Genomic DNA, 71,815 nt, shown 5'->3' on the forward strand with positions numbered 1-71,815 from the left:
TATTTAAGAAATAAATTTTAAAGTTTTTATTTTCAATAATTTAGAAGTTATGAGGTTTCAAAGAGTTTTTTTTATTTGATTGAGATTTAGAATATGGATTATGTTTAAGTATTTTGCCGCTATGTTTGGTTTAAATTCGTATTTTCAATTTTGGTTAATTACTTCTCATGAAACGTTTAAAATGCAATCTTCATATTTCTTTTATGTTTTATTTCTTTTTAAATTCTTAAAATTTTGGTTTGCCTTTGTGCGATGTGTTTAAATAAAAAATTCTTCAATTTGTCTAAAATTTAAAAAGTAAGATAAGTAAGACAATCCGAAAATTCGGATCGTCACCTTTGGGTGCGACACAGTCGCACCCAATGACTTGTCTCAGTGATTTCGGGTGCGACAAAGTCGCACCTAATGACATTTGTAAAAAAAGGGGGGAAGTTTGGCCGCGGATAAATTTTAGATCATTTAGGTGCGACTTAGTCGCACCTAATACTTTGGAGAAAGTATTAGGTGCGACTAAGTCGCACCCAAAAGTGTGTTAAAACTTTTGGGTGCGACTAGTCGCACCCAAATTCAAAAAAATTCGCGAAAATTTTTAAGCGCTTAATTGATTTTTGGGTCCGACTATTCGCACCTGAAAGTCTTTTTGGTGCGACTTTTAGGTGCGAATAGTCGCACCCAAAAGTCATCCGCACCGGAAAACTGTATTTGTAGTAGTGATAATATGTGATTGAGATTGAAAAAGATTTCTCCATCAAACCAAGCCGCGTGAAAATACATTTGAGAAATGATGCTCGCGTACACAAATATTCACCAATATTTTTTTACATAAATAAATAGCATATAAAGATAAAATTAATAAAATATATTAAAATAATATCACATTGGGAAATTTACCAATATATGTTCACTGGAAGATCTCTGTTCTGTCATAAAACAACCATGAAATTGGATAATAAAAAGAATATAATTTTAAACGTCTTCAAAATACCAAAAAATTTCCAAAACAAAGCCGCAAGTTAAAAAAAAATATACATGCAAAAAATATATATATATATATATACATGCCTTCAAAAAAAAATATATACATAAAATATAAAAAAATGCTACAAAAAATTTGCAAAAAGTTTATAAATCATAAAAAAAAAAAAAAAAAAAAAAAAAAAAAAAAAAAAGTAACAAATTCGAAATACATGCAAAAACTTGAAAATCCTCCAAAAAAAAGCTGGAAAATGTGAAATATATTCAAAATTACACAAAAGTTTACAACATCAACATTAAACTTTAAATAAAATATAAACGTTGAAATTGTAATAAAGATTTATATGATGAAGAGTTGTGTTTCTCTCGAAAAGTCAAGTAAAAGTTGTTCACAAATACAAAAAAGAAAGGGAAAAAAAAAAAGACTGGAATTTATCCTTGTGCTTCAACAAGAGTTGAAGATCTTGAAAATAACTTAAAATCTAGTCTTATAGAGAGAGAGATAAAAATGTGAAGATCTCCTAATGAGGGTAAAGAGTGAAAAAAAAAAACTTATATATATATATATATATTTATATATATATATATATATATATATATATATATATATATATATATATATATAAGTTGTGTTTCTCTCGAAAAATCAAGTAACAAATACAAATACAAAAAAAAAAGGGCGGGTTAAATATGTAGCCCAAACAGCCCCTTTATTTAAAATTATAGTCAAACTATTAACATATTTAAAAAATAGCCAATTTATTATAATAACATTCCAATATTCCAATAATACTTTTAAGGGTTGTTATTATCAACTGTCAGAGTAAATAATATAAACTATCATCTCCTTCGTCTCCGGTGCCGGAATCGAACTTTTCATCGAAGTTTCAAATGGTGAAATCTCAACCCTAGCTTTAGATCCGAACGCCGCCGTTAACTGGATCACCTCCAATGTTGCTCCATTCTCCGGCAAAGTCTCGTTCGTCTACATCGAAAACGAGGTCTTGACATTCGGCGACGAAGCTCTCAGATCTTAGCTTTTTCCGGCGATTTCAAGGTTGGACTTGTGACCTTCAAACGGCCGGATCGGTGCAGCCGCCGGACTCGCTGATGCTCGAGATAGTTTCCAGAGGAGGATCATCATGGTTAATCGAATTAACCTTCACAGTTAATCCGATTAACTATCACAGTTAATATACATAACTAGACTTGCGACTTTCGAATAGTTGGATCGGCGCAACGGCGAGACTCGCCGTTTCGGAAGAGGTCCGTCACAGTTAATCAGATTAACCGTGACAGTTAATCGAGATTAACTGTCAAACGAAAAACCCTAAAATCTGAAATCGCACCTCCACCACCGCGTGCGCCGGCCCCGCCTCCGCTGCCTTCAAGTTCGACACGCGATTCAACCCGAATTCGGTGACCCGAGCGACAACCATGTCGAAATCAACCTCGGAACCACCGGTGAGGAGAATCAGTGCGAGCTTCTCTAGAATGGACACGAGGCGGTGGCGATCGAGTCCGAAGCTCCTTCTTTGGCGCCAGCGACGGCGAGTCTCCGGTGAAGATCCGGTGGATCGCAGAGGAAGATTGTGGTGTGGTGTGGTGTGGTGTTTGGGTTTGGGTGTGGTGTTTGGATGTTTGGGTGTGGGTATGGGTGTGATGAGAGAAATGTATTTTTGGGACTTAAATCAATGTTGGCTATCTTTTAAAATAAATTGATAGTTTGACTATTAGTTTAATCTCTACTCTTAATATAGTCTAGATACAATAAATCTCATAAAAAAAAAGACTGAAATTTATCCATATGCTTCAACAAGAGTTGAAGATCTTGAAAATAACTTTAATAAGTCTAGTCTTTCATAGGGAGAGATAAAAATGTGAAGATCTCCTAATGAGAGTAAAGAGTGAAAGAAAACTCATATATATATAAATGAGTTTTCTTTCACTCTTTACTCTCATTAGGAGGTCTTCACATTTATATATATATATATACATATATGGCACAATCATAACAAAAAAGTTTCATAAGTACAAATAGTAATTTCTCAAGAGAAATTTTATTTCTTAACCTTAATTATAAGCTTTATATTTAGTTAAAACTCACTATTTCAAAAATATAAATTAAACTTTTGTCCTATTTTTATAAAAACACTTCTCTACGCACTTTTCTAAAAAAATAAAATTGATCATTTGCAATGGATAGTGACGTTTTACGATAAATAGCGACGATTTGCGATGATTAACGATGAAATTCATCATTTTCTTCAATTATGCAATGGCTTTGATTATTCATAATTTTTTCACGATGGTCCTTAATCTAAGAGTTTTATAACCTTATGCAATGGCAATTCTTATATTAATTTATAACTTTGCTATTAATACGGATTCTAATATAAGTATAACAGAGTTTTTTACACTATATCAACTAATTTTCAAAACATTGCATGACATATATATACGAAATCGGTATTACCGGTAGCGTTAGAGTTCCTTCTATTACTTAACGGAAGTGGCAATTCCATCAGGCATAACTTTACCTTTCGGAACTTAACGGTAGTGTGAAATCCCAAATTTTCAAGCTTAATTAAAAGGTTAAAATATTTGTGTTCGAATGACGTTTTTTTTAGTAAAGTAGTATTGAATGATTTTTTCTATTTATGTGGTAGTTTTGAAGTTTTTCTTTTATGTATGCTTTAGGGTATTTTTTTTTTAAAATTAATATACTCTTTAGATTACATATTATGGATATATATATATATATATATATATTGTATAGAAGTTATATATATTATATATATGAATATATATTTAAGATTAATGTGTTAAGTTATTATACGTATATATATAATTATGTTATATATTATATAATATAAATATTATAATATTGTATTATGTATATATTAGTCAGGTGTGAGTAATGCACGTATATATTTATATATATAATAATTATTATTAATATATTAAGTTTAGAAGTAGGACTAGGGTTTAAGAAAAAGATTAAACGCTTCGGGAAGCGGCGGAATTTTAAAAAATTTCTTTTCAAGTAAAAACAGTTTTTACTAACCTAGACAAAGAAGCAAGTACATGTAATTAAAAATCAATATGAGCTAAGAGTTTACTAACCTTTCTTGAAGCTTGAACTTTGAAGAAGCTTTTGGAAAGTTCGCAACGCTCGTCTCCCCTCGCAGCACGTCTCTCTTTCTTTCCTCGGCACCTCGAGCAACCACGAAAGTTTCTATCACTAAATCACTCGAAAAGAAGGAATCAGTGAGTGGGCCCTTTTAAACACGACGACTCGAGAACAAGTCTCAAAGTCGAAGAGCTAAAACCACTAGGTCAAATGAGGACCTAGGTGCCAAAACAAAAGCAAAAATAACTAGAGAGAGAGAGAGAGGATTTCGGCCAAGTTCTAGAGAGAGAGTCTCTCAATCTCTTAAACTTGGGATGAATGAAATGTGAGGAATGAGGCTCCTATTTATAGGAGGAGGATTACCTTCAAAAGGTAGTTTCCTCTTTTCCTATTGCCTTGCACGTCCAACATGCCTCATGAAGGCTTAGGATTTGTTTCCTCATTTGATTTCCTCTTAGTTGGCCGAAAATGCACTTTCCTTCTTAAGGAAATTTGTTTCCTCTTTTTCTTTTGGCAAGTATCTTCATACATCAATGCACAAAATAAACTCTCTTTCCCACTATGGCATGAACGAAATTCAACCTTATTTTCCTTGGGTTGGACGAATTTTGAGCTTCTAGAAGGGGCTTCTAGATGTTTCTTCATTTGTTCATGACAACATAAGAAAAGCCCATTAAGAATTTTCAAGTAAAATTCTATGAAATGAAATTAATCCTCAAGGCCCAATAAACTATTAATGGCTGAGTGTTTTAAGTTTCATTTGTCATCAAATGACCTTGTCAAAAAAAAAATTTATTGACATTCATTTCGTCCTATGTCCAAAAGGACAAAAATACCCTTTTGACAATTTTCGAAAAAACTCGTCTCGTTTTTGTTTTGGCTTAGCTTCTAGTTTAACTATTCCTACTCGATGTGATTCGTGACAGTGACCTCATGGACCCAAATGAACAAAGCTTGAGCTAAACACTTGGACTCAAAAGTTCACAAACCTTTTCCAAGTTTAGCTTAACGCCAACTGACTCCACTAAAGAGTTGACACTGAAAATCTCTCGGTTCAAATGAATTTATTTTCTACTCAAGAATTCGACCAAATTATGATGAGCGGATCCACTGAATATCATCTATGCTACCCTTCATGAATGTCATCAGCTAGTCGGGATTTACTAAATTACCATTTTACCCTTCTAGCTGTTATTTCCTCAACTTCTTTGTCGCTTGTGAATAAGTTAGAAACAATGTATTGACGAGGAGCTAACAAGTCACATTGTTTCATCCAAAAGAGTCAGGACTCAATTTGGACACTGGCCAGTTCATTTATTCACACTCCAAGGAACAAAGCATGAGGTGACATACATTGCATTTCAGCAATCTTGTACATGAATTCCATATCTATGAGAACTTCACAAAGTTACTCATGACAGACTCACAACTTAGTACTTCACCAATAGGCCTTGTTCGGAATCACATAGTGAGTCCGAACTTTGACTTTCTCAAATGAGAATACTAAGGTGTGAAATGGCATGTCTCATTTCAGGATTAAGGTAAGCATGATGCAATTCATACATAGTGACTTCGAGACATAAGAGGTTAAATGGTTTGTTCTTATCTTGTCTCTAGAAGTGCACTGGTCAATTCAGTACCGTCGGAAGATACCTAGAAGAACTATAGAGTCCCCAACTCTCAATGCCTCATAACCAGACATCATAGATTCTTCTAACAATCATACTGAGGTCAATAGTCCTTTGACCCTAAGATTGCGAATATATCGTTTTAAGCAAACTACGAAGAGTTTGTTCATGCAAATCTACATTTGTCTCTTCGTAAGTTGTTAAGTTTGTTTATGGACTAAAAGACTAAGGTTTTATCATAAAGCTTCAAACAAAGAAAGAATGAATTAACGTTTCAACTTTATTAATGAATAGATAGGAAATTACAAGCAAGAGTCTTCATGAGACTTTATTACATCAAATGTACAAAATAAAGACTACAATTCTTCTTGTGGGCACCATTGACAACAATGATATGATATGATAAATTATGAATGATATGTTATGATATGTTGAGTTTATGATATGATATGATATGGTATGTTATGTGATGATATGATGTGGTATGGTATGTTATGTGATGATATGTTATAAATTAGAATACTTATATCATGTTCTTTTATTAGTCATGTTATCATGTATGTTTTTATGTCATACGTCATTCGTAAATAACGAAAATAAAAAAGTGAAAAGATAAAGATGAGCAAGGAAGTCGTACCGTCTCGAGCTACGGAGGTCTTAAGGAGAATTTCTCGAGCCGACTTACGGGCCCAAATGGGGAAATTTCTCGGGCCGAGGCCCTAATATGTTTATTAGATAGAGCGAATTGTGGGACCTTGCAACCCCATATCTTCGTCTCTAAAGTGTGCACTGAAATTGGTACGACTATCCTAGGGGCACCCCGAATTAAAAGTTGATAGAATCAAGAAAAAAAAGATCAAGTCACTGTTTAGTTTTAAAATACTAATAACCGGTTCATGCATTGCATTACTCTTTTTATTTTGTGAGCTTTATATTATTCTCGCTGAGCGTAAGCTCATCTCTTCGAAAAAATATACGTATGTGTTGTAGGTAAACAACTTGCAAAGAACTGAGCATGGCGGACTAGCGGCGTCGATAGCGAGAGGGTTGAGTCATGGTTTCCATTCACGAAATAAGTCTTCCGCTACAAGTTATTAAGAAATAAAGTTTAAAGTTTTGTTTTCGTTATTAAGAAATAAGTCTTCCGCTACGAGTTTTTAAGAAATAATTTTTAAAGGTTTTTATTTTCATTTACTTCGAAGTTTCAAAGAGTTTTATATTTTGGTTGAGATTTAGATTATGGATTATGTTTTAGTATAGTTGTTGTTATGTTTTGTTTTAAATTCGTATTTTCAATTTTGGTTAAGTACTTCTCATGAAGTGTTCAATATGCAATCTTCATATTTTTCTTAAATGCTTTTATTTCTTTTTAAGATCTTCAAAATTTTAGTTTGCCTTGATTCGATGTGTTTAAAAAAAGAATTCCTCCAAGTTTTCTAAAGAATTTTCTAAAGTTTAAAAAGTAAGATAAATTAGACGGTCCGAAAAGTCGGGTCGTCACAGATAGTTATAGTACTGTTATGCTTAATGGAAATAAACAATTCTAGTACCTTCCGGTAAGTAATAAAAAAATCAAATTTAAGTGAAAAATGAAATGGATTAAAATGTTAAACTTTTAAAAGAAGGTACTAATATGTAAACTGAATTGCATCTTTATTTATTACTTAAAAAATAAAACAAAAGGTAAAAAAATTACTACAAGATTATTAAAAAAAAATATTACAACAAAATTGCACCTCATGAATAGTCATGTTTGGAAGCGTACATCAAAATAATCAACAAAATCAATGTTCACAAATGTTTCTTGAGCACGTTCTTCATGTTGACACCAATCTTTGTAAACGGTCAAAGCCTCGACCATTTCGGGTTTCAAGCTCTACCTTCGATAGTCAATGATGCGACCCGAGCTACTAAATGCGGGTTCGGATGAAACCATTGAAATCGGGAACGAATGTACATCTCGGGTCATCTTGGACATAATTGGGAACGAATGTACTTCTCGGTTCATCGAGGCGAATTATTGAGAGTTGTACATCATGATCTTGTTGTGTTCAGATGTCTCTCGAGAGGTGAGGGATGTGGTGACGATCTTGGAGACAAACTCCCACCTCGTACAAAACGCCACATTTCATGACACATTCCTTTTCTCTTGATGCATTTCGGGATGGACTCAGCTCAGGAGGAGTTGGAATTTGTCCTTGTTAATGCCTGAAAAGTTCGTAAAACTCTTCCACGGCCCTTTGACGACCGTGTGTAACGCTTCACCAATAGTGCGTTTTAAGTATTGCAAAAATGTAAGATAGTCTTCAAATTTCATTAGGGGGTCTAAAATGGATGTAAAACCATATAAGAACGGATATTTTCTTATACCCCAGTATTTTGCGACATTTGTTCTCATAGATGCTACACACTATTGAAATATTCGAAAGTGGTTGGAATCATGAAAATGCTCGGCAATTTTTTTAACAATATGGATTGCTAATAAGATGTGGGTTTGTAGAAGGCCGACAATGCATATGTTACATCGTAAAAAAAAGTTAAGAAAACGACAAAACTTTAGCCACTTCGATGTCTGCTTCGTTTATGTTGTGGCCTCTGGCCCTGTTAACATATTCTCTAAGAACTTCGACATAACCTTTGGCCAAGAAGGTATTCAATATTAAAAATGTTGAGCTCCACCTAATACTGTTATCGATGTGAAAGTTCCTCTGGTCAATGCCGTTAAATAATAAAAAAAAATGCCTCTTTAGTTATGAACTACAACACTCATGTAGTCCATTTTTGCGTTTTCCGACCAAACATCAGACGTCAGCGCAACCTAGCACACATGAAACAGGCTTTAAGTGTCTCTTTGTCTATGTGAAATTTTTTAAGAATTTTCCTATGCAGATTACCTCTAGAAATCATTTGAATACCGGGAACTATATAATTCATAAATCTACCAAATTTTTTACTTTCTACATGTGAAAATGATTGGTCGGTAGAATCTATGTTTTTAACAACTTTTTTTTAATTCTTCGAGATTGTGTGTACTGGATGAAGAAGATCCGGCCCTCACGCACATATTGTAGTGGTGGCGCGGTGAGGAAGTCCCTTGAATACTATTGTCTGCGTTGATGATCTTCCCACATTTGTTGCATTGATCTCTTCGGGTATCGCCATCGTTGATCTTCGTGAAATATTTCCACATTTTGGAACGTGATTTTTTTTTTCTTTGGTTGTGGAGTTTGGGGATTTGATGGGTTCTCTTGTTCTTGTGGATTTGGTGGATTTTATAGTGGAGGTGACTCGCGTTGAGGTGGTAGAGGATGTGGTTAGTGTTGAAAATCGATGAAGTTGTTCTTGATATACCGTGAAAGTGTTGGAATCGATCTAGGGTTTAAGAAAAAGTTTAACGCTTCGTTAAGCGGCGGAATTTTAAAAATTTTCTTTTTAAGTAAAACTAGTTTTTACTAACCTAGACAAGAGCATGTACATGTAAATAAAAACTAATATGAGCTATTAAAGTTACTAACCTTTCTTGAAGCTTGAACCTTGTAGAAGCTTTTGGAAAGTTGCAACGCTCGTCTCCCCTCGCAGCACGTCTCTCTTTTCTTTCCTCGGCACCTCGAGCAACCACGAAAGTTTCTATCACTAAATCACTCGAAAAAGAAGGAATCAGTGAGTGGGCACTTTTAAACACTACGACTTAAGAACGAGTCTCGAAGTCGCAGAGCTAAACACTAGGTCGAGTGAGGACCTAGGTGCCAAGACAAGAAAAAATCGAAAATAAACTAGAGAGAGAGAGAGAGGATTTCGGCCACAAGTTCTAGAGAGAGAGTCTCTCAAATCTCTTAAACTTGGATGAATCAATTGTGAGGAAATGAGGCTCCTATTTATAGGAGAGGTCTCACCTTCAATAAGGTAGTTTCCTCTTCTATAGAATATCACATATTCATGAGCAAAATAACCCTTATTTCCCATTCCTCTTAGGCGCCCAAGGCAGCCTTCTAGAAGGCTAGGATTTGTTTCCTTTTTTGTTCCTTGGCTTGCCTTTTACTCTTATGGCCGAAATTCTATATGCATCCTTATGCAATTTGTTTCCTCTTTTTCTTTTGGCAAGTATCTAAATACATTTATGCACAAAATAAATTCTCCTATTTCTCTATTAGGGTAGGCGCCCAAGTCTCTCTAGAAGGAGCTTCTAGAAGCTTCTTCATTTGTTCATGACAACATGAGAAAGGCCCATTAAGAATTTTCAATAAAATTCTCATGAAACGAAATTAATTCACAAGGCCCAATGATCAAGTCATGGCCGAGTGAAACATGTCACAAAATGACCTTGCCAAAAAATTTATTGACATTCATTTCATCCTTTGTCTCAAAAGACAAAAATACCATTTTAACTATTTTCGTTCTTGTTTTGGCTTAGCTTCCAGTTTAACTATTCCTATCGATGTGATTCGTGACAGTGACCTCATGGACCCAAATGAACAAAGCTTTAGCTAAACACTTGGACTCAAAAGTTCACAAACCTTTTCCAAGTTTAGCTTAATGCCAACTGACTCCACTAAAGAGCTGACACTGAAAATCTCTCGGTTCAAATGAATTTATTTTCTACTCAAGAATTTGACCTAATTATGATGAGCGGATCCACTGAATATTATCTATGTTTACCCTTCATGAATGTCATCAGCTAGTCGGGATTTACTAAATTACCATTTTACCCTTCTAGCTGTTATTTCCTCAACTCCTTTGTCGCTTGTGAATAAGTTAGAAACAATGTATTGACGAGGAGCTAACAAGTCACATTGTTTCATCCAAAAGAGTCAGGACTCAATTTGGACACTGGCCAGTTCATTTATTCACACTCCAAGGAACAAAGCATGAGGTGACATACATTGCATTTCAGCAATCTTGTACATGAATTCCATATCTATGAGAACTTCACAAAGTTACTCATGACAGACTCACAACTTAGTACTTCACCAATAGGCCTTGTTCGGAATCACATAGTGAGTCCGAACTTTGACTTTCTCAAATGAGAATACTAAGGTGTGAAATGGCATGTCTCATTTCAGGATTAAGGTAAGCATGATGCAATTCATACATAGTGACTTCGAGACATAAGAGGTTAAATGGTTTGTTCTTATATTGTCTCTAGAAGTGCACTGGTCAATTCAGTATCTTCGGAAGATACCTAGAAGAACTATAGAGTCCCAAACTCTCAATGCCTCATAACCAGACATCATAGATTCTTCTAACAATCATACTGAGGTCAATAGTCCTTTGACCCTAAGATTGCGAATATATCGTTTTAAGCAAACTACGAAGAGTTTGTTCATGCAAATCTACATTTGTCTCTTCGTAAGTTGTTAAGTTTGTTTATGGACTAAAAGACTATGGTTTTATCATAAAGCTTCAGACAAGGAAGATTGAATGAACGTTTCAACTTTATTAATGAATGAATAGGCAATTACAAGCAAGAGTCTTCATGAGACTTTATTACATCAAATGTTCAAAATAAAGACTACAACTCTTCTTGTGGGCACCATTGACAACAAACTCCCACTTGACTCAAAGAAGGTGTGTGTAGTCCTTCATGCCTAATCCCTCACGATGTTGGTCGAAGACCTTGTTCGCTAGGGCCTTGGTGAATGGATCTGCGAGGTTGTCCACCGTTGAGATCTTCTTCACTTCCACGTCTCCGCGCTGCACGATCTCTCGAATCAAATGGTATTTCCTCTCAATATGCTTAGAGCGCTTATGGCTTCTAGGTTCCTTTGAGTTAGCGACAGCCCCACTATTATCACAATAAAGGGTCATGGGCTCGTCGACGTTTGGAACAACTTCCAAATACTTAAGGAATTTCTTAAGCCATACAGCCTCTTTGGATGCTTCACAAGCAGCCACATATTCTGCCTCCATTGTGGAGTCAGCAATGCAAGATTGCTTAATACTTCTCCACACAACAGCTCCACCATTAAGGATGAACACAGATCCCGAAGTGGATTTCCTGGAATCCTTATCCGCTTGAAAATCGGAGTCGGTATATCCCGTCATAGTCAGGTCAGTACCTGAGTATGTAAGCATCAAGTTCCTAGTTCTTCGAAGATACTTAAGAACATGCTTAACAGCAATCCAGTGCTCGGGTCCAGGGTTGGATTGGAAACGACTAACTACGCCAACGGCGAAACATATATCAGGTCGGGTGCAAAGCATAGCATACATGAGGCTTCCTACGGCAGAGGCGTAAGGAATTTTCCTCATGTCTTCAATCTCTTGTGCAGTCTTGGGAGACTGGTCCTTAGAGAGTGAAACTCCATGCCTAAAGGGTGTTTGACCCCTCTTGCAGTCTTGCATCGAGAAGCGATCCATCACCTTATCAATATAAGATGCTTGAGAGAGCGACAGGGTCCGGTTTTTCCTATCTCGAAAGATTTGGATTCCCAGAATGTATGCAGCTTCTCCTAGATCCTTCATATCGAATTGCTTTGCCAGCCAGACCTTAACCTCAGATAACTTACCCACGTCATTACCAATGAGTAGTATATCATCGACATATAGTACCAGAAACACAACTTTGCCTTCGTGTATTAACTTGTAAACACAAGGCTCATCTATTGACTGTTCAAAGCCGAAGCTCTTTACAGTTTCATCGAATCTAATATTCCATGACCTAGATGCTTGCTTTAGTCCATAAATGGATTTAAGCAACTCACAAACCTTGGTCTCTTGACCTTTATCCACGAAACCGTCTGGTTGAGCCATGTAAATGTGCTCGTCAAGATTGCCATTCAGAAAGGCTGTCTTGACATCCATTTGCCAGATCTCATAGTCGAGAGCTGCAGCTATGGATAGGAGTATGCGGATGGATTTAAGCATCGCGACTGGCGAGAAGGTTTCTTCATAGTCAATCCCTTCTTGTTGGGTATAACCCTTCGCCACAAGTCGTGCTTTGAACGTCTCAACGTTCCCATCAGGACCCCTTTTCTTCTTGTATATCCACTTACACCCTACGGGTTTAATCCCTTCAGGAAGGTCTACAAGTTTCCAGACTTTGTTGACATACATCGAGTGCATTTCAACTTTCATGGCGTCAAGCCAAAGGTTTGATTCAGAACAAGCCATCGCTTGGCTATAGGAAACAGGGTCATCCATGTCGGAGACGGCTACAAGAGAGTCTCCATAAGACATGTACCTGTCAGGCTTTTGAGTAGCCCTCCCACTACGTCTAAGTACTACTTGACGAGATTCTGATGAGTTAGGTTGTGTTTCAGTTGGGGTAAGAACAGTTCTTACAGATGAGGTAGAAGCTTCCTCACCCAACTTTTCTTCAAGCACAATTTTGCTTCTAGGTTTCGCATCCTTCATAAAGTCCTTCTCAAGGAAACGAGCATTCGTGCTAACGAAAGTCTTATCGTCCTCGGGACTATAGAAAGTAAAACCTTTGGTTTCCTTCGGATATCCTACAAACAGGCACAATTCTGACCTACTAGCCAACTTGCTAGTCTTTTGCCTCAGCACGTGTGCAGGGCAACCCCAAATTCGGATGCGGCCAAGATTCACTTTACGGCCAGTCCATCGTTCATAAGGAGTACCAGGAACCGTTTTGGACGGAACTTGGTTCAGAATGTAGGCGGCTGTTTCGAGGGCATATCCCCAAAAGGAAAGCGGGAGTGATGAGTAACTCATCATTGATCTAACCATCTCCATAAGAGTTCGGTTTCTTCTCTCTGACACTCCGTTTTGTTGAGGTGTGCCAGGTGCGGTAAGCTGAGAAGCGATACCTTCTTCTTTAAGAAAGTCATCGAACTCTCCAGACATATACTCACCACCTCGATCAGATCGAAGGGTTTTGATCACTTTGCCAGTTTGCTTTTCCACTAAAGCCCTAAAGACCTTAAATACGTTAAAGGTCTCGGATTTGTGTTTGAGCAAATAGACAAACCCATATCGTGAGTAATCATCAGTGAAGGTAACGAAGTATTCGTATCCTCCACGTGCCTGTTGGCTGAGCGGACCACATACATCAGAATGTATTAGTTCCAGCAACTCAGTGGCTCTTCGACCCTTATCGGAGAAAGGTCGCTTAGTCATTTTTCCTTCTATGCAGGATTCACAAGTAGGTAGTGAACCTATTGCAGAGGCTTGGAGTGGACCATCCCTCACAAGTCTCTTAATCCTATCTAGACTGATATGACCAAGTCTTAAGTGCCAGAGGTATGTTGATTTTGTTAGATCGGAGGATTCAGAAAGTTTGATCCTCTTTGGCTCCCTAATTAGATCATTATCTATTTCGGTGTCTAAAAGAGAAGGTTGAGTGGGATAGATGTAAAAAAAGACCATTCTTCATACATGCATCAGTGACAAAAGAATTATCAGGAAACGAAATACGAATTCCATTCTTAATGAACTTTAAACAATAATCTTGCTCACGAAGACGAGCAACGGATATTAAGTTCTTCCCAAAGGTAGGAACAAAATAAACATTATTCAAATTTAAAGTGCGGTCTTCAAAAGACAGCGTCACGGATCCCACAGCCTTTGCAGACACCAGGCTCCCATCACCCCATTTGAAACAGAACTCGCCTTCCTCTAAGCTTTTGGTTTTCTTGAAACCATTCAAGGAACAACAAATATGGTTAGTAGCAGCGGAGTCAATAATCCACGATGATACATTATCATCTACCAAGCATGCTTCGGTAACTAGTACAATACTATGTTCCTTTGCTTTGAGATAGGCGGGACAGTTCTTTTTATCGGCCTTGTAAGGTCTCTTCACAGTTCCAGAGGCGGAGGCTTTTTGCTCAGTAGCATGTGCCTCTCCTTGATTCCTCTTTCTCTTAGTGAAACCTACAGCAGTGTGAAGTTCCTCCATAAGCTTGGTAACAGTGTACTCTAGCTTGTTAATGGAGTAGTTCATCTTGAAGGTATCAAGAGATGCGGGGAGAGTTTCTAAGATCACATCTATGACATTCTTCCCATCAATCTCAGATCCTAGGATTTCCATTTTACCCAGATGACTAATGATCAATATCATAAAGTCTCCAATAGGAGTCCTAGCCTGCATATGACAGTTCATAAACTGTCGGACTGCTTGTTGCCTTGTTTGATGCTTTTGCCCTCCAAACATCCTAAGGAGATTGTAGAGCATGTCAGCGGCAGTCTCGATGTCACGATGTTGCTCTTTCAGCACATTGTTCATAGATGCCAAGATATAGCACCTCACAATCTCATCGGATCGAAGCCAGGCCACTAAGGCGTCATTGTCCTCTTGAGTTGAATCATCATTCGTCAGAGGAGGACACGGGGTGGTGAGTACCCATTTGTGCTTGTTAACGGAAGGTATTATGTCGAGGTTACGTTTCGAATCTACGTAGTTTACGTTTTCGAGTTTGTTCGAGGAAAGAAAGATTGAGAGATGGTTGAGAGACATATTGCCTATTTAAGTTGAAACAAGTTTATGATTAGTCTTTGGTTTAGGATTTAAGTTTCATTAAGACTTTTGTAAAATCCAAAGGTGTTATAAACCAAACGATAATTTACTTCCTCAAGAGAAGGCCGCAAAAAATCTCCATTTATAAGTAAATGACACATCATTAATGCTAAGCCAAGATGTCAATACATCTATTTTGACTAGCCACCTTGTAAAATGGTTTGATCACTCACATCCTTTCGCAGAGCCTCAAGGGAGGATACTAGGGATTGAGCCTAAGCGTGCAACCAACCACTTAGTTCAAAAGATCAGCTTTGAAAAACAATCCCCCAAGGGGAGGCCTTGCCATCATTGCATCACTCTCGGACGTAGCTCATTGAGCAATGATCGAAGCAATAATGCCTTGGAGTACTCACATTTAAGTGAGGGTCGCAAGAGCGGCTCTTAGTCAAACGTTATTGCATCTTTCACTAGTGTTGGGGATCGTGAGTTACAAACAACAAATTTCCTAGTTAGAGAGCGACAGAGCGGACAACTAGAAGAGAATCCTAGATCGACATGTTCAGAGCAGTATTAGTGCATAAAGGCACAAGGTACATACCCGATCTTTTCCTATTTTCTATTTCGGGAAAGTGCGTGAGGGAAGTGTGAACTTCAACTCACTCGAACACTTGAAAGTTTGAGATTACACATCTTTTTATTTTTCGGCTTGTCTACAAGGAGACCTCCCACTCAAAATTTCAAGAGCATATAGATTTTGAACATATGTGATATAGATATAGTTTTGAAAACATTTTGAAAACTTATTTGATTTGGATGACAAAAATTTTCAAGTTTGAAAGTGAAAACAATTTTTCAAAATTCAAACTAGTTTTGTAAAAATTCAATTTCAATTAAACTTTCAAAAATCAAAACATTTTTATCTTACACATCATGTTTATAATCTTATAAAAAACAATTTTGCTCAAGAAAATTTCCTCATTAGAGTTCTATAACTCATGGTAGTGGGGTTGAAAATCCGGAATTCTAAAAAAAACTGGAGTAAAATCGCCATCGCGCACCTCGGAGTAAAATCGCCATAACTGGTGGCTCCGATGTCCTTTTGAGCCGAAACCGGTGGCATTGGACAGAGGACAGACAGAGCTTTAATTTGATTTAAGAATCATTAAATTTCGATTTCTGAGCAGAGAGTTATGCCGCTTTTAATGCGGGTTTACATTCCAGCTCGAAGAAAAAAAAATAAATTAAAGCTTCGTCCTTTTAGGTGCGAAAAAGAATCGAGTGTAACGGAACGTTTTATGAAGGTTATTAAAGCTTTTATTTGTGTTTTATTAGCAAGGTAATAACATAGAATAAAAGAAATAATCAACATGCATAAAACGATTCAAGTAAATAAACGAAACTAGCAAGAAAACAAAACTAGTCACAAAATTTTACTCGAAAATTCTCAAACCTTTAAAACACGTTTTTCAATATAAATAATTAAAAACTTTTAGAACTAATTCTAATGTGTTTTAACATCATCCCAAACTCATAGAAAATCAACATGGTTTTTAATTTAAAGGCATGAGCAATAAATTAAAAAAAATCTAAGATTACAATTCTAACTTGTCACAAAATTAGTAAACTTTCGAAAACGATTTTCAAGCTCATAATTTAAAAACATGCACATGCATTCCTTTGACCATAGCTCTGATACCATTTGTTGGAATCGATCTAGGGTTTAAGAAAAAGTTTAACGCTTCGTTAAGCGGCGGAATTTTAAAAATTTTCTTTTTAAGTAAAACTAGTTTTTACTAACCTAGACAAGAGCATGTACATGTAAATAAAAACTAATATGAGCTATTAAAGTTACTAACCTTTCTTGAAGCTTGAACCTTGTAGAAGCTTTTGGAAAGTTGCAACGCTCGTCTCCCCTCGCAGCACGTCTCTCTTTTCTTTCCTCGGCACCTCGAGCAACCACGAAAGTTTCTATCACTAAATCACTCGAAAAAGAAGGAATCAGTGAGTGGGCACTTTTAAACACTACGACTTAAGAACGAGTCTCGAAGTCGCAGAGCTAAACACTAGGTCGAGTGAGGACCTAGGTGCCAAGACAAGAAAAAATCGAAAATAAACTAGAGAGAGAGAGAGAGGATTTCGGCCACAAGTTCTAGAGAGAGAGTCTCTCAAATCTCTTAAACTTGGATGAATCAATTGTGAGGAAATGAGGCTCCTATTTATAGGAGAGGTCTCACCTTCAATAAGGTAGTTTCCTCTTCTATAGAATATCACATATTCATGAGCAAAATAACCCTTATTTCCCATTCCTCTTAGGCGCCCAAGGCAGCCTTCTAGAAGGCTAGGATTTGTTTCCTTTTTTGTTCCTTGGCTTGCCTTTTACTCTTATGGCCGAAATTCTATATGCATCCTTATGCAATTTGTTTCCTCTTTTTCTTTTGGCAAGTATCTAAATACATTTATGCACAAAATAAATTCTCCTATTTCTCTATTAGGGTAGGCGCCCAAGTCTCTCTAGAAGGAGCTTCTAGAAGCTTCTTCATTTGTTCATGACAACATGAGAAAGGCCCATTAAGAATTTTCAATAAAATTCTCATGAAACGAAATTAATTCACAAGGCCCAATGATCAAGTCATGGCCGAGTGAAACATGTCACAAAATGACCTTGCCAAAAAATTTATTGACATTCATTTCATCCTTTGTCTCAAAAGACAAAAATACCCTTTTAACTATTTTCGTTCTTGTTTTGGCTTAGCTTCCAGTTTAACTATTCCTATCGATGTGATTCGTGACAGTGACCTCATGGACCCAAATGAACAAAGCTTTAGCTAAACACTTGGACTCAAAAGTTCACAAACATTTTCCAAGTTTAGCTTAATGCCAACTGACTCCACTAAAGAGCTGACACTGAAAATCTCTCGGTTCAAATGAATTTATTTTCTACTCAAGAATTCGACCTAATTATGATGAGCGGATCCACTGAATATTATCTATGTTTACCCTTCATGAATGTCATCAGCTAGTCGGGATTTACTAAATTACCATTTTACCCTTCTAGCTGTTATTTCCTCAACTCCTTTGTCGCTTGTGAATAAGTTAGAAACAATGTATTGACGAGGAGCTAACAAGTCACATTGTTTCATCCAAAAGAGTCAGGACTCAATTTGGACACTGGCCAGTTCATTTATTCACACTCCAAGGAACAAAGCATGAGGTGACATACATTGCATTTCAGCAATCTTGTACATGAATTCCATATCTATGAGAACTTCACAAAGTTACTCATGACAGACTCACAACTTAGTACTTCACCAATAGGCCTTGTTCGGAATCACATAGTGAGTCCGAACTTTGACTTTCTAAAATGAGAATACTAAGGTGTGAAATGGCATGTCTCATTTCAGGATTAAGGTAAGCATGATGCAATTCATACATAGTGACTTCGAGACATAAGAGGTTAAATGGTTTGTTCTTATATTGTCTCTAGAAGTGCACTGGTCAATTCAGTATCTTCGGAAGATACCTAGAAGAACTATAGAGTCCCAAACTCTCAATGCCTCATAACCAGACATCATAGATTCTTCTAACAATCATACTGAGGTCAATAGTCCTTTGACCCTAAGATTGCGAATATATCGTTTTAAGCAAACTACGAAGAGTTTGTTCATGCAAATCTACATTTGTCTCTTCGTAAGTTGTTAAGTTTGTTTATGGACTAAAAGACTATGGTTTTATCATAAAGCTTCAGACAAGGAAGATTGAATGAACGTTTCAACTTTATTAATGAATGAATAGGCAATTACAAGCAAGAGTCTTCATGAGACTTTATTACATCAAATGTTCAAAATAAAGACTACAACTCTTCTTGTGGGCACCATTGACAACAGAAAGCGTCATTGTTTGAATGTTGTTGTGAACTAGAAGGATGTTGATGTGGAGGAGAAGGTGGAGGTTGTTGTGTAAAACACTGATGTTCGTATTGTGGTTGATGTGGAACATAAGGGGAGATCGAGGAGAATTTTGGATAATTCTAGAGGGATACTTGGAGGTCGATATGAAAATGTTGGATCGGGAACGGGTTGATATTCGAGATTTTTGTAATTGAGAAAGGCTTAACCAATTTTGTGGATATTGTCGTGATGGAGATGGTAGTTGAACTTTTTCATGTTGCTCATCTTCTTCTTGTGCTTGTGATGGTGTGAGAGTACGACTAGAACTTTGAAGTGATTCGCGTGAGCCTCGATGAGAACCTCGGTGAGTTAATGACTCGCCATAAATAGTATAATATAAATAAAACTATATAATATAAATTATACTTATAATAAAAAAATTAAAATAACTTAACTATATAATAAAACTATACTTATAAACTATATAATAACTTAACTATATAAATTAAAATTATATGATACAAACTACATAATATTTTTTTCTAAACTTACTTATATGATATTTTTTATAAATCATACGTATATAATATATTGTGTATAGAATAATGTGTGTAGTGAGAATTATAGTTGTAGAGATATGAGTTTGAGAATGTTGGTTATGAAAATTGAAAGAAAATTATGTGAATTTTATAGTGTAAAAAAGAGGGACGAAAGTGTAAAAATTATTGTAATTTTTTAAATTAAATGGTAAAAAACGGACAACTTTTTCCAGCCTTTGATCTGCCAATGTAAGCATTTTCAATGGGTGAAATTAATTATAAAAAAAATCATATCAAACCGTTGCCAACTAACGGTACAATTGCATTTGTCCTCTTCCGCCTACCTCCACTGTCTCTTTCGTCAGGTGTTGGAAGTCCTCTGTCCATTTCTGTGACCCACAGAACGGCGCTTTTGTTAGGTCCAAAAGGCTGACGGTAACGGCACTTCCGGTTCTACCATTACCCACCTTGCCCATGATTAATCATAATTATAGATTCTGAAGTCTCTATTGTCATAAAGTAAATGCGCAGGGAGTAGGAACGAAAAAGAACTAAAAATAAATAAACCTAATTCTCAACAACGTTTGACTTTCCGCGGAAATCGACCGGAAACCGCTTTATCGGAGAGAACTAGTAACGGTTCCCCAGTAACTGTTTCCGTTCCAATTTTCTGGCGCTTTCCGGTGATTTTCGATGGTTTCCGTTGTTTTCTGGTGGTTTTCGTTCGTCGCAACCTTTTTTTTTGTAAAATTTCATTGGATTTCAACAGGTAAGTTTCGGGGATTTCTCAAATATTGTGATTTTTTCATTTTTTGATATTGTTTTTTACTTTAATCCATGATTTCAAGGGTTTGAGCAATGAATATGCGTTTATTGGTTGTTTTGTATTTTTTTTTTTATGTATTTTTAGGTTTAATTCGAATTAAAATGTTGATTTTTAATCCAAATTTGAATTTTTTTATGTTGTAGATGATGATGATTATGATGTTCTTTAGATGAATATGATGTTTAAGAATATGATGATTTGTGATGATGAATTGATATCATGTATTCATTGTATAAAATATGAAGTATAAACTATAAAAAATATATTTATTTTTGTAAAACATTTATCTGAATACCCTTTGGTTTCACCACCTTATAAACGGTTTGCGAAACTTAATTCTCAACATAATTACTTTATAGTACCAAAAGCTTTATTCTCATTAATATATAATACATCACAAACAACTACTCACTCACTTCACTTCGGCATCAGACTCTCTCTCACTCTCTCAATCAAAATGCAACCCACGACGGTGGTGGTGGTAGACAACGGCGGCGGGCTAATAAAAGCCGGGCTGGGCGGCGAAATGGACCCCGCCGCTGTCGTCCCGAACTGCCTCTACCGGCCACCCTCCTCCAAGAAGTGGCTCCACCCCTCGCCGGACCCCTCCTCCGACCAAGACCTCACCTCCGCCGCCGTCCGCCGCCCCCTCGACCGCGGCCACCTCGTCAACCCCGATCTCCAGCGCGACATCTGGTCCCACCTCTTCTCCTCCATCATCTCCTCATCGTCGTCGTCGTACGGACACCACTCTCTCCTTCTCACCGAGCCCCTCTTCGCTCTCCCCTCGGCGCGCCGCGCCGTCGACGAGATCGTGTTCGAGGATTTCGGGTTCGCGGCGATGTACGCGGCCGACGCGCCGGCGCTGGCGCATCTCTACGAGGCCAGCCGGCGCCGGACGGCGGCCGGGGCGCGCTGCAGTCTCGTCGTCGACTGCGGGTTCTCGTTCACCCACGCGGCTCCGGTGGTGGAGAATTTCACTCTGAACTACGGGGTGAAGAGGGTTGACTTGGGAGGGAAGGCGTTGACCAACTACTTGAAGGAGCTTGTGTCTTACAGAGCGATTAATGTCATGGATGAGACTTTCTTGATGGATGATGTCAAGGAGAGGTTGTGCTTTGTGTCTTTGGATGTCCCCACTGACTTGATCATAGCCAGGTCTCTCTCTCTCTCTCTCTCTCTCTCTCTCTAGTGAGCGCTTTGTTTTTACTTTTATTGGGGCTTTTGATAATGTGGGGAAGGTGGACTCTTTTAAGCTGGTGTCTAGGTAATTGGTGGTGGGAATAATTCGATATTGAATACCTGTTTTTTTTTTTTTGTTGGATTGTGTTCTGAGGGTATTTTGAAGATGGGTTTTGAAGGAAATGTGGAAAGATTGAGTCTTTAGCTAGTTACTTGCTGAAACCTCTGTGGTTTCCCTGTGTGTGTGCTTCTGGTAATTCAAGTTTGTGATTTTCCCTCAATTGCTTTAAGGTATGATGGAAATGGCTTTTTTTTAGGCAAGTAGATGTTGGAAATGGAAGGTTGAGTCTAGACGGGGTTCCTGGTGAAATACGACCGTAGGCAAGAAAGATTGAGACATTTTAGCTGGTTTCTAGGTGATTATGGTGGGAATGGCTTTGTGTACCATATGCCTGTAAATTAATGTTTTTTTAGTAGGCTTGGTCTGAGGGTCTTTTGAAGATGGGATTTCTGAAGGAATGAAGTTGTGGGTATGAAAGATTGAATCTTTAGTTGGTGTCTAGGTGATTATGGTGGGAATGGCTTTGTATCATTTGCCAGTAAATTGAAGTGTTTTTTGGTAGGCTTGTGTTTTGAGGGTATTCAGAAGATGGTGTTTATGAAGGAATCAAGTTGTGGGTATGAAAGACTGAGTCTTTAGACGGTTTGTTGGTGATTATTGTGTGCGAATGGCGCTATTTTTTTAGTTGTTTGTGCGAAATTCGTTTTGAAGAAGGTATCATCTTGTTATGCTATTAGTTGGCTTAACATTACAGGCAATAGACTTTTCAAAAAAAAAAAAAATATTTCTTCACGAACCCAGAAAAGACACCATCTTTTTGTAAGGCGAACTTAGCTTGGTATGAATTTAATTGGCGTTTGGGGGATTTTCCTTTCTCCGAGGCCGGGCTGCCGTGTTGGTTGAGCGGTGGGTCCGGGTTTGTTCGGTTGCTTAGGTTCTCCCCTTTTTGCCTTGTAATTTCGGTTTTTATATATGCCGGGTTTCTTTTTAAAAAAAAAATTAATTGGTGTTTGACTGTATATAATGTGTGCTTCTGAAGGAAATCCGGAAAAGACAATCCTTTGAGGTGTACTTATGTGCTTCCTGACGGCATAACACATACAAAGGGTTTCGTGAAGGACCCCGAACAAGCTCAGAGATATCCCTCCCTGACCAACGGAGAACAATCCAAGAAGTTCATGACGGACAAAGATTCCGATCAGTCTCACATCTCTGCAAAGTTAGAGGATCGAAAGAAGATCGATCTGACTAAAAATGTAGCATCTTTGTCATCAATTTCCTCGAAAAAATATATGTTTTTTTGTTTCTTAAATTTGATTTCCAATGTTGTTTTCTTGGCTGTAGGAGTTTGACTTGACAAATGAGCGATTTCTTGTACCCGAGATGCTATTTCATCCCGCTGATCTGGGTGAGAAGTGTTCACAGAATTGTTTTATATTCAAGGCTCGAGTACGTCTCGGATTAGTTAAAACCCCGTTGTTCCTTGCAGGTATGAACCAAGCCGGGCTCGCAGAATGTATTGTTCGAGCGGTGAATTCGTGTCATCCTCATCTTCACCCGGTGTTATATGAAAGGTTTCTTCTTTAGCATTTAATACATCCTTTCATTTAATACAGATGTACTAAGATTCTGTTATTCTTTAAGCAGCATTATTTTGACCGGCGGGAGTACTTTATTCCCCAGATTTGCCCAGAGACTGTAAGCTTTCCATTAACACTTTCCTTATTATGATAAATCTCAAGCTTTTAGTAAGTATTTCTTATTTTTACCTTCGTGTCGTAGAGAATCAGAGCTACGTCCTCTTGTTCCCGATGACTACCGAGTGAAGATAACGGCTCAGCAAGAGTAAAACTCAGATTCCACTATTTCATCTTTGGTTTTCTGAGGATACACATATTAGTATATCTTTTTCATTTTTTTTCTTTTCTTCTCTCTTTTGGGTGTAAAACCAGTCCAATACTTGGTGTTTGGCGAGGAGGCTCGCTTCTGGCATCGAGTCCCGACTTCGAGGCAATGTGTGTGACCAAGGCCGAGTATGAGGAGCTCGGTTCTGCTCGGTGTCGCCGGAGATTTTTCCACTGAGTGTCTCCGAATCTCATTCTGCCTAATCGCCATAACCAGACAAAAATACTTTTTTCCTGCGATAACCAGTTGAGAGCAATCTGACGGGTGTCCCTGGAAATACATGAAGCTTCAAGAGAAACTTCGTGAGATTCAGGTGGAAGTTTTGACTTATAAGAATGAACACATATCGATTTCGGCTTTGATTGGGAAAGAGGCGATATCGGTAAGTTCAAGATATTCCTGTCTATCAGTGGTTTAGCAGAGCCTGGACAGATGATTGAGTGACTCTCCAAGCATTTGGGTTAGAATGTCACAAAGTTGTAATATGGTAATGAAAGTCCAAAAGATCACGTTGACGTAGAGAATCAGCCTTTGGGTCGTAAATATAAATAGCTGTGATACAGAATCAGATCATCACTTAACACAAACTATCAAATTCTTGTCTGTTGAGTAGATATGTTCCACTTCTCCTTTTGGCTGTTTCATTTCCTTGTTATTTTAATTCTGTCTTGACAAATCTAACCGCAGTAGAAATGTTCAATCTACGAGCCGGTTCTAATTCATTAATCACGACAGCAAATGTTTTTTTTCTTAACTTTCAATGGTGAGTTGTCAATAGTTACCCATCCGTAAATCTTTTTCTTACCTGTGTCTACCGTTAAGAGAGCTCATTTACTTGTCGGTTATCCGTGGGTGGCGACACACTCATAAAACATCTTTTATTCGTAATGTATTTTTAACTGTATATATTCAATATCACCAACTCTAATTGGAAAAATTTCAAATATTTGTAGAAGTCGGCCAAACTATAGTACTTTTGGAGTATTGGGTATTGACATTGGTTATTGTTTTTATTAAAAAAAAAAAGAATTAAACATTATTATTTCTAAATATCCATTGCTTTAGCCGTAGATAAGAGGTTTATCCATTTGTAATTCTGCCCATAAATTAGATGTTGCATAACCATCAGTAAAGACTTCATTTTCACGTTATTTTTTTCCTAACATTTTCGTTAAGTGGGAAAAAAAACTATTTTGCCTACACCTTTCATGTGTATCACTTGGATTTGTAGTTAGTTGTTTATTCCCATTCCCCCGAAGCCCGAAGGTACCAATAACATGAGAAATGAGATACCACAACCTATAACCTGTATGGCCATTGAGAAGAATGCCACATAAACGCACAAGAATTCATATGATTTGAATTCAATTCTATCAACTGAGTCTAAAACCAATGACAATATACTAAAAAAAATGAAAGAATGGTCAACAAAATTTTCTGTACAAATGCATAAAAGCTAAAACACAGCCATCAGGTTGTGATTTGATCATTGGGATATCTTCTTTCCATTCCCGGGGGTCGTACAACATCTTCAGTCAAAACCCGGAAATAAAAATCCATCCAAACCCACCATCATCAAGAACAATCAAATGGCAATAAATCGTGACTCGGGTTTCATCACCAGTACTTTGGCAGAGAGAAACGAGAAAAGGTCCAGAGCTTCAATCTGAATATGGCTGCGAGTCCATGCAGAGATGCACCAATTTCCTTTGATATTGTCCGTAATATTCACTGACCGCGACAACATCTTCATTCTCCGGCTCCAAGCCCGGCAAATTCAGCAATGTCTCTTTGGATTCTTCGTCCGAGTCAGAGACGAGTTGGGAGTGAATTTCACGGCAGGCGAGAACAAACATGGCGGCCGTGTCGGGTTGATGGGCTTCACGAAGCGCTGCCAATGCCTCTTGCAGCGCTCCAGCCGCCACATACAATATCAGAGCCCTGTAATTTTTACCGACTTAGGTCAAATTCCGAGGGTTTGACGATTAAGAGTTTGGTTAAACCGATGCAAAAAAGAGTTACCTCCATAAGTTGTGCTCGGCATGAAGCACATGATCAGCCCATCTAAGCAATACCCTATTAAATTATATTAAACAAAATTGGCAATACCCAGTTATGTTAATAGTTTTTATGATTTATTTAATTATTTTACAAAAAAATATTACCGAGAGAAATTCAAACCTCGCATAATCAGAACCCTTGAGATGTGTGGCGGCTAAAGTTGCTGCATCAGTCCAGCATCCAGCATCTTGTAGCTGCACAAAAAAATCAAATCAAAAGAAGTCCAAGAATAAATCATAAGACAAAGTAGCGAGGTCCCAGAAAATTCAGTTACGTAGAAAAGATGGACTGTGATGTAGCCGAGCCTAACCTGAGAACAAGCTTCCTGATATCGTCCAACAGCACAAAGCAGATGAGTACCGGAGAGTGACCTGTCAGTCTGGACCATGTTGGCTGCCACAACCTAAATGATAGTATCGCAGTTAAGTATATCCCAAAAATAATATATGCTATAAACTTTTAGTCTGAATACGGGTCTTTTTGTCGAAATATCAATCCATAATACCCGACTCACCTTAACTGCAAGTTCAAGAAGAGAACTCGACACAGCAGAAGCAAGAGCAACAGCCCGTAGAGCATTCACATAAAAGTATGTGCTCTCGGGGTTAGTTGAAAGAAGTAAACTTACTGCCGCTTCTAAATTCCCGACAGAGATAAGCCTAAATCACCACAAAACAAAATATCAACGGTTGATATGTCGTACTTTTCAAATAACTACAGATTCTAAGATTTTTTTAAGATGGTACGATGAATATGAAGCCTTCTCTGTTACATTTACGTGTCGAATCCTGGGAATATGAGTAACACGTTCGCATAAAAGAATTCAACATCCACATATGTGCAAGCAAAATGAGATTTGAAGCACTTACTCGTGTACACGATTCTGGACGGCTTCTTCCCCCTCCAATTTCTCATGCCAGTTGATACGCTCGTTGGCATTCCCCCAAAGCTCTTCTTGTTCAAAAGCCATCAAGCTGAGGTTAACTTGATTCTGCAAATAGCAACCGGAGTTTATTAATGAGAAAATGATCTGATTTTAAAAATAAGAACCATTGATTAACATTTTTATCTGATTTACCAATGTATCCTTATTTTCTGTTTCAGGGACTGATTTCCCTTTCGACGTTATCCTACTCAACATAGCCGTGTTGTCAAGCCCCGGATTAGCCTCTGATACCGGAGCCTTTTGTGAAGGCTTGTTCGCTAATTTTTTCATCAAATGTTTGAGAGAACGTGGCAATTGTAGCCAGAAAAGTGCTTCCGATGATTCGCCAAAGACAGCGGCGGCAAAAGCGAACCGAACAGCACAACCTTTGTTCACCACCTTAGCATATATTTTTGCCCTCTCGTCGTCAAGTATACAGCCTTGAACATTACATGGTTTACAAAAGTCAAGAGAAAGTTGACAAGAGATAATCGATTTAATACCCTCGGGTTCAAAGTGATATAAGAACTATGAAAGCCTCACCTTCTTTTCTATAAGGTTCTAGTATTTTAAGTAGCAACTCGGGTACCACAGGGTCACCAATCGCAGGAATATCTATCATGTAACTTCGGAGATCTCCGCTGGATGAAGGAGTTCCAGGGATTAAGTGCGGTCTCTTTTCTAATACAGTACTACGGGTATTAAACCAAGCAGGCCTCACCCCTAGTTGTAAGATTGTGCGTAATGCCTGTATAAAAGAAAGGGAAAAAAAATCAATTAAGATGACATGAAACAGCTCGATTATCATGATTCACGATGCCAATGATGGGTTATTGCTAATTAATTCATTGTTCCAAGGATAAGTGTCTTGACAAAAGAAAAAATTGTACTATGTGGGTTACTATAAGGTTTATGTTTTAAGGTTGTTATGTGGATACTGAAGCTGCTACTTGCGACCCGTGTCTAGCTGGAGCATTTCTCCAGCTCAGAACTGCATTTTCATTATAATACACAATTTGCTTATTCCCCGGTTTAGGAAAAATACTGGATTATCTTCATACTCCGCCATGAAATGTGAGTTTTTGCATGCTAAATTAAGAAGAATGAAATTACGTTACCAGGGCATGAGGAGTGGGAAGTAGTATCGGAGAACACAAAGGCATTGGTCTGAACCGCTCTTTCGCATTCCGCATCTGTGGCGTGCCAGTTTTTTTCTCATACCTGCATTCAAATGAAGAGTGATTTTTAGTGACTCAAAAGTAAAGTTAGTACTTGACCATTGCTAATGAATCAACATTCTAAAAGTTAATAGTTGACTATAGCTATAAATCAATATTCTAACTTATGCTACCAAAAAGGCATTGAGGGGCAGTCAATATGCAAAGATGGGTCTGCATCAGAGATGAAACTTATTGCTCAAACACTTGAATAAGACCAATGGTATATTAACAGCTAAAACATACTCCGAAAAATCTGATGGCAGCAACAAGCAGAAACACATTGGATTTGATGTCAATTGGATAATTGGTTATATATCATAGTAGAAAATAATTACTAAAACACTTTAAGATAGATGGTACGACAGCTTAAACATGCTCTGAGCAATCTGATGTCAGAAAGAATAAAGCGGAGACGTCTCTGATCTTCATAATAAATATATTTTAATGCAACGCAGTCGTGATTATTTAACTTTTTTGCCCGGTCCCTATTAATACCTTAAGAGTAATATTTTCTCGTTTAAAATCAATTTATTATATTCAACCTCAAAGTTAATGCAAGTAAATGGTCTGGAACTTACGAGTTAACCTCCAGAAGGCGAAAACTACTATCAGCTCCGGCAATGCATAGAACCAATGGATCATTTTTATCAATTCGCTGAGGTACCCAATCGAGTTCCACCACAAGGGTTCCAGGAAACTGAGGCTGTAAAAGAGAATTAGCCATTGGATCTGGTGAATCCTGAAATTAAAGAGGAAGATCACAATAAAATTTGCGTCAGACATAATTTCTAGAGGATAAAAAAAAGCCAAAGTACAAGCATTACAAATCACTGTGCATCTAATTGAATTCATTATGTTTTTTACTCATAAAGAAAACCAGTAAATAAAAAAGAATAATGATGTTTATTCGCTCTCACAAGATCAAATATAGAAAAAGTGTTGTCATAAAATAGCACAGCAATTCGCCCTCTACTTTTATCCCCGGCAACAACTGGGGAAAATTTGATTCGCCGGATTCCTTCTCTATGAGTGTTAAATGAGGAAGATTGTCCAGTCGTTACGTCCCACCAGCGAATATTGCCTGACCGGTCTCCCATGACCTGGGAAAAAAAAAAAAAAAAAAGTATCTTTAGCAGAGAATATTATGCCCACTTATGTTAAAGTTGGATGTGAAAGGTATTGTGAAACGTACGACGTGAGGCAACCGGTAGGCCATGGCTGTTATTAGTCCATCAGATGAAACAAATGAAGAAGAAGGCCATTTTGGTCTAGAAATAAGCAAATGTCATGTAGTAAGAAAATTAAGGAAAAGACAACAAGTGTAATTTCATATTAAATAAGTGGCAACAGAAAGTAACACCTTTTTAAACTATACATGATACAGCTCACGGTAACACAAATGTGATCAACATAGTCATAGCCACTATGCAATACTTAAACATTAAAACATACTAGTACCTGAAGTCACGGATCCTTCTTCCTTGAACCTCAAAGACACCGAGAGCACCATTTGCTAGTGCAAAGGCAAAGCTTTCTGTGGTATCATCTTGAGATCCATCTGTCCCTATTGAAAAAAAAAAAAAAAAAAAAAAAAACCCCTTAAACTTAGCTTTTTCATTTGCTCTAAAAACCGGTGCCAGTTCACATTAACACGCAACAAAGTTAATATCGAAATGTCTAGCCAAAAAAAAAAAAAAACACTCACTGGAATCAACTGATGATGCAACATCTTGTTCTTTTAAAGAGGGTGTTTCCTTAACTGGTACACTTTGACCAGGTCGTGGAACTGTTGGGAGGGTCCACTCCAGTACCGTAAATGGAAGCGCTAATGATCTAATCTACAAGTGATAGAAGAATAATAAATACCAAATTTTAACTGTAATGGTGAGAACTGGGAAGATGAAATATAAAAGTGTAGAGATATACCATAATTGGAGTCTTAGTCATTGCCCACACTTCTACTGGTGCATCACGAAACAAAATTAGTAGGTACCTGCCAAATTGTTACTATCGTTAAAAATGCAAAATCAGCAAATCATCTTGAACACATATTTAGCGATGTATTCAAGGTCAACCTTCCAGAGGACGACGTCCTAAGAGCCCTTATGGGAGCTCGTTCCGGCTTTTGTAACACCCGGAATGGTCTATTAAGGCCACTTCTAAGACAAGTCACAACGAGCTTGTTAATGTAACTGCCAGATCTCTCATTCACCTGATTCCACAAACGATATAGTTCCATCAGTGTCAAATTCAATGGAAGGTTGATTCTATGAATTTCCCTCGACAAATTCATTGAAAATGGGTAAAAATGCGTTTAAGCATCTATAACATTCAAAACTAATGTAGTTACCTGAGTATATGAAAACGAAACCACCCTAGAATTTCCGAGCCACCGTAGTCCCCTAACCATACCGCTATGAACAGAAAAACTTGAAGCAACAGCATTGGCAGAAACATCGATAACATCAATGGTTCCACTTTGAGTTCCCAATGAAACCAATGGAACAGCTACAGCAGGATAATTTCCTCCACCTTCACGATAATCAGTCACATAAGATTACGCTTACAAAGAATTTTCTGTAGAAGTCATGGTATGATAATCAAACATTAATTTGGAAGAAAAAAGAGAGAAAATTCCACATAGTAATAGTAGTGAGAAGATGACTAACGGGCTAAAGTAGCTGTTAAAGAAGGTGACGGAACAGCAAGCATAGTCACTTGAGACGAAAGAAGTTGAAGCTGGCCGGTTAGGCTCATCTGCATCAGTGATTTCGCATGTAAGCATAAATGAAATTACCTAAGAATACAAAACGAAAGTAATCAACAATTAACACTGATTAACATGACTGTGTTTCGTGATCAAGAGAGCAAGATATCAGAAAGAAGAAAAAAAAAGAGCAAAAAAGAGAAGACTGGGTTAGATTTCTGCAGCTAACGTGCTTTTAACATATTCAAGTGAAAAATCATTATTTTTACAATTGAATCTAAAATGGCTATCAAGTCATTACCAGAATAATCACTAGTAGAAGCGGACGTGTATGCTTTTTCAGTATAAAATCTCCCCATATATAGACACAAACCTTTCCAAAACACAATTTCCAAAATGTATTTAACAGGCAAGACATACCTTAAATGACGTATCGCCCTGCTTTTTGGTTGATTTTTTCTTTCCCCCCACCGTTGTAAGCTCTTCCTTAATCGTCTCTGCAACAGTGCCTGTGGTAGCATCTTCCTTCTCCAAATCTTCAGAACTTTCAGCCGTAAATAGCCAGTTCCATATCTTTCCATCATCGGTGATGGAGATCAAATGCGACTTGGAAACCAGAATGGGTTCGTCGCAGAAATCAAAAGGACTATCGAAATCCTCATCGGGGAGATCTGAATCGGGTCCGTCTGAATAAAGCTTACACACACTTTGCAAAGGGGAATCTGATTGTGAGACAATGACGGAAAGTAGCGAAGAAGAAGGGACAGATGTGCCCAACGAGGGTATCAACTCCTCCATCGAGCACATGTAGTGCACTTGCTCTCCTCTGTAAAATTTGAAACTCAATCATACGAGTTCTAGAGAAAACGGCTCAACAAACAGAACAACACTAAGTAACAAACATTTTCAAATGGAAAATGTGGCTGGAGAGCGTAGCAACTAGAAAGTACCAACCAAGAAACCATCCCCATATGAAAATACGACTTGCTTCCCGCTGAAGCTATTACATTCTTTGCCTTTTACTACAGATTTAATGCATTTTAGCAGTGCCTGCATTTTAATATGAAGTGTAACTAGCCTATAGAGTTCACTTATTCCATATTGCACTGAATTCCCAATATCATACACCAGATTTCCTCTTGTCACACAACCCAGAATAGAACAGCAAAGATTTCCATATCCAAAGTCCATCCAAACTTGTAACTTCTGTGCAATAACATTTAATAATCTTCTAGAATCTATGATTTCCTTCAACAGATTATACAAACAATAAATTTTATCCGTATTCAAGTTACTTGCATCGGAAGCTTACTCTTTGCGCCGCCAAGTACTGAGCTTCCCGTCAAAATGAGCGCAGTAGAGCAAATCGCTGTCCGGATCCGGCAACACCGCTGCGAGCTTCCCGGAGCCGCGAGGGAGCCCCGTGGAGAACAACGCCGCCTCGTACCTAAGATCGAACACCACCATCTCCTTCGGAAACGAAACGTAAACCACGTTCCTCCACCGCGGCGAGAACGCTATCTTCGCCACGTGGTTCGGAAATGCCGCCGCCGCAGGCAGCGACGACAGAGACGTTGACCCTCCATTCCCGGCGGCAGCGGAGTCCTTCTCCATCCTCAGGACCTCTGACACGTCGGTGCGGATCTGGATCTCCTTGATCACAACAGCGTTTTCGTCCTCTCCCAAGACCTTGGCCGACAATAGGAATCCTTTGAGACCGATCGCGCAGAAATGGCGGGAGTCGAAGGGATCACGGCGGAGGCAGGAGAGAAATTCCGATCCGGCGTCGTACCTCCAGAAGCACCGTCCGGTTGCGGAGCTGTAAAGCGAGAGAGACGACGGTCCAGCGACGGCGGCGATTATGCCGGATTGGATCCAGCAGAGGTCCTGAATCCCTAACCCTAACTTTCCGCCGCCGTGCTCAGTGTCAAGCCAGAGGATCGGCGATCGGAGTCGGAGATCGAGGACGGCAATGCGACCCTGCCGGTCTCCGGCGGCGAGGAGGAGGTGCGACGAAGACGAGATCTCCGACGAGAGGAGATCCCGCGGAAGAGGAAGCGGCGACCACCTGACGGCTGTGACGAACGACGACGACGATTGCGACGGCGGCGGAGGCATTGGAACGGTGGCGACGAGCTGCATCGATCGGGTGTCCACGACGGCGACGGAGCTTCCGGCACCGAATGCGAGAAGGCCAGAGGAGCTGAGATCGGAGGCTCCGAAGTTGTTCCGGCTCGGCGGGCCGGGAAGCATCCGGTCCCATAAGTCCGGCAAAAGCGGTGGCGGCGGAGGAGGACCCACCGGAGACGCCGGCGGAGACGGCCTGTTGAGATTCGACATCGATTTCTAGGGTTTTGATAGGTTAAATGTCGAACGATTTCATCGGAAAATTCTTTTGGCTGTAGCAAATCGGATCGGACAACGACTTCTCGGCGTTTCTTTACTTCTTTCAAACGTCACGTACTTCTTACTAGATCGGAATTTTTCAGACACACTATATGTAATTATTCGAATTTAATTCATATTTGTAACTATTTAAATTTTTTATTTAAAAAAAATCATAATTCAGATATGCTAGTTTTATTTTTTTTTCGAAGTATCCATGTACACTTGAGCGCGAAAAAAAAAAAAAAAAAAGAGTAAAATGTAGACTAGAGTGTAATTAATAATTATTATTAAAGAAATGGTCAATTATGACAAAATATTTAATGTTTACCCAAAATATATTTATATATATATATATATATTTTTACATCTGCAATAATACTTAATATTTCATTTTAGTTGCGTTGTAGATATTTTCATCATGAACTTAGATGGAAAAATAGGTAATAATCTCTGATTTGGTGAAAAATTAAAATTAGTATATATTTTTATATACAAAAAATATCTCTCATGAATTCAAAAAAATGTTCAAAGTTCAAACTAATTAAACGTTAGTTTATACTTTATATTACAAAAAATTCAATAAGTATATTTTTTAAAGCTAGTAAAGATTAATCATATTATTACTAAGTTTTTTTTTAAATGATTAAACGTTTGTTATATCATTTTATAATACAAACATATCAGTAATTTGTTTTAACAATAATAAAATACTTATTATAATATTATTTGTATTAATGAGGAAATAGATTTTTTATCTTTTATATTTTTTTGCATTATACAATGATATGATAAATGTTTGTTTAGTTTTAAAAATAATTAATTATTTGTTTTTTTTTAATATTTTGTATAATAAAATGATATAATTAATGTTGAACTAATTTTAAGAAAAAAATATTAATTTTTCATTAAATCAGAGGTTCTCACGTGTTTTTCCATCCAACTTAACCGAAGAAGTACTTACGGCGCAACTAAAATGCAACATTATGTATTATAGCCGACGCGAAAAAGAATGGGTATATTCCTATCAGCACCCATTAACCAAAGAAATGATACATGGCAAAGGTATTTTTCCTATCAGCGCCATCAGCGGTAATTATTATTGGCGACAAAAATACTCAATATTTTTTATTTGTTGCAGTTTAATACCCATTTTTTAAAAGTTGTGAGAAAATTATTCAATGTTATAATATTCTTCCACCATTACTATTTGTTCTTTAAAATGGATGGAAAGACACAACTAAATCATTTAAAAGAGCAAAAAAAAAAAAAACTTAATTTTTTTTATTATGTTAAAAAAACAAAAAATTAAAAATTCTATATCTTCTCATCTCATCTCTTTCTTCACCATGAGCATGTATATTTATATACACGATTTTTTTTATGGCAAACTTCATGTTAATAGCATTTTATTTATTTATTTTTAATTCTTTTAATGCTTTAGAAAATAAATAAATTTAAATTAAAAATTAAATAAATTGCTTCTAGCTTTTATTTATTGTTACTTCAATATATTTGTAATTTATTTAAAAATAAAGAGTATTCTAGCTTTTTCAGTATTAAACAAACAAGTTTATTTTTAAATTTTTCTCATTTAGTTGACTTATATGTTTCTTTCCATTCATTTATACGGACAAGTAATAACGGTAAAAAGATATTATAACATTGGGTATTTTTCTGGCAATTTTTAAAAAAATGAGTATTAAACTGCAATAAATAAAAAATATTGAGTATTTTTACCGTTAATAACTCCAAATTAAATAATGACCCCTAATATATAAACAACAACTTATTAAAAAAAAAACAATATACATAAAGCTTTTTATTTTCATACAAAAGAAAATTACATAGAGGCAATATTAAAGAGTAAAAAGTAAACTAAAACATAAACAAAAAAAATTCTATGAGCAAAGAAGTTTTTGAAGACAAAGAGAATGCGTTTATCTCATGTATCTTCTTTCTCTGTTTAATACTATACAAAATAATAATATATTTTACTCATTAGCGAGTAGAAAAGTAAAGGAGTAGAATCAACTAAGCACAACTAAGTTGAAAAAATGTGTTTTGTACAAGACAATTTTTGGTCGAAGCTGACTGGTCGGGGGTGATCTGAACAGGGTGTGGGACGTCTCGACTGGCCCTTAACTTGACTTTCTAAGCCGTCTCCGTCCGATGGAGAAGACGAAGCAACATATACGACAACATTCTTTGTAAAATCTTGGTCCACCTTTGTTTTCGATGGTCCTGTTTTACGGCGAGAGAATTCTGGCAAGCTCTGATGTGGCCTCGTGCTTCATCGATGATGGTCGACATTTTTTTGTGAGGAAGAAGTTGTTTGGGTATAATATTGGGTTGTCAATATTATATAAGACAACATTCTCTCTAATTTAATTCAGGTGTAATTTAATTTGCTGTTTACATTTAATTTAACTTGCTTTTTAATTTAAGCAGAGTGCTGGGCTGCACTGGACAAAATATTGCGATCCCTCGGGAATGTCGAGGCGAGCTCGAGTGCCCCGCCGGAGCCTCCGAGGGCTTTCGCCGGACTTGCGGCGACCTTAAGGGGTCGATTTCCCAGTTCAAAGTCGAACTTCACCGCTCCGAGGAGGTAGAGGGGAAACTGCGGGGAGTCGAATTGAAGTGAATTGAGTTTGAGGTTGGAGATTTCTTTTTTATTACAATGTTTTATCTATTAGAACAGAGCTATTATAGTAATGCAATAGACTCATAAGTTCAGTGTCTTGTGTAATGAATTTGAACCTGAAACGTTTTCTTTAATTTTTTTTTAAGTGGAAAAATTCTACAAATATTATCATTAGCATTTCGTATGTATTCTACAAATACGAGAGGGATATAGAGAAATTTACCTACTGTTATTTTTTTTAATAAGGGAAAAGTTATTTTTTTAGTTTATTAAATCTCTTAGTGGTAGGTCCCACGTGTTATTCCACATAGGACGCTGATGGCAGTGATGGAAAAATAATGATGCTATATATCATTTATCTTATTATTATCATTGAACATAAACTTTATAAAAAAAAAATTAAAAAAATTGATCTGTTTTTCGGGGTTTCAATAACCGATCCAGTTTTCTGCTTGTAATCGACGATTTTTTCAGTATCCTGCAGTTTTGTTCATACCGCTACCGAAAAGTGTCAAAAACCGGTATACCAACCGTTTTCTACCGGTTTCAAACGGGTACATTTTTAATCTTCGTAATTAACACTACATTTTCAAACTTTAATCACTATTTTATGTCCCTTCACCGTGAACAAGTTCCCTTCAAATAGAGTTAGAGAACATGATTTGAATAAAATCATGTTCTAATTGGTTAAGATCCAATTTTATCTTATCCATAAATTCTCAGTGTCTTCCAATATGCATCTTATATTAGTCTATGTTTGGAAACTGATTGCCTGTTTGAATAGGTGGATGTTGATGTCTTCTCCGATGTGATATGTTTGTCTCGTATCGTGAAATCACATTTCAAATACTATTCAAAAATCTGATTAGTCCAAAAACCCATCGTAAATGGATGTGAACTTTAGCGCTTGGGACATAAAATCACATGTTTAAAGTGGTCTAGTTACTTACAAATCTCTAAGTTTAATGTGAGAATACTTTAATTTGAAATAATTATCGAAACAACTTAAATTAAAATCGAGATTATGTTTCTTAAAAATGAAATCCCAATTCAGCTAATAATTGAATCAGATAATGACTTATCAGTTAATAAAATTACATATATTTTTTAGAACTTCCTCTTCCAACATGTTTCTTTCATAATGTTTTTTTTTTCAACCAAGCAAATAAATTATGTGTGATACTGGCGCTACTGCTAGCATAAAAAAATCAATAGGCAAATTCTTGAATCTTCTATAAATCCTTCTGATTATAGAGATCTTGTAATAATTAGGGTGTTGATTTGACTCTATTAGTAGAGTGAGATTAGTGCTAATGCTTCCATAAAATAAAATTAATAAGTAAATTCTTGAATCTTCTATACCAACCAAGTATCCCCACACCAACACAACCATTCATATCACAAAACATCACCAAACCAAACAACCCCATTTGAAATTTAGCATTTAATAATAAAATAAGTTGATCATTCTCATGATCCACGAGATACGGTTGTTTAAATATCTCTACCAACTTTATAGAAAATAGTCATACAAGTGTTCAAATTTCAATATATCGTATATTTTTCCTAATATTTGAAGCATGTTCAAAATAAACAAACAACTTGTGAAGGAGTTAAAATTTATAGTCCCGGGTTAAATTTAATTAAAAAATTTCTATTTTTTTTTTATAAGGGATGTGTAAGAGCAACATTATTCAGGATGGTTATATATAAAAATTCATGTAATTTTAGACTAAAATTGATAATAATAAATAAACAAATTAGAGTAAAAGTTTTAATTTTTAAAAGTTCAGTCTAGCCTGATACTTACGGGGGCCTTAGGCAAAAAATAATTATCAGCCTTAATTTTTTTTTAAATAAGGCATTTTATTATAGAGAAATTTATAACTTTAATACTAATAAAAAAAAATAAACCCTACGTATGAGTAAGGCCACAATATATTAATGACAGAATATACCAACGTGTTTCAAGTTTCAACTGTCAATTATATTTGTTGTATATTGTGGACATTTTTTCCCCCAAAAAGTGAGCCTTTTTATCTTCTAAATTGCGAGACTTAAAGCCATTGCTTCACTTGCTTAAGGGTCGGTTCCGCCCATACAAACAACGCGTTAATCTGATATAGCCTAGATCTCCCTGTATCATATTCTAGAATATAATATATTTTTTAATAATAATAGTAATATTTATAAGTTGACCATTCAAAAATACACTGCCCGATATTTAATACAAAGGAATCACAACACATTGAAACCACATATACAAGAAGATAGCACAAAGTAGATAGGTAGCTAAAAGCGAAGCATAAATAGAGTGGTGGTTTTTGACATCTGTGGTGGTGATGCAGAATTTAAGTATGGAAGAGAACAATAAGAAGAGCTTGTGGATAGTGGATGACAAGTATTGCTTTGAAGAAGAGACCACTTTAACTGTGCACAAAACGTCTGTGTTTTTCCCTGGTGATGGGTTTGTAGTTTACAATCATGAAGGCCAACTTTTGTTCAGGTTTGACTCTTATGGGCCTGAGTCAAAGCCCATGGATGAGCTTGTTCTCATGGATGCTTTTGGAAAGTGCCTTCTCACCCTCCGTAGAAAGGTAATTTTAGTTTTTTTTTTTTGTTGCCTTTTTTGGCTATTTGAGGTTGGAATTTTCTTGTTTAAGCAACTAAAGAAAAAGAGGAGAATAATTAGGTTGGAAAGTGATTTTTAGTGCATTTTATTTATTTATTTTCGTTATAATCTATTAGTAATATTCTAAAGAAGATTTTTATAATTATATATAGATTTGAGGGTAGAGGCTAATACTTCATGGTTTTAAAATTTGTATAAGGCTGTCATCATGAGTAAGATGTTTATTTAAAGGTGGAGTATTCATTAGAAATCTGATATTCGCATACCAATTTTTTTTATTTGAAAGTGCCTTAATTTAATTTGCTAATGGTAGTTTTTGTTTTAGCTTTGGAATTCAAAAAATTTAAATTATTTGAGATCAAATTGATGATTATATTTTGAAAAAGACAGAAGCCAAGTCTTCACCGACGATGGGAAGGTTATTTAGGCGAGAAAGAGGAAAACCGCGACCCGTTGTTCACAACTCATACATCTTCCATAATCGGACGGTCGGAAGTGATGGTGGAGATCAACGGTTGTGATTGCGAGGAGTATGAGATCAAAGGCTCGTATCCGCGGCGTAAATGCACGCTATACAAATTTTTGAAAGAGAGCTCGTCAAGGGAGCCAAAGGCCGAGATTAAGCGAAAGGTGGATCCCTCGACCAATGTAGTGCTAGGAAAAGACGTTTTTGCCCTCATTGTCAAGGCCGGCTTCGATTGCGCCTTCGCAATGGGATTGGTGTTGATTCTTGATCAAATGTACGGAAATGACGAGGACAATGCCAATGATGAAATATGTGAAGAATAATGCAAGGCTAGTTAGTTATTAATAAACTTTGAAATAGAACACAAACTCGTTTATCTGTATCTACATAATAACACATCTACATGTTAGGTCTCGGCCGAGAGGTTATCATAAAGAGTTGTGCTATTTAACACGACTAACGGTTTTAAACGAGCCATACACTCTATGACACGTGGATAATATTTAAACAAAAAATAGTGTTTAATGCTTTGATTGAGAATCGTGAGAAAATCGTACCCGTGTTATAAAGCTTTACTGTATCATAAATGATAAATTTGATAAATATGTGTGAGAGGACATATGAAACTGATTTTTGAGCCTCGCTATCTGCATGATTTTAATGATTTAAAGGTTGCCATATTTAGATCTAACTATTGTCTTGTGTATTTCCTAAGTTGTAACTCAATATTACTTTATTGTTAACAAACGTGCACACAATTTTTTGGCGTGGAATAAGATGAACGTGCATACGAGTAGGTGAAAGTTTTTTTTCTAGGATGAAATTTTACAAATACGATTTGCACTTAGGACCTCAATTTTAACCATAAAATAGCACATGGAAGAATAAATTACACCGTTTTCTTTTCGTGCACTTGAAAAGTTTGCCTTGAAAAAATATAGATAAGAACTTAAGGGAATAAGCGCAAAAGAGTATAGAATCTATGATGTTGGGCCACAATTATCTCTAAAAATATAAATCAAGCATGTAAGAATTTTCACATGGGACTCATCACTCATGTGATGTACTTGGGTGTATCGTAATTATTCTCGCTCTTTGCCTGCCCACTTATGGATTGGTGGTTGGGAATAAGGCAAAAGGCAAGTGGAAGATTATAACATATTTGTAATATCACTCAGTGATATCTCATCGGTGATCATTAAATTCAAGGAATTTGTATATATATATATATATATATATATATATATATATATATATATATATATATATTGATCTCAATATTTTTTTATTAAAATTAATTAAGCTATAATTTAGGACACTTTTATTAGTATGTCCAATGTGCAATGTCCATCGTGCTTTTTAAATTTAGTTTTTTTTTTTTATCAATTTTTTTTTTTTTTTTTCCATTTTTCTCTTTTTTTTTTCTCTATATATCTCTCTCTCGTCTCCCAATTCTCTTTCTCTATCATCTTCGGCGCATCAGATTCCTTTAGGGTTAGCGCATACCTTCAAGGCGATGGATTCGCTGCATCACTGGACAATCTGGAGGTTCTCGGCCCACAGAGAGAGGCTCTCGCAGCTCTCGAGTCGCACCGGGAAGAGAGGACCACGTAGCTCAAGAAAGCCTTGGTCTAGATCAGGTTTCCTTCCTCGCGATCCTCCGCCATCTCCAGATACTCCGTCGCGCACCGAAGACCGGAGATGTTCGCAGCCGTGAGAGAATTTGATGGGTTAGATTTCTTTTAGTTATGCGATTGGTTTACCTTGAGAACGGAGTTTTGGGAGGTTGGGGCTAACGTAAGTGATGGAAGTAGTATTTTCTTCTTGTTGTTGTTTGGGGCGCTGGATTTGGAGAATGATTTGCGCGCTGTGGAGAATTGAGAAAACAAGGAAGATGAGAAACTAGAGCTGGGAAATGGCTTCTTTTCTTGTTCCACTTCCATCTCTACATCGCCAAAGTAGTCATTTATTGATTCATTATATATAAGGTGTTCGGCATATATATCTACAACTGCAATACATACATGTCTACAATATCTGTAATTGTAGACATACATTTCTACAATTATCGAAATTGTAGATGTTGTTAAGCCGTTTTTGGGTTTAACATTCGAGGACACGTGGCGTGCCTGGAACAGTCACGTGCCTAGTATGGGGTCGGCCCAAATTACTTTTCGAGAGTCCAATGGGCTCAAGGAAGTTCGGGACAAAGCCCAAAGCGTCCAGGAGCTTCAGAGGATCTTAGAATCGTAAAGAGGGAAACGATGCTTTGCCTTCTTTTTCGTCGGGAACGCGTTCTTCGTCTTAGATTTCTGGCCTGGAGGTCGAGCTCGCCTGGGGGTCGAGCTCGCCTGGGGGGGGGGGGTCGAGTTCGCCTGGAGGTTGAGCTCACCTGGGGGTCGAGCCTGGCTGGAGGTCGAGCTCGCCTGGGGGGTCGAGCTCGTCTGGAGGGTCGAGCTCGTCTGGAGGTTGAGCTCGGTTGGAGGTCGAGCTCGCCTGGAGATCGCCCCTGCCTGGAGGGTGAGCTCCTGCCTGGGGGGTGAGCTCGCATGGAGATCGCCCTTCCTGGAGGTTGAGCTCGGCTGGAGATTTGAGCTCGCCTAGTGATCGCCCCTGCCTGGAGAGTGAACTCGCCTGGAAGGTTGAGCTCGCCTGGGGGGTCGAGCTTGCCTGGGGGGTGATCCTGGCTGGAGGTCGAGCTCGCCTGCAGAGTCGAACTCGCCTAGTGATCGCCCCTGACTGGAGAGTGAGCTCGCCTGGGGGGTCGAGCTCGGCTAGAGGTCGAGCTCGCCTTGAGATCGCCCCTGCCTGGAGGGTGAGCTCGCCTGGGGGTCGAGCTCGGCTGGAGAGTCAAGCTCGCCTAGGGATCGCCCCTGCCTGGAGGGTGAGCTCGCCTGGGGGGGTCGAGCTCGGCTTGAGGTCGAGCTCGGCTAGAGGTCGAGCTCGCCTGGGGGGTGATCCTGGCTGGAGGTCGAGCTCGCCTGGAGAGTCGAACTCGCCTAGTGATCGCCCCTGCCTGGAGAGTGAGCTCCTGCCTGGGGGGTGAGCTCGCCTGGGGGGTCGAGCTCAGCTGGAGGTCGAGCTTGCCTGGAGATCGCCCTTCCTGGAGGTTGAGCCCGCCTGGGGGTCGAGCTCGGCTGGAGAGTCGAGCTCGCCTAGTGATCGCCCCTGCCTGGAGAGTGAGCTCGCTTGGAAGGTTGAGCTCGCTTGGGGGGTCGAGCTTGCCTGGGGGGTGATCCTGGCTGGAGGTCGAGCTCGCCTGGAGATCGCCCCTGCCTGGATTTTGAGCTCGCCTGGAGGTCGCCCTGCCTGGAGGGAGCTCGCCTGGGGGGGTCGAGCTCGTCTGGAGGTCGCCCCTGCCTGGAGGTTGAGCTCGCCTGGAAGGTTGAGCTCGGCTGAAGGTCGAGCTCGCCTGGAGGTCGCCCCTGCTGGGGGTCGAGCTCGCCTGGGGGGCGTGACCGTGCTCCTTGTGAGCTGCCTACGTACTCGCCTCGCGGGATCAGGTCATGATGTAGTTCATGGGATTCTTGGTTTAGGCTCTATTCCAGAGTTGGGAGTGGAATTTTTTGGGGTTTAGTGTATTTTGAGTTCGGAGTGAATCCTGGACCTTCTTCTCCTTTAGTTCGGAATGAGTTCTGAGTTCGGGATGAGTCCTGAGTTCGGAGTCCTCTTGAGTTGGGAGAGTATTTGGCTGAGTGAATTCTGGGATTGAGAGTCTCTGGGGTTTAGAGAGTTTTTTGAGTTCGGGGAATTCTCTTTAGTTGTCCTCTGAGTTGAGAATGAGTGAATTATTTATAGGAAAAGAAACCGGTGCTTGATGCTTGGTTGGTGCTTGGTTGAAGCTTGGTTGATGCTTGATTGAAGCTTGGTTGGCGCTTGGTTTTTGCTTGATTGAAGCTTGGTTGATGTTTGATTGAAGCTTGGTTGGCGCTTGGTTTTTGCTTGGTTGAAGCTTGGTTTTTGCTTGGTTGAAGCTTGGTTGGCGCTTGGTTTTTGCTTGGTTGAAGCTTGGTTTTCGTTTGGTTGAAGCTTGCTTGGTTGATGCTTGGTTTTTTAGTCATGCGTGTTTGACTAAACTGCCATTTTATATCGTAACGTCGTTTTTACGATTGGGGCGTCGTTTTTTTACCATAAGAAAAAAACGGCATAACAGATGTAGATGTCTATAATTACAGAAATTGTAGATATACAAGTCTATAATTATCAAAATGTAGACATAGAGATTTACAATTACAAATTCACAATAATATTTTAATTTTTGATTTGTACACATACATGTCTACAATTACATAAATTTGTAGACATGTATGTCTACAACATTTTGAAAATTATAATATATATCTATAGTAACATAAAATTGTAGCCGTACGGTTGATACAAGCTAAAAAGAATTCATCCAATACAATAATAATAATAAAAAAAACTATTTTCATATGGAAACATCTTAAAGAGAAAATGATTTATAAAAAAAGGAAGAAATCTTTGGGTTCTAGAAGATGCGGGAAAGAAATATCGCAAGCATCGAGAAGAGCACATAGAGAAGATGAGAGAGAAAGAGAACGAATAGAAGAGAGAGAAAGGAAATATCGAGAAGATGAGAGAAAAAAAATAATCAAATGACTTATGTGGCAATAATTAAGGTCTGATTTGCCCTTATTTATTAACAAATTCGTCACTTTCTCTCTCCTATTTTTTTCAAATAATTTTTTTTGCATCAAAACTTCAAAAATTCGTATATTTCTCATACAAACTCGAAATTGAGTTATTTCAAATCCTACAAATTCGTGGCGTCGAGATCTTCAAAAATAGACTCATTGTGTTTGATGAAAATTATGTTTAATGCATCATATTTACGTCTCCATTTATTTTTTTGATAATTTCAAAAAATTTGAGTTATTTCCATATTTAAGGTAGTAACGTGATTTTTCTACATCTATGGTATTAAACATGATTTTTCATAAAAAAAAAAACAATGGATCTATTTTTGAAAATCTCGGCGTCACGAATCCGTAAGATTTGGAATCACTCAATTTCGAGTTCATATGAGATAGATGTGAGTTTTTGAAGTTTTTATGTAAAAAAAGTGTGGGAAAAAAATAGGAGAGATAAAATGACAAATTTGTTAATAAATAAGAGCAAATCATACCTTAATTATTGCCACATAAACCTGTAGACTATTTCTCTAAAAGTTGTGAAACTTATGTTAAAAATAAATTTCATAATTTCATTTTGGCTACTTTGCACATTGGGCATACAAATAAAACTGTCATAAATTATAGTTTATTCATTTTGGTAAAAGACATTGAGATCACTAAAATGTATAATCCCATACTCTAATATAGAACTATTGTGCAGTTTATTCGCAATTTCATACTCTATTAGTAACATCAATGTAATTTATTACTACATATTATTTAAAGCATTTTAACAATGATCAATTTATTATATTCTTATCCATATATATTTAACTCAAGCAATTTATATCCCAGCATATTATTTTATTTTCTATATTTTTACATAAATTTAGAATTATTTTTCAACTTTCAGCTAAATATGAACTCATAAGAATATATGTATGTGGTGTAATTTATTTTTTGTTTTTTGTGATTGACACTTTTATTTTGTAATTTATGTATATTCTATGGTATTAAAATTATTTTGCGTGTCACAGATTCTAATTAGAAAAATATAAAATAATTTCAAATATATTAGCTAGTTTTCCATAAATAAGTAAACTTAGAGATAAAAATATATAAATTGTTTTTTTATATGTATTTTTTTGTATAAATGATTTACACTAGAAATACGCAACTAAATATGCTACTCTAAACATAATAATTGTTAAATAGCTATTGGTTTATGTGGCAACATTTTGAGTGTTTTAGAATTCCTGTTGTTTGTATATACAGTTTAATATTTCAAATCTAAAATCAATTATTCTTTAGCTTGTACATTGAATTGATTTGTAAGGTTATTTGTTCTTCAAAAAAACTTTTTCAGCTCATGTTTTTTTTATTTTTTTTTTATTTTATCGCAAACCCTACTACTATTAACTATTATTAACTTGTTTATCATGTTAGTTTATGCCGTTGGAGATGTTTGTATTAACTACTATTTACTATTATCAATTTATTTGGTTCATCTTTTTGCCGTCGTTATTCGATAGTGGCTGGAATCGTGGCTGATGATCCAGCCACATTGAATACCAAAGGCAACGACGGTGTAGTCTCGTAGGTGGCGATGGTGTGGTCTCGGAAGTGGCAATGGTGTGTTCCTGGAGGTGAAGGTCAGTGGAAAAGCGGGAACGGTAGTCTCGGATCGATTTTCGGATGGAAGGCGAGGAAGGTTTTTTCCTTTCCATTCGAACGAGTGGATTTTATTTTTAAATGAGATTCAATGGTTCATGTACGTGGCCACTGTTGAATTCCATCTCAAAACTAATTGGTGTCAAGTACAGAGGTCCAACAGATATATAAACACATGTCTATTCACACACACAACCAATGTGTGACTTTTCCACTTCAATAGCTACGTGTTCCTCTTATTAATTGTTGTGATATTTTTTTTTTATTAATTATTGTTATTTCTTTGAAAAAAATTAACTATATGCTAGGCGGAAATATAATTTGGCAAAAGAGTCCAACTTTTTTTTTTTTGGGTCAATAAATTTAGTGGCTAATTAATCATAATTAACCAAACATCGACTATCTTGTAAATTCAATGTTTCAAAATGACTATATAGCTAGAGTACCTTTCATTTGTAAACTCATCTGACAAGATTATGAATAGATTTGAAGATGCTTTTCACTAGAGAGATATGACTTTATATATATGTTAATTTTAAGAACGCACGAGTAAGTAAAATTATTATTATTATTTTAAATAAAAAGTGTAAAATAAAATTAGGGAAAAGAGAGTATATTGAAGAATTTCAATTTCATTAAATTAAGATTAGTAAAATTGTTGTCATTATTTTTAACAAGTAACAAAATTTAAAAAGATAAAAAAAAAACCTCATTTTTATCTTGATGATTCAATGATTTTAAAATGTACCGCATGTTTTTTTATCATGTCAAATTTTTTACGGACTAAATTTTTATCAACTAAATTTTTATGGACCTCATTTTTATGGACTAAATTTTTATCAACTAAATAAAAACTGAAATTAAAATAAAAAAATATCTTATATTTTACTAATAACATAACCAAAATATACTGTTATAATACATTTTAACTTTAAAAATGTATTCTGTATTAAATAGTAACATATAATATCTTTGTATATTACACGTACTTTTTCCAAGTATATATATAACTAATATTGATTAAAAGATACGTGATAGTAAAATATATTGATATTAATCATTATTATAATATACATGTATTGAACAATATTGCATATAACGAAAGTGTTTCATGTTAACTCCATCTGCTGTCAGATTTTATTTCCCTTCCCTATTTAATTTTAATCATAATTTCAATGGTTTGAACTTTGAACTTTTGAAGAATCTCAAGCGTTGTTTTTTTATATTTGTTTATATTTTATATCGTATTAGAGAGAGTGTGTGTTAAAGTTAGGAAAAGTGAAAAAAAAAAAAACAAAAAAAAAAAAAACCACGCGATGGCGCTTTGAATGAACGTCGGAAGTGAGCTTGTTCTTTATTATCTACAAAGAGTATGCATCATGCATTGTTGCGGAGTAATTAATATACTTTAAGATGGAAGAATAAATATACATAGATAGAAAAATTTCATTTTGTGGATCTAAAAATTAACAAAATATCGAGATTAGACATCATATTTTAAAAATATCTAATAATGGACTTTTGTACAAATTTCGGACACAAATACCCTTTTGAACAAATAAACTCATTTCACTTTCACTATCTATCTTTTCAATCTCTCATTCGGTCTTTCACGCTCGATTCCGACGTGATATAACTAAATTCGACGAGAAACGAGGGAATCCGACAAGCTATGATGATCTAAAATGATAAAGTTTCACGTGAAATTGACTTTTTCCGCTTAAAATGTCCAAAAAGTATGAATTGTATTGTATAGCATCGTACATTATCGTACACTATCGTATATTATCATACATTATAATGCAATTTCATTTGTATGAATTTTATCGTACATTAAAATTATAATGTATCGTATCTCATCGTATTATATCGTACGGCATCGTACGTTATATTATAACGTACGATGCCGTACGATGTCGTACGATATAATACGATGAGATACGATACATTATAATGTACGATAAAATTCATATAAATTATAATGTATATTATAATTATCACGTACGATAATATACGATAGTGTACGATACCGTACGATAATGTACGATGCTATACGATAAAATTCATATTTTTGGGCATTTTAAGCCGAAAAAATCAAATTCGCGTGAAACTTTATCATTCTAGGTCATCATAGCTCGTCGGATTCCCTCGTATCTCGTCGAATTTAGTTATATCACGTCGGAATTGAGCGTGAAAGACCGAATGATGGATTGAGAAGGTAGAGAGTGAAAGTGAAATGAGTTTATTTGTTCAAAATAACATTTGTGACCGATATTGGGACAAAAGTCCATTTTTGGATATTTTTAAAATATGAGGTCTAATCTCGATATTTTGTTAATTTTTAGGTTTATAAAATAAAATTTTTCTAGAGATATATTCATAATTATTTAAATTTTTAAAAAATATATTAAAAGAAAAATCGATACAAATGAGTAATAACCTTACAATTAGCAACAAATTATTTGAGAGAGAGAGAGAGAGATATGCTTGTACTTGCAAGCAAGCATTGCCTTTAAATTAATTGACCCTACTCTTTAGAGCCTCTCTTATCTGCCTACCCACAAAACTTCTCATCCTGTTATTGGCTTATTGCTTTCAATTACAGTTTGAAATAAATAAAGCCTATGGAATCTAGTTTTCTCTATTTTCTGTCGTTATTAGTCATTAATGGATCACATGGAAAGGGAAAATTTTGCTTTGTATTTATGGATGGCAATTTGACCCGTTACCCGCGTTGCGGCCCGTTACCCGATTTATTCGGGTCGGGTAATACCCGTTCTTTTTGGATAAACGGGTAAACGGGTAACACCCGTTAGGGTTTTAACGGGTCCGGGTACGGGTAACGGAATAGTCATACCGTACCCGGTTACCCGGGACCCGACCCGTTAACTTTTAAATATCTAAAAAGATAACAAATTTTAACATGTTGCAATGAAGATGACCAAATTTACAATGAAAATGATCTATTAGCAATGAAGACTTCTTTTGTATTTTTATTTATTTATTTTGAATTTTAATGTTCTTTATATTGTAGTAGCATTTTGATATTTTTCACCTAAATTTTATTATTTTTAAACTTTATATTGTTGATGGATTTTTATTTTATAAACGGGTAAGCGGGTCTACCCGACCCGCTACCCTTTTTTTAAACCAGGTAAACGGGTCCAATATATTTAACCCGCTTACCCGGCGGGTATCCCCGTTACCCGGCGGGTATCCCCGTTACCCGGCCCGTCTCAAAATCCGGGTAAACGGGTCTGGGTAACGGATAAAAAATTATAGCGAGTACGGGTAACGAAATAGGTGTACCCGGTTTTACCCGTACCCGTTGCCATCCCTACTTGTATTTCCAGATAAGCATGCGAGAAATTTTTTATGATACATTATCGTTGTATAAATTTTGTGAACCAACATATCTCAAAACAGTTAAGTTTTTAAAAAATGTAACGGATATTAAAATTTGAAGTAGCGACCTTTTACTATAAAAAAATATATTGTTTCCGCTATTAAAAAAAAAAGGTTTCCCAACAATTGGAAATAATAAATTCCGGCAATATTTCAAGCTTTTCAATGGATTACTAATTACTATTTATTTATTTGTTTGTTTTTCTTCTATCTATATCATATAAAGTTTTGTTAGGTTTGACCACCTAGTCTAATCACCCAACACTTTTTAACCTTGATTGAAAAAAAAATTCATTTTGTTTTTAATTTCTTTGCGATGGAATTGGTTTGAGGGGTTTGGATGTTGGATTGCTGAACAACATAGAAAATGAGGTTTAAAGGGACAACTAATTTAGTGGTTGTGGAAGAGCCATTTTCAAGAGAGGACAAGATATGAATGAGTGGGGATCAATGGCCAATAGCCAATGAGGTTGTGTCAGGATGGTGCAAAAAAAATCTTCCCAATAGAAGTTTTGTTGCTACAACATTCATCAACAATATCATTACTTTTGAAATCTTGCAACAATGGTGTCTTTTGGGGTTTCTTTTGAGTGGTGGGTGGGGGATGGTTTAGTGGGGGAAAAAAGAAAACTATAATGCTCTTGAGAAAAGTTCTTATTATTGTTTGAGTTTTCAGAAACACTTTTGAGCTTGGAAAAGTAGAAAAATTGTAGTGGCAATGTCTAATTTTGGCTAAACGGCACAAACTTGCAAAAAGTGAGATGCTTTGCACAAATGCTCTTTCATACAAATATTGAATGCCTAATTTTGGCTAACCGGCATAAACTTGCAAAAAGTGAGATGCATTTGCACAAATGCTCTTTCATTGAAATACTAAATGTCTAAAATCCATATGAATTTGAAGTGCATTGGTGTAAACTATGAGATCGTGTTCAACTTTGACGATTGGGTAACTTTTGATCTACAATCACATATGTTATTTACACATTTCTTTTTGTCTATTGATAAATATATATATATATATATGTATATTTATATATATATTTGTTATTTTCCATGCTTCAACTATATGAGATTCATGTTGATTTTTCATGTATTGCATATAATTACCGATATTACATTTCTTCATCAATCGATGAGGAATACTTCGAGCAATTTCAATCGTCACTAAGGAGATAGTCACCACTTTGCGCGGAGATGAGAGTAACCAAGTATTTTTGTCGAGCTAAACGGTTTTAACTTGGCCTTTAAATGCAATTTTTAACATTCACTTCAACAATCCCGACTTGTTACAACAACAGAAGTTCCATAATGTGCGATCCCTCATTTTATTCTTCTTTGGGGAAGTGCCCAATGAATGATATATGAATGATAGATTACGACCATTTAAAGAATTTAAATGAAGACAATAATTGGTGTTGGTCGTTCTCGAAAAATTGAAAATATTAATTTCCTTGCGACGTGCGAGGAAATCCACACCAAAAGTCCAATGGGCCGAGCTACGGAAAAGCCCAAATCAGACCCATGAACGAAGAATCCCATCCGAAACGAGCTAGGTCGGGGCCATACATGTGCGCACCACGTCTACTCGACGCGAAAGGCTCCTCGCGCGCGTGTGTCAAAGGCTTATGAAAGGGGTCCCTAACAGAGAACCCCAAAACCTCAACAATGAGGATCAATAAGATGATCATATTACTAGCGTCTCGAGGGTTTTGATGACACTGAGACTTTTCTTGCTGAAGACGGGGGACTCCCCGTCACACATGAAGCCTAGCCTTCGAATCCTCAGCCCAAGGCGAGGAATGCACCCACTATTTCCCAAGTAGGAAACTCCTGACGCTCGGTCCCTGATCGACTTGGTCAAATGAAAGGTGTTGCGGATCGCTAGGGCACACGTAGGACAAAACATCCGAGGCGGAACTCACATCTCCGTGCTGCAAACCAAGATCTGAGGGATCACTAACCACTCAACGCAACGCGCGTAGCAAAAATTTGAGAGAGTTTCTTAGCTCCCAACCTAACGCATCTCATACGTCTCCTATGAATGGGAAACCCCGTTACTGACCAAGGTTCGAACGAGAGTGTTAACGCTCGTCAGAGGCCCTGCCTTTGCGTCAATTTAGCTCATTTCTTCTTATTCTTCTTACTCTCAGATCTCCGCAAGGAACCAATGACGTCTTTGAGCTTAAAGAGAGACATTCATGATTTTCGAGTTAAGCATACCTGGCTCGGGTGTGACCACTTGATCCGACCTTGGGTTGAACCACCCGAAGTCTTCAATCGTTATTCAATTTTCAGTAACGTGAATAATATTGTAACGTTTATAATTTGTTTGTGTTATAAACATGTCTATATGGTTAATATCGACTATCTAGTATTAGTTTAAAATATTAAAGTTATGAGTAACAAAAATGCAATCATATTAATACAAAAAGGTAATGATGGTAAATTCGGTGGATTTTTTTATAAGATATTCGGTGGATTATTAATAGCACAAACATGTTACTAGGTTGTGTGGGTGTAGGGACCAGTCTCCTCACTAGAAAATACATTTCGGGCAAGACCCGAAACAGCTTGGAATCTGTAGGCCTATTACGGTTTGTCCCACTTCGAAGGAGTACGACTTCAATTTGGCCAAAGTCCATATGGCATGACAGAGTTTGGCTTTGCTAGGAAGAACGAGTCTAGGATGATCACACGTCTAGTCTAGAAGAAGCTATCTTCGCCTACAACCAGAGCTCGTCCACTTTCTTCGCTCATTTCCTCGAACCGAGTTGAACACGCGTCAAACCGAGAAGTATTTCAGCCCAACCACGTGTCTTTGAGAAAGACGAGAAGAACGACCAAATCTTCGACTATAAATAAAGTTCTTTATTTAAAAATTACTAATGATATATTTTACTCATAATATTGCATGCAGTTTTACTCTCTCGATTATTTGTTGAGCTCGGCCATCAATGTATTCATCCGTTCAGATTAATAAAGAAATTTATTTCTATTCATTTAATTTTACTCTTATTTATTCTAATTTGATTCATAATTTATTTCTAGAAATCGTAGTTTAATTTATTTTATATTTGTCGAAAGCTTGGGAACCATTCCTAAGGGCAATGCCAAAGCGAATGAAAGAAGACACAAACATCCTTGTTTTACAAGTGGTTCGAGCAGAAGAGAGCATACACACCAAAGAAAACAAAGGAGAGCTTATCCATGTCATATGGACTATTATTAAAGTTATCCCACTTTAATTCTTGTTTTTTGGATATTTATTTGTTATTTTCGTAGTTAAAAATAATGGGTTAAGTTACAGTATTTTTAATGAGTTTTTGGGTTTACTTATGTTTAATAAAGCTCATATGTGTAGGGTATTAAGTTAGTCTTTTTATTTTAATGTTACTAGAGCTCACTAATATTTTCTAGGTTAAATGAAACTCCGAATTCGGTTTTTATTTTCCTTAGTAAAGGAAGTTTCATGAATATTGAGGCCAAATTACGTTTTTTTATTATAAAAAGTGAGAGAATTCTCTTTGTTTCTTGAAGAAGCTTTCGAAATTGTAAAGGTATTCCTTGTGGCATCCATCACCGACTTATCAAGAGAACTTACACTTTCGTTTGTGACGTCCTCATTAATTCCAAGGTTCGCATCTCTCTAGGCGTTGGATCGCAGAGTCAGCGAACTTGAACATTCTGGTTTGCGAAGGCATCAATATTGATTACGGGTCACCGTCATAGTGTTGACGTTGTTTGTATGACAAAATAATTTTCTTACAAAATAATATCAGTCACAACATTTATCACAAGAAGCTAGGATAGCTCAAGATAAGTTCTCTCTTTTACGTTTCATACTCCAGACGTTTTTCCAAAAATCTAGTTTTTTTTTCCTATCCATCACTTCCCTCGTGGGTTTAATGGATATTACCTTTGGTCTAACCAACGGCGTGCTCTCACATAGGGAGATATGCCTTGCAGGTGTGGTTGGTTTGATGAATCTAGAGATATGGTACTGATAAGTATAGATGGAAGAGCGTGGGACATCATTAGAGTATGGTTAGTGGTTGAAGGTATTATTGAGGGTTTAGTGTATTTATTTTTTATTTTAGGTATGTTATGTCTCATAAGAGTTATTTTCATTTGTTGTAGTTTAGATAAGATTATTGTGGTATTTGCTAGTCAGCTAAATTTCTTTTTTTGATGGTGTGTACTCTTCAACCATGGTTCTTTTTGAACCTCAGGCGTGCAATTATCGAGAAAGAGATGATGATGGTTTGCCATCTCTTGTCTTTGAACACCCGGTGCGATCTACCGCTTAATCTGCGAGTTTGGGACTTGAGGGGGTGATCCTCTTTATGAAGGTTGGAAGTCTTTCTTTGGCGTGATGCGTGGATGATTGTTTGGTTTGCCGCTCTTGGATTTGTAGTAGGGCTTAAATTGGATCGGTTCGGTTCGATTTTTGACATTTTTTTTTATATCCGAATCCAAAATTTCGGTTTTTAAAAAGTCGGTCCAATATCAGGTCCAATTTAGTCTAAAATCGAAATTCGATTATCTGGTTTGTAAATCCAATATCCAATATAATATCCAATTTTCAAAATTCGGCTATCCGGTTTTTAAAAATCATATCCGGTTCTAAAACTATTACAATGATCAAAATACGAGTACAAACGAGTCATATTGAACTCCAAAATAATAGTCTATAGTCTAAAACTGAATAAAAAGAAAAATTCAAAAAGGGCACCTGTCTTCGCGAGTCCATACGTTTTCATCTCCAACTACCAAACATGCAAACATCATAATATAAAGGGTTATATAGGTATATAGCCATGCGGCTATAGAGGTTTTGGTTTTAGCCAACCTTTTGTTAATTTTTTGTTAGTAGCCACATCAATCTATTTACAGCATGTTAAAAGAGGTGAATGACTTCAACTAACCCCAGCCAAATTTCCGCCCATTATTTTCAGTCTATTAATTTAAATGGAAAACAAATATTCGGTCATAACTACTCGCACAAATTGAGGGAGGATTTAAAACTCAATAAATACACATAAAACAAAGTGTCTCTCTCTCCTCTCTCATTCAACGTTCAAAGAATAAAAAAAATGGTGAACGATTTTTTTTTTCATGATCCGATTGATTGACTCAGTCGACTCAGATCCATCGCCTTCGAGAGCGAGGCCAACAGACGGTCGCTCCAATCCTCCGGCGTCGCTGAATTTCTCGCCTCGATCGTCATCTCCGGAGATTCCGAGCGCGAGGAAGCTCTTTCGGTCCTCCATAGCCTCCGCCTCTCGGAGGCGGAGATTAGGTCGATGGCGGTCGGAAAGGATCGACGCGCGGGCAATTAGATGTTGTTTTTTTAGAAAAATTAGATCTATATATGGGTTAATGGGTCTGTATATATGCTAATAGGAAATGGCCTTTTATTATTTTTGGTCAATTCCATCCAGTATTGTAAATACGACGTTGATTTACAGTTAATACCAACTGTTTCATTGTAAATACAAAGCATATTTACAGTATATTCGTGTAAATAAACTGAAAAAAATTCTGGAAATATTTTGGACGTTCCAAAATTATGAAAAAAATAATATCAATAAATGAAGAATATATTTACAGATTTTATCCATAGTGAATTGACACGAAAATATAAACTAATTAGCTAAAGTCAACGCTGAAAATTTCCAAATACATGTTAACAATCTTTCCAAATTGGTTAGATTCAAAATTAAAAAAAACTGCCTAATTCAACTAGCGGGCATAATAAATAAGAGCAAATGTGTAAAACTAATTTAATTAATAAGATGCCACGTAAGTAAGATGACTATTTACGAGAAATTAACGAAAGGTTGGCTAAAACCAAATTGCTAGTGTTTAAGATGGCTACGTAGCCAATTATTTGTAATATAAAATTATAATATGATCATAATAAAGGAGACATACAATTGAAATTGTACTAACAACATTACTTTGAGAGATCACATAATCAAATTGTAGTAATAGGAGTTGTTATATGAGAAACCTATTTTTCTATGACAACTTGATCATCCTCTATTTATTATGACATAAAGTTAAAATAAATTAGTTTTAATAAATAAATAGAAAATGAACTTGTCAAATAAAATATCAAAGTAAAAGTCATGAGTTTGTTTTGTTTTGTTTTTTTGTTTTTTGTTTTTGTTTTTTTTTTTCGAATCGTGATATCTGAACAAAATTAGAGACCAAAGTTTAATTTTTATATTTTAATTTTTTAAATAAAAAAATTCGGTTATATAACCAATCCAAATTTGCCTAAAATCAAAATTGGTATCCGGTTCATTTTTTTAAACAGGATTGATTATCCGAATCCGAATTTCGGTTATCTGACGTGGCTCTAGATTTCGGTTTCGGATCGGTGTGTATATTGGTTTTATCCAATTTTCTATTCGATTTTATATAGCCTTTGTAGGAGTTTATCTCCGGTTACAAGATGGGGATATGTTTTCGGATAACCCCTAATAGGCTTAGTTTTGCGTTTATGTCTCCGTGGTTCTCACGCTACACCTACCTTCAGCTGGTCTAGTCAGTTTGATTATTATATTTTTTATTTTTTTGTATTTTGTTCATTAGTAGCATTTTATTTTGAATGAAATTTCTCCTATAAAAAAAAACTCAAAAGCTAAAAGAAAAAAAAAATCTATGTTATTGTCAACAAAAAAAACATCACAGATAAAAAAAAAATGTCCGAGCTAAACAAACTGAGAGAGAGAGAGAGAGAGAGAGAGAGAGAGAGAGAGAGAGAGAGAGAGAGAGAGAGAGTGAGTGTATGTGTGTGTTTTTCAATAAGAGAGGTGACCCTCGTGAATTAAAAATATAATAATAACGAAAACAAAACACTTTACTTGCTCTCACTGAAAACTTCCCCTCAGCTAAAAAAAAAAAAAAAAAAAAAAACCCAAAGAAGCAAAAGCCCCTTTACATTATTGCCAATTTGGGGCACCAATAGTAATAAAAAAAAGGCAACTCTTAAACTCAAAACTGTCCCATTGGCCACTGGCAAACTAAACGCACCGAGAGATCTTTATTTCTTTCTTCTTCTTCTTCAGCAACATTTAACAATGCCCATGATAAAACCCTGAGACTTCTTATTTCTCTTCGTCAAACAACACGAAAGCAGAGACCTTTTGATTCATTGCATATTTCATTGCAATTGTGGGTTTCCATTTTCGACTTTCGAGGCTCGGCTCTTCGAAAGATGCCTAGACCAGGGCCGAGGCCGTACGAGTGCGTTCGGCGAGCTTGGCACAGCGATCGTCACGGACCCATCAGAGGCTCTCTCATTCAACAGATTTTCAGGTTCCTCAATCGTTTTTTTTTTCTTTGGTTCTGGTTTCGCTTATTTTAGGGCGTTTGGTTTGAATGCACACCATGTGTTTGATTAGGGTTGTCAATGAAGCTCACGGCCCGGAGACCAAGAAGAACAAGGAGTGGCAAGAGAAACTTCCCGTTGTGGTGCTTAAAGCCGAACAGATTATGTACTCCAAAGCCAATTCCGAGGTTGGATTTAAAAAAAAAAAAAAATCCTGGGTCTTCATAGATCTTTGGATTGAAATGTGTCTTTGTGCTCATTTCATGGTGTGTTTTCTTGAACTTTTCAGACCGAGTACAGTAACCTAGAGACGCTTTGGGAAAGAGTAAACGACGCCATAAACACTATTATCCGACGAGAAGAGACCACCGAAACCGGAGACCTTTTGCCTCCTTGTGTCGAAGGTAACAATCAAAGCATTAATAGAGTAGTTCAAAACATGAATGACTTCTTTTTTAATGTCTCTTAGTTTTTTGATTTATTTTACATATTTATAAATAGCTGCCCTAAATCTCGGTTGTGTTCCGGTAAGAGCTTCTAGAAGCCAGCGTCACATTAACCCGAGGACTTACCTCACCCCCGGGCCTAGACCGCAAGAGCCCCCGAATTTACCCGCTAGGGTTACCGATAGGACTTTCGTCGACGAGAGACGCCCCCAAATGTTACCGTTTCACCCCGGGAGTCAACCCTCGAGTTTCGCCCGGAGCCCGGTCGGGAATGCCCCGAATTTCCACCCGGGCGGCCCTAACTGCAACTACGTCGCTCCCGTCGTTTCGCCGGAGAATTCGGGCTCGGTGTATCCCTTGTACTACGGGGCTCGATTTCCGACCGACGAGCACCGGGTCCCGAGGGAAATTGCGCGTCCCGAGAGGATTTACGTCGGGACGCCAGTCGTTCCCGAGCCCTCCACGAATACCGCGAGGCGGGACTATTTCGCCTGCCCAGACGCTCGGGAGAACCCTCCTCCTTTTCCTCCGAGGGAACCCGAGTGCGATTTGTCTCTGAGGTTGGGAACGTCCTCGGAGCCTCCGAGGAGGAGCGACAAGAGCTTGGCTCGAGGGACCGATCATGGTGACGGTGACGATCACGATCGACGGAGATTAACGACGAGGGGCGAGGAATTTTGTTTCTTCCCGGGCAAGGCAGCCGGTGATGATTCCTTCGAAGGTCCGAGCTCGAAGGGAAAGAAACCGTTTAGAGGCGTCTCGACTGACTGGTTTAATACTTGAACCGCAAGTCAAGGTTTGTAGGCCATTCTTTTTTTTGTTTCTTCTTTTTTCATTACTTTTGTTTTTCCTATGCTGTAGTAGTTAGTATATACACTTGCTTGCAAATATGTGATCGTTGGGTCTCTCAGTTAGGCGATGATTGTGTCTGTTGTAGCCTTCGATTGCGAGATCTTAGAAGTTTCGGTGATGTAGTTGTAAATGAAAATGCTGAGTTTTGTTTCTCTTCTCTCGATAAGTTTCGGTGATGTAGTTGTAAATGAAAATGCTGAGTTTTGTTTCTCTTCTCTCGATAACTGTTCGGAAAAAGCTCTAGCGCCCGCTCGCAACCACAAGATTTTTTTTTTGTTTATTTTAGTTTGTGGTTTCAAAACTTGTATAGTCAAGAGAAATCTGAAGAAACAATTTATTCCATTAATGGTTTTCAAAACCCCATTTCAGAAAGAAAAAAAAAAGGCGGTGATACTACAGCAAATCTGTGATCATCTACAAATTTTCAACACATAATTAATTATGTACTGTTAACCTGTCATTTTTTTTTCCTTCTATGAATATAAAGTCGACTTTATTTCCCAATTATTCTTATGTACCTTTGTGTCAAAGCCTTTTTTTCCATAGTTTTTGTATAATTGATGCCTTGGCATAGCCTAGAGTGTCTGTATTATTGTTTTTCGGTAGAAAAAGTCGCTAATTTGATGTTCTAGGATGGATTGTTGCAGAGTTTAGAGCTGAGTACCTCAATTAATGCTCGAACACTTAATATTCATTTTCTCCAACCAAGCTTTTAATTTGAAAGGTTTGTGGTTCAAACCTCATTGATATGTTTTTGTGTTTCTGTTCCGGTATTGTCTTGCTTTTGCTCTCAGTTTTTATTTTCTTTATTTTTTTTATATTACCATTGAATAATTCAGTAATGACTTTGTTCGATTGTTAATGCACTTGGTAAAATTGTTTTGTGGTGTTCCGGAAAGAGTTCGATTCGTAGAAAGATGTGTAGATATTTGAATGTTAAATCAAGGTCAATCTTATGGATTTTCACTCTTAGTCTAAGACTTGATTCTATTCTATCAAAGCTTCTTGAGACGAATTCAGGGACTATTATGGATTTTCAGCTATTGACGTGTATTTCTCCTAGTAATTATTATTATTATTTTTGTTTTTTTTTTTTGTTGCAATAAGCTTTTTTTTTTTTTTTTTTTTTTTTTCTTCTTCAAATTTTTTTTGCAGCTTTGAACGATTATGAGCAGACTATGACTAGGTATATGCAAATCTTGTGTAAAATACAATAAAATCAAAATCAATAGTTGGAGAACCATTTGATCAAATTACTAAACTCCAAGGCCGTTTCGATTATTTTTTAATTTAAAAATAATTGTCAAAGTCTGCTCATGAGAAAAAATTATTACTTTATCATTTTTAATTGGATTTTTTTTATGTTATATACGCATTTGACTTATAGCATTTTGTATAATAGTCAACTTTTGTTAATTTCCTGTAAATAGCCATTACAACTTATTTACGGCACTAAAAAAGACAAAAAAAAAAACCAAAATAGGCGGGAATGTTTTTTGGTATTCTTTTTAAGTGCTGTAAATAAGTTGAGGTGACTATTTGCAAAAAAATTACAAAAGATTGACTATATAACAATTTTTAGACTTTCGGTGACTTATTTGACTAATTTTTTGTTTTTAATTTCCTAAACAACCAAGAGGACGCCCATTTTTTTCTTCTCCCCAAAATTGACATTTATGTCCCTGATGACTTTGAGCAAAAAAAATGTCCCTGATGACATCACAAAAAGTTGCGAAACAAGTTTTTATTTTCTTTTATAAGTATTTTCAACATTTGGTTCGTTGTTTGAGAATTGAGATGTACAACAAGTGAACAAACTACGAACACATTGGAAAAAAAGAAGGTGATTTGTTCATAAAAAAAAAAAAATGGTGATGTTGCTGGTACGTAGACACACTGAGACGTCCGTGTCATGGAAAATACGGAGATGGTGACTTGCACTAATCGGCCTGAAAAAAAAGAGAAAAAAAAAAGTAGTCGTAAATCAGACGGTGGCGATCGTTAAGTTAGTTGATGATCGGACGGTGAAGATTTGGTTTTTGAAATTAACTAGGCAGTCAAAGTCGAATCTTTGTAACGAAAAAAGAAAAGTATAGTTCAGTTCACAACTTATGTAACTAATGCGTCTGAAATGCTTTTTATTTTTTTTTATTTATTATTATTATTTTTTTACTTTTCTCAGAATGTATCCAGAGTATTACCCCACATGTTCTTTTAGCATTTATTACTTCATATATATGTTATTTATTTATGTATTTATAAAAAACAAGTTTATTCAGTTTAGGAACACCAAGAAAAACCAGAGAAGAAAATTATAAAATTTTAGTTAACATTTTAAAAAAATAGAATAGATAGTTCATTTTGTAGTAATAAATGATTTATTTATTAGAAATAGACAATGATTAATCGTTAAAATCCTGATTAATTATACTCTATCGAGTGAGGAATTTCCTCTGATCAAATGAGTTAATCGTCTATGAAAAGAGCTAAAGCTGCTAAAATATGAGCGTCATATTGATTCTTCTATAGAAAAATGAGACAACTCAATTCTTGAAAATTAAATAATAAAATAGATACATTCCACAAAATAGAACTAAACTTGTTTCTAAAAATGAATTCTATGTTAAGCATAATGTAAACTTATTTTTTTTATAACTTAAATAAAGGTATTATTTAATTACCAACCAAATTCCAAGCATTCATTATTCAAGGGGGTTTTGACACTAATATTACTATGTTCATGCGCAAATGAGTTGTAATTAAAACTCATGACACTTTACCAAAATAAATTAAAACTCAAAAATTGAGAGTTCTGTCCTATATGAGTCGTGGAAAGACTATAATAGTCGTCGTATTTTCCTCACAAATCAGTTATGAAATTCTGTATTTTGTGAACGATTTTAAAATTTTGTGACATATAGGTCCCGCAATAAAAAAAAATGATCACAATGAGTGTTTATAAGATAATAATATTCGCTTTCTAAAAAAAAAAAAGATAATAATATTCTCTCTTGATATTGACAAAACTGTCAAACTTTTAATTTTAGTTAATTTTGGGAGTTTAGTCATATTTATGTCAAAATCCTTTGTTACTTATAACCCTCATGAAAAGTAGTTTAATGGTTGACCTCACATTGGCTCTCTCTCCCAAACATTAGCCGCCGCACTCTCTCTCTCCCTCAAATCAACACTTGAACAGTCAATCTTTGGTATTATCGCCTCATATGGGATACGGAGACTCTAGTGGTCTCGACCAATAGAAGACTTTCGACCTATGAGAATATACATTTATTTTGATTTTCTTCTTCAGGTTTCGCTTTTTCTTTTTATTATGCTTTAATAATCCAGACTTATTTGATCTGGCTTTTGTGTCGCCAGATCTTTAATCGGAGCGGTTTTAAATATTTCTTCATAGCTGAATCTCAGATTTAAGATATGGTTTTCTTTCGTGGATCTCAATCAGGCAAGACCCCTAAAACCAGAATTTATAACAGGCGATGACCGGCATTTGTGCTCGTGATTCGTATAATAATATGATAATGACTGGTTACTTGCATAGACGGGTAACCCACATGTTATTTTGTTGTATTTATGATTTTTTGTGGTCCATTTTTCATCTTCTTCTTGTTGAAGTTTTTGAATTTCCTTTGCACTGTTTTTGTAATCTAAAATTTTGGATTTCATCAATATATCAATTTGAGGAACCATTTATAAATATAAAAAAGGATGACTAGTTATGTAAATAAAAAGAAAGTACTATTTCTTTCTTTATGTTTCTGCTCCCATGTGTATCTATATAATATATTAAGTGAGAATGCAAATTTACTATTCATAACTATTTTTATCCAATAATATTTTTTTTATACATCAATTTTTTTTTTTGGGTGAATCCTTGACTTGTAGTTTATAAAGATTTAGTTTATGACTATGTTTTCGGTTGAACCGAGATGATCTGTAGATGTGTTGCTAGGTGGGAAATTTCTCTTTACAGATAGTGTCACGACTTAATATCGGGTTATAACAAAAACACGTTGAGAGGATGGGGAAAGCTGGGCAGGAATTGACAGAAGTCCTGAGCATGAACTGAGTCTATGACTACATGCCTCATCACAGAGTACTCTAAGCTACAGAGATTCAAGCCGGTCCCACCGCCTTCATCGCAAGAGGTTTGCTCCAAATCTCTTCTTTGCCACGCTGATTCAGTGCAGAGGCGGCTCTTAGAAAAATCCACTATTCACTCTTCTCCGGACCTGCCTTGCTCTCTTCAGCCGGTCGATGGTGACATAATCAACACTGAGATTCAACGTAGAAGGACTCTAAACAATGACTTAGAGAACATGAAGACGCACATACATACACCAAATTCTAAACATTTTTAGTGCCCTTGATTTTTTTGTCACACTTATAGGAACCATTTTTTTAGGGAATTTATACAAGTGATTTCCAATGAAGTAGATATCTACAAATTCCTATGTCAATAAAAATCTGTTATTGTTTTAAAAAAACATTACATGTGTACACTGTATGCCTGTCCATACTATTTACAAAGCTCTTTTCTATTGTTGATATAGTCAATGCCAACTTTTTTCAAATTTGAATAACTTGTGGAGTTTGAATCTGGGTATGTATTCAATTTTTGCTTTCTCATTTATTCATTTTCGGTATTGTCAACCGAATTGTCTTCAAGATTTAACTATATTTTTGAAATACACGAAGTTCATAATTGGCCATATTATTCGCCCGTGAAACCATTTCATGGATTTTCATAAGGCTACTGGTGGTTCAATACTCAGACTATCGAAGTAGCTGAAAGTTATGATGTTCGCTTCGCTTTATGATTAGATTTGGTTCTTTTAGAATAACTTCTTGCTTTAGTCTTTTCAAATAAGAATGAGATTTAGAAAATAAAATTATTTCTTATTCACCGATTGTCTTTGCTATAACGTGTCATTTTTTCTCTTAAATGTTATGTTGCTTCTCTGGTGCTACGTATCGGTACCGGTTATAACCACATTACGCTCGAATAATAAGTTCAAGAGTTCATAAACCTCGATGAAGAATTTGATCGATTGTTGTAGGTCCTAATTTTGAGGATTCACCACCCTTTTAGCTCTTTATTATTGATCTCAATCTTTTTATTTTTATGTTGTACTTTCTATCTACATATTCTTGATATTTTTAATAATTTATTATTTTTTTCAAAGACTAGGATGGTATGGTTCAAATAATAAATATATTGCACGAACATTCGTTCTGTTTTTATATTACATCTTTAATTTTGATTTTAGTTATGATTGTGATTCGATTTCGTGTCTCAATTGTACACGTACTATATTATGTATGTTGGATACATCTTTACTAATCACGTGCGTAGCACATGTGTCTATCTAGATTTAAATTATATATATAATTTAATTCTCTCGTAAATGGGCTATTTTAATTAAATTTAAATTGTTGTTTTGTAGCTCTGTTCCTTTGAGAAATCAACAGACTCGAGTGTTATAAAGTTTGAAAGAGGAGCATAAGACTAGACTGTCTACAATCTCGGTTCGGCCTTTGTCCTCAATGAATTTGGATGCAGATAGATATTAACTCGGTTCAATTAGTCTTTATGTTTGTTTTTGTAGAATTTTTCTGAGATTTGTTTGCTCGTTTATGTTCATTTTGATATTTAGAACTCATATTTTGATACCTTAAAATAAAATTCAATGTTTTATGTGAATTGTGTTGAGTTGAGTAACTCATATGTGTTATTTCTTGTTGGAATAATGTGGTGAAGCATTGAAATCTACTCTTTGTGTTATTAATTAGCTTGTAGGTTTCTTTTGAATTGTAAAGAAGTTAAACAACTTGTAATGACGTTGTGCATGTTCTAGCTTTACATATCCAACAAGATTCGAAAAAGTTTTTTTTTAACAAAACATTTATTCATTTTGATGTTGACAAACTAATCACTCTACTATTTGTAAGTATACTATGTTTTCCGTATAATGACGAAGTGGTTAATCTCATCAAAATTCAAGTGTAAAGCAATTGTGCAAATAGTTGAAAGTTCATAATTATTTAGAAGATCATGGTACTAATGCTTCTTCCACATTACAATGATGCTTGTAGACTGCGCTAAGAAACAAGTAGCTCTTGCACCATATTGGGCCGTCAAGCTCATTGTGTATGACATTGCGGAAGAAGAGGTTGACCAAGATCGAAAATTCTAGAAACGAAGAATCAAAATCTATTATCTCTTACTTAATTTGAATTTATTTTACTCCAACGGTCTATTATGGAATATTATCTCTTACAATTTCATACTATTTTTCAATTGAATTTTACTTTGATGAATATTGGTAAAACTCTTTAACAAAATGTATTAAGAAGCCATAACACTATTTTAAAATAAATTTACTAATTAATATTTATTGTCACCATGTGCGAAGCACGTTCTACATCCTAGTTTTTATTATATGGGAAAAGGACATGGATACCGATGTTTTGAACCCACTAATTTTTGAAATTCTAGAACACAGATTTTACTCACATTTCAAACGATTTTGTCATTTTATAATAACTTTTGATACAAATGTTTACATTTATTTAATTTTTACATTTGGACACAGTTGAATAATTGAAATGTATATTTTGATTAATTGAAGGCACTAAATTGTCGAAGTGTAAACAAATTCAATAAATGTAAATATTTAAATGATTGAAAACAATAAGTTGTAAAATATATTCGTTTTTTATAAACATAAAGTAAATATAAACCATTTTTTTTTTTGAAAATTGCACGAGGCTTTCCATTAGAATAGTGGTAAAATACTCATTAATACAAGCGAGTAACATCTTAGACACAATACGAACTTATGTTGAAATAAATCTAACACTAAGTATATGTGTTTGCTCTGCTTGTGCATACTTCCGACATAGGGAGAGATTTTCAACATACAATAAAATTCGAGCTGTCATAAAGCTCTTTCGATATGGCCACAATGGTTGGTGGATAGATTAAGAAAACCGAGGTACGGTGTCTCTGAAGAAGATGATTCTTTAGAATTATAGACGAAAATCTAACAAGCAGTCCAGATTGAGAAAGTGGAAGACGGCTAACCCATCTACAATCGAGGTACGGTGTCTATGAAGAAGATGATTCTTTAGAATTATAGACGAAAATCTAACAAGAAGTCCAAATTGAGAAAGTGGAAGACGGCTAACCCATCTACAATCCAAAACAAAATAACCACAACACGATAGAAAAAGACTCGATCTATCTGCCAAACAAGAAATTCAAAATACCAACTTACATCTAGAAAAATAAAATAAAATAATAAAATTACATCTCCCTTGTACCCAACACATAAACAACCAAAACCACCCACCCAACAGAACCCACACCTGAGCCATCCTTGGTGCACCAGATCTAGAGTACGGGAACAACGAGGCTTGAAAACGGCTAGGAACGTAGTGACGAAGAAGCCATTTCCCATCCATAATCTCCAGATCCAAACATCAAGAGGCACGTTTCACATGCATCGATGACGTCGAGACTCTCTTCCCCCCGACGACCTACGAAAAATCCGGCGAGTTTGAGGAGAGTTGACGAAGGCCGAAACCAGCGATGAAGACCCATAGAAGAGAGGAGGAGAATAAAAAGTTCATGTAAAGAACATAATATAGATGTTCAAAAGCTCCTCCCATCCCAGGCCGGAGCCAACTAGCACCATCATCAATCACCCACAGGGATGGCAATTTGACCCGTTACCCGCATTCCGGCCCGTTACCCGATTTATTCGGGTCGGGTAATACCCGTTCTTTTTTGGTAAACGGGTAATACCCGTTAAGGTTTTAACGGGTCCGGGTACGGGTAACGGAATAGCCATCCCGTACCCGGTTACCCGGGACCCGACCCGTTAACTTTTAAATATTTAAAAATATAATAAATCATATGTTTACCTAATTAGATGCTATATTTTAAACATTGTTTTTATACGTAAGAATAATGAAAAGTTGGTTCTTTCATATATGTTACAACCATTTTTTTTTAGGAAACAACTTATTCCAGTGTGATAGCGTTGCAATGAAGATAACCAAATTTACAATGAAGGTGATCCAATTTACAACGAAGACTTCTTTTGTATTTTTTATTTATTTATTTTGAATTTTAATGTCATTTATATTGTAGTAGCACTTTAATATTTTTCACCTAAATTTTATTATTTTTAAGCTTTATATTGTTGAGGGATTTTTATTTTATAAACGGGTAAGCGGGTCTACCCGACCCGCTACCCTTTTTTTAAACCGGGTAAACGGGTAACGGGTCTAACATTTTTAACCCGCTTACCCGGCGGGTATCCCCGTTACCCGGCCCGTCTCAAAATCCGGGTAAATGGGTCCGGGTAACGGGTAAAAAATTATAGCGGGTACGGGTAACGGAATAGGTGTACCCGGCCTTACCCGTACCGTTGCCATCCCTAATCACCCAAGATGGGGCAACGAATTTTTTAGGAAAAAAACCTAGGGTTTTGGAGGTTAAGGTTTACTTTTACTGAAATATAATTTTAGAAATGAAATGAATAGTCATAATGTAAACTAATTTCAATAAACATAAATATTTAATAATAAAAAAATTAAAGAAGGAAAATTTTCTACTTTGATTAGGCACATTTGTAGTTAGTTTATGTCACTTAGCTTGAATATAAGAAATGGACTTAAAATTATAGGCAATTGCTAATAAATGTAAGATTTTTGTAAGAAATGGACATACAAGAACCCGTATTACCCGTTTCAACTGGGTAATAGGTAATGGGAACAATTGTCATACTTAGCTTTATAGGCTTGAATGCAATAAATGCAGGGCCGGCCCTGACCTAAGGCGGGCAAAGTTTGTGCCTTGGACCTCCGATTGGGTTGGGAAAAAAAAAGTATTTTACACTTTTTTGCTTATTTTTTTAAGAAAATTTACATTTTTTTACCTAAAAAATTTACACTTTTGGCCCATTTTCTAAAAAAATTACATTTTTTATCCTGAAAATTTAAATTTTTATTAGTATTATAGGGCCCCAAAATATTGAATCGTCTAGAGTCCCCGGTGAGTTTGGGCCGGCCCTGAATAAATGTAAGATTTTTGTTTGATTCAAGTTTCGATTTGGCTAAGTAGGTACCTATTAAATGGAATAATATGTATGGATTCGAAGAATTTCTCCAAGCGCCTTACTCGACTATGTTAGACTAAAATAAAAGGGTAAAATAGGAATATCTTGGTGGGCATTTGTAATTGAATTAAAGTACAAGAAAAATGTACTAGAGAAAATAAACGTATACTTCAACTAGGCATGATTTCGCCAAGTACCATAAGCAAATATCTGAGATCAAAATGAACAAGATCAATTTTTTTTTTGTTCGACACTTTGACCTTCAAACTATGAAAAAAAAAACATCTAAAATAGATATTATGAGTGTAGAGTTCGACCTCTTCATTAAATTACTATCGGGCCGAACAACCCAATAACTTAAGTTGACCTTGGGATCCAATGACATAGAGAGGCATGAAACGATAATATCATTGTCACTCATCGTTCACTTCGACATGTGAGCAGTAACACATTTGGGTCCGGCACACTCTCAAAACAAATTCTGCCTGCCTTCTTTCAGAAGTCCTCCATATAATTTTCCATTTAATTTCATTATTGTCTTTAATTTTCGAGTTTATTACTGTTTCTACACGACTTCTTGAGATCCATTTTCTAAATCTAAAACGAAACACAAATAACTACATATCTATTTTCTCGCGATTCTTGATGCTCGATTTCGACATCAACATATATCACCATTTTTTTTTCTTATTCTATATTTACAATAAAATATATGATGCAAGACATTTTCAAAAGATCTCATTTATTCTTATTTAAAATGATAAATTCCCACAATACAAATATCTAATAATAAGAAATCCATGAAAATAAATGTAATTAAACACATGACAAATCCACAAAACATAAAAAAAAAAAAATTACACCACACTAAATAACCACCTCACACAAACAAAAAAAGAAACTCTTAACACATGAAAGCGAAGACAACGGCGGACAAAATCGCGGAAATCGCAGCGATTGGGCCGAGAGCGCCCGATGAGTTAGCCGCAGGCGGGGGCGGGGACGATCCCGTGGTGGGGGTGGTGGTGGTCGGGGGAGTCGGGGCCCCGGGTGTGGCCGGGGTAGTGTTGTTGGTCGGGGGTGACGTGGCGGTGGCGGCGATGACCTCAATGTCGAGCTTTTGGCCTAGGGTGCAGTGGTTGCTGACGGTGCAGATGAAGTAGTGGTTTCCGACGGAGCTCAGTGTGAACGTGGCCGGGTTAGTGGTCACCGCGTTGGCGACAGCCGTGCACGCCTCGTGTTGCGCCTCGGTCACATTCGCCACGTTGTGACTCCCGACCCAGTTGAAGGCTGCCGAGATTAAATCATAATTACGAGATTGTTAATTAAATCATAAAATTACAAACTTTATCCCAAGTTTAATTTTGTAGAAATTATTAGTCCAAAATCTTAATTTTTCAAATTTATCTGTCAAATATATAAATAAGTGTGTGAAATGAGCATGTATAAGAAAATAACTAAAAAAATGTTGTGGATAAAAAACTTTAAATAGAAAGGGAATAAAAAACCCGAAGTTTGCAGATGCACAAAAAATAAATAAATAAAATCTTAGGAGTACAAGCCTCTTAATAGCTTAACTCACTTTCCCTCTTTTCAGTTATTCTTTGTATAGTTATATGCTCTGTTTTTTTCATTATTTTTTTTTTTGTTAATTCTTTTAAAATGAAGAAATATATAGATTCAGAAAAATATCTCAAAACAAAGTAAACAACCAGCAATTATCATAAATCTAATCAAACTTATCATATACCACATCAAAACGCAGTAAGACATGTTACCCAAAACATAAAAATTTAAAACATTGAAATAAAACGAAAAAAAATTGTCTATAAAAAAATTGCAGGTGTATGTCTATCTATCTACGATTATCACAGCAGATTAGGATTTAAAACTGTCATCTAAAAAAAAAAGAGTAGAAGAAGAAGAAAACTTACACAAAACATCTCCGACTCTGAAGATTTTGCCATCAGTCCAATTATCATAGAAGTCAGGGTTTGTCGGATTCGACCAACCCGTCGTATCTCCGACTGTATAAGTCGCACCCTCCGAGCTCTTCAATCCCGATATCATGATCGCCAAAACGACAAACGACAACGCAACTCTCGCCATTTCCACTGTCGTTCAAAGTGTTCCAAGGTCGTCCCTGATGTGTTTTATGAAAGAAAAAAAAAGAAGAAAGAAATATAATTCTTATCCCTCTTTCTTTGGATCTTGTTTTTGATGAGTTTGGTTATCCTTATGTGTAGTCGGTATTATTTATAGAAACAAGAAAGTTGGAATGAGTACTTTTTTAATTTTTTTTATTACGTGTTGCGTATTATTAATAATTTTATTTTGGGAGCATTATTCAACGGTGTTTTTTCGTCGTCAAATTTGACCTGTCTACACACGAAGACAAGAATAGATCGAGTCGTTGTGTTTAGCTTATTTTTTATTTTATTTTTTTATTTTTTTATTATTAGAAGGCGACTTCGTGGAAAAGAGAAGATTCTTTCAAACGTTTTGGCCTTTATGACCGCCTTATATCTCTATATTATTACCTACTTATTTATGACATTTTGTGCATGGCCTTATCTGAATTGCTAATAACTCGGAGATGGTCTGAACGTGATCTATCTATTCATGATTTCAGGATTTTTTATAAATAGACGCAGCCTAAATATTTTAGGTTTAAGGGAGCTAGCTTTGAATTATGTTATATACTAATTTTTTACATACATGGTAACTAATTATTATTTATCATGGGGGTCTGTTGAAGGGGCCAGTAGGATTAAATTATTGCACGTATTAGGTGTTTATATAAAAATTGAAAAAGTTATATATATATCAAACTAGGATTAATATATGTCCAATTTATTAGCAAACTAGGTTTTATTTATATGTTGTGGGGTTTTCTTTATCTTAAGAAATTTCTTATGAAGATTCTTATGGGGACATATCAACATATGTGATGATTTATTCCAACACGGAACTTAAAACTTCTTCCTATATAAGATAGATTTCTTGATTTTTTTTAGTGTAATGCTGAAATTTAATACAAAATCAAGAATGTTTAAAATTTTCAAAAGTTTTGACTCTAAACAGGAAAAGTTTCTATTTAAACGGTAACAGCTTATCTTATTTTAATCGAGAAGTGAAATTTCTTATTAAATTAATTAGTTTGTTATCTACTTATTATTTCTAAATATATCTCTTAGCTAAACTGTTATTTTTAGTATGAATTATACCGGAAATTTATCACTCTACTATAATTATTATTTTTTAATATATTTGTGATCGTTACTTTGTAAAATAAAATAGCTGGAAAATTGGAAATATTTAAAAGATAATAATTTCTTAACTTATTAGATGCTGAATCGATGTGAATGTGTTCATTAACCCAAAGTTAGAAATGATTTAATTTTATTTTTATAATATGTATACATCTCAAGTTGTATATGTGTTAGTTGGGAACTATTTTTTTTTTTTTTTGAAAGGTGTTGGGAACTATTTTAATTCGAAGTTGTTTCCGCATAAATTCAAATGTAAAACATCAATTAAAAAAATGTAAAACAGTCGCAATTAAGAAAGTAAGTTGTGATCCTGCAATTTTTTTATTCGAGAGGTTGATGCTATAATAATTTATGTTTTCTTTTTAATTCATGAGTTTAGGGACGGCGGAACCAAAAATAAAATTACAGGGAGGTCAACTGTAAAAAATTAATTTTTATGAGGGTAAAAGATAATAAAGAAAAACTTTTAGAGGGATTAAAGTTAAATATCAGAGGAGTTTAAAATTAAATTATCCTTTTTATGCTAAAATCTACAATTATATAGAATTTAAGAGTTATGATTTAATAATTTTGTAATAAAATTAATAAATTAACGACAATCCATATATATTAACCAACTTAAAACAGGTAATTAATTTAGTGAAATTTGTTGTAACTAGCCAAGTTTGTCATTCTTATTGGGGGAATAGCCAAAGTTTCATTTTATTAAGCAAATAGCTCATATTTTCGGCTCAGACCATAATGCCCTTAGTAAATTCGCGAATTGATTAATTTAATTAACCTACTGGAGTGAGTTAGGTTAATTAATTAACTTATTGGTTGAATATTAGTTTAGGTTCTTATTTTTTTGTGAGTAAAGTTAATTTACTAAATGATTGAATTCGGAATTAGGTTAATTAATTGAATGCTTTGAATATCAATTGACGTAAGTTATGATTTTCGTAATTTTTTTGTGAATTTCAAATCATTCACGAATCAGTTAATTAATTAACCTAACTCACTTCAGTAGGTTAATTAAATTAACCGATTCGCGAATTTACAAAGTGCCTCTCCTCAATCCCCTCCATCGCCGCCGATTTCCTCTCCGCCACCGATTCCTCTCCCCCCGCCGATTTCCGAGTCAATCTGGTTCGTTCCGGTGAGGTCGAGCATCGCCGCCGTCGGAGCTCGACGGAATCGACGCCGTCCATGGCGGATCTTGATGGCGTCTATGGCGGATCTCGTCGGCGACGTGTTAGGGATCAGCAACGAGGATGGACGACAATCGGCGACGACGCGGCGGCGTGAAATGGATCGGCGGTGTGAAGTGGGTCGGTGACGTGAAATGGACGAAGACGAGAACGAGTTTAGGTTTAGGTTTTGGGAAAATTGAGTTTTGCTCTTATATAGGAGGGTAATTTAGGTAGTGGAATATTAATTGGGCTATTCACTTAATTTATTCAAACTTGAGATATTCTCCTAATATTGGTGGGTTGATTGGGCTAGTATGCTCACTCTCCCAATTAATTTATATAAAAGGTCATTTATATATTAAAAAAAAAATTATAAGAGTATATGGTATTAACATAGTATATTATATTTATTATTATTCTATTTATATTTTATTGTGAGGTTGTTTTAGTATTTCTTTTCTTTGGTTGTATTAGGAAAATATACTCATACTATTGTATTTCTCTTTACAATGTGATTATTCAGACTCTTCTTTTCTTCTCTAAATCCCTAAATTTTCATGGTACTAGAGCCCCCATCTCACCCATGGATTTGTTGATTCATTGAAGAAGTTAATATACCAATCGCAGTTATTGCTGATCAAACTACATTTTTCGGCGAGTCGAACTACGTTTTTTGTTTGTACAATCGGTATTTTCGATTCTACTCTCTGATTAGTGGATGTCGTAATCGCTTGGGTGTTGGTATGTTCTTCGATTTGGCGTTTTTTTGGATTCGTTTGTGTCTGCGATTTTGGGTTCTGGTTTTGGGGCAAGATTGGTGATTTTGTTGTGGATGGTCGTAAAGATGATTCACTTCAAACGATTAGTGTTCAATTGGATGGAAAAAATTACTCATATTGGAGTTATGTTGTGAGGAATTGTTTGCTTGGGAAGTCTATGTGGAGTTACGTTTTAGGTGTGCGGGATAAGCCTTTTGATGAGAAGGCCGCTAATTATGTGACCTCGATTGATGTTTGGGAGGCTGATAATGCGAAGATTATCACATGAGTTAACAACTCTGTTACCATTCGATCGGTGGTCAAGTGGCGAAGTACGAGACTGCGAAAGAGGTCGAGGATCACCTCAAGAGAATCAAGTCTAATTTTTCCAAACAGTATCAACTGGAGGCCGATAATCGTGTGCTTTGGCAGAAGGGTATGAACATTTAAGAGTTTTTTTTTTCTGCCATCTCCTCGTTATGAGATTAATTGGCATTGGCTGAGTCGGCTGAGTTGAATA

At 36.1% G+C, this 71,815-nt stretch overlaps 5 protein-coding genes across 5 annotated transcripts; 3 read left to right on the plus strand and 2 right to left on the minus strand.

Annotated features, from left to right (window-relative positions):
* The first annotated feature begins 20,820 nt into the window (after nt 1–20,820).
* ARP6 (actin-related protein 6) lies at nt 20,821–24,340 on the plus strand. Its single transcript, XM_089616043.1, has 7 exons — nt 20,821–21,567; nt 22,692–22,908; nt 22,997–23,060; nt 23,142–23,226; nt 23,300–23,350; nt 23,435–23,497; nt 23,605–24,340. Exons 1-7 carry the CDS (start codon nt 20,867–20,869, stop codon nt 23,732–23,734), a joined length of 1,311 nt encoding a protein of 436 aa, XP_089472169.1. The 5' UTR covers nt 20,821–20,866; the 3' UTR covers nt 23,735–24,340.
* Nucleotides 24,341–24,893: 553 nt separating this feature from the next.
* Nucleotides 24,894–32,974, minus strand: LOC149397921 (Transducin family protein / WD-40 repeat family protein). The gene is made up of 20 exons (XM_089614780.1): nt 31,783–32,974; nt 30,891–31,296; nt 30,433–30,520; nt 30,114–30,295; nt 29,839–29,975; nt 29,690–29,756; nt 29,469–29,601; nt 29,222–29,327; nt 28,956–29,031; nt 28,681–28,863; nt 28,342–28,502; nt 27,662–27,764; nt 27,087–27,291; nt 26,697–26,983; nt 26,488–26,609; nt 26,133–26,277; nt 25,929–26,021; nt 25,739–25,812; nt 25,580–25,633; nt 24,894–25,498 (listed from the first exon to the last, which is right to left on the minus strand). Exons 1-20 carry the CDS (start codon nt 32,808–32,810, stop codon nt 25,219–25,221), a joined length of 3,930 nt encoding a protein of 1,309 aa, XP_089470906.1. The 5' UTR covers nt 32,811–32,974; the 3' UTR covers nt 24,894–25,218.
* Nucleotides 32,975–37,578: 4,604 nt separating this feature from the next.
* On the plus strand, nt 37,579–39,142 carry LOC149397922 (protein LURP-one-related 5-like). The gene is made up of 2 exons (XM_089614781.1): nt 37,579–38,096; nt 38,522–39,142. The coding sequence occupies exons 1-2, from the start codon at nt 37,842–37,844 to the stop codon at nt 38,918–38,920; spliced, it is 654 nt and encodes a 217-aa protein (XP_089470907.1). The 5' UTR covers nt 37,579–37,841; the 3' UTR covers nt 38,921–39,142.
* A 16,001-nt stretch (nt 39,143–55,143) lies between these two features.
* Nucleotides 55,144–57,104, plus strand: LOC149397923 (uncharacterized). Its single transcript, XM_089613935.1, has 4 exons — nt 55,144–55,636; nt 55,723–55,837; nt 55,939–56,053; nt 56,151–57,104. Exons 1-4 carry the CDS (start codon nt 55,536–55,538, stop codon nt 56,876–56,878), a joined length of 1,059 nt encoding a protein of 352 aa, XP_089470061.1. The 5' UTR covers nt 55,144–55,535; the 3' UTR covers nt 56,879–57,104.
* A 9,714-nt stretch (nt 57,105–66,818) lies between these two features.
* On the minus strand, nt 66,819–68,334 carry LOC149397924 (cucumber peeling cupredoxin-like). Its single transcript, XM_089614753.1, has 2 exons — nt 68,028–68,334; nt 66,819–67,383 (listed from the first exon to the last, which is right to left on the minus strand). The coding sequence occupies exons 1-2, from the start codon at nt 68,200–68,202 to the stop codon at nt 66,998–67,000; spliced, it is 561 nt and encodes a 186-aa protein (XP_089470879.1). The 5' UTR covers nt 68,203–68,334; the 3' UTR covers nt 66,819–66,997.
* Between the last annotated feature and the right edge of the window lie 3,481 nt (nt 68,335–71,815).

This window comes from Urtica dioica, chromosome 5, assembly GCF_054948205.1.
Source record: "Urtica dioica subsp. dioica isolate 48M chromosome 5, U.dioica_male_clone48M_v1_H2, whole genome shotgun sequence".
Classification (NCBI taxonomy): Eukaryota; Viridiplantae; Streptophyta; class Magnoliopsida; order Rosales; family Urticaceae; genus Urtica; species Urtica dioica.

Coding starts and splice junctions, on each gene's coding strand:
- ARP6 (XM_089616043.1), top strand. CDS start 20,867: ATGCAACCCACGACGGTGGTGGTGGTAGACAACGGCGGCGGGCTAATA. Junction 22,909..22,996: donor AGATCGATCTGACTAAAAAT/GTAGCATCTTTG, acceptor TCTTGGCTGTAG/GAGTTTGACTTGACAAATGA. Junction 23,498..23,604: donor AAGATAACGGCTCAGCAAGA/GTAAAACTCAGA, acceptor GTGTAAAACCAG/TCCAATACTTGGTGTTTGGC.
- LOC149397921 (XM_089614780.1), bottom strand. CDS start 32,810: ATGTCGAATCTCAACAGGCCGTCTCCGCCGGCGTCTCCGGTGGGTCCT. Junction 29,976..30,113: donor TTTCGTTTTCATATACTCAG/GTAACTACATTA, acceptor TTGTGGAATCAG/GTGAATGAGAGATCTGGCAG. Junction 28,864..28,955: donor CCTACCGGTTGCCTCACGTC/GTACGTTTCACA, acceptor TTTTTTTCCCAG/GTCATGGGAGACCGGTCAGG.
- LOC149397922 (XM_089614781.1), top strand. CDS start 37,842: ATGCAGAATTTAAGTATGGAAGAGAACAATAAGAAGAGCTTGTGGATA. Junction 38,097..38,521: donor TTCTCACCCTCCGTAGAAAG/GTAATTTTAGTT, acceptor TGAAAAAGACAG/AAGCCAAGTCTTCACCGACG.
- LOC149397923 (XM_089613935.1), top strand. CDS start 55,536: ATGCCTAGACCAGGGCCGAGGCCGTACGAGTGCGTTCGGCGAGCTTGG. Junction 55,637..55,722: donor CTCATTCAACAGATTTTCAG/GTTCCTCAATCG, acceptor GTGTTTGATTAG/GGTTGTCAATGAAGCTCACG. Junction 56,054..56,150: donor TTTGCCTCCTTGTGTCGAAG/GTAACAATCAAA, acceptor ATTTATAAATAG/CTGCCCTAAATCTCGGTTGT.
- LOC149397924 (XM_089614753.1), bottom strand. CDS start 68,202: ATGGCGAGAGTTGCGTTGTCGTTTGTCGTTTTGGCGATCATGATATCG. Junction 67,384..68,027: donor CAGAGTCGGAGATGTTTTGT/GTAAGTTTTCTT, acceptor TAATCTCGGCAG/CCTTCAACTGGGTCGGGAGT.